This window comes from Odontesthes bonariensis, chromosome 8 (genome assembly GCF_027942865.1).
Source record: "Odontesthes bonariensis isolate fOdoBon6 chromosome 8, fOdoBon6.hap1, whole genome shotgun sequence".
Classification (NCBI taxonomy): domain Eukaryota; kingdom Metazoa; phylum Chordata; class Actinopteri; order Atheriniformes; family Atherinopsidae; genus Odontesthes; species Odontesthes bonariensis.
The window spans coordinates 26,284,004-26,352,951 of NC_134513.1; the positions used below are offsets into that span (position 1 = coordinate 26,284,004).

The 68,948-nt window shown below is 43.2% G+C and overlaps 22 non-coding genes across 22 annotated transcripts; all 22 read right to left on the reverse strand.

Moving 5' to 3' along the window:
• Nucleotides 1-2,134: 2,134 nt before the first annotated feature.
• On the reverse strand, nt 2,135-2,207 carry trnac-aca (transfer RNA cysteine (anticodon ACA)). The gene has a single exon. It is a non-coding gene; the product is annotated as a tRNA-Cys (tRNA).
• A 113-nt stretch (nt 2,208-2,320) lies between these two features.
• trnay-gua (transfer RNA tyrosine (anticodon GUA)) lies at nt 2,321-2,409 on the reverse strand. The gene is given in 2 exon segments: nt 2,321-2,356; nt 2,373-2,409. It is a non-coding gene; the product is annotated as a tRNA-Tyr (tRNA).
• Nucleotides 2,410-3,701: 1,292 nt separating this feature from the next.
• Nucleotides 3,702-3,790, reverse strand: trnay-gua (transfer RNA tyrosine (anticodon GUA)). Its single transcript is given in 2 exon segments — nt 3,702-3,737; nt 3,754-3,790. It is a non-coding gene; the product is annotated as a tRNA-Tyr (tRNA).
• A 716-nt stretch (nt 3,791-4,506) lies between these two features.
• Nucleotides 4,507-4,578, reverse strand: trnah-gug (transfer RNA histidin (anticodon GUG)). The gene has a single exon. It is a non-coding gene; the product is annotated as a tRNA-His (tRNA).
• A 316-nt stretch (nt 4,579-4,894) lies between these two features.
• Nucleotides 4,895-4,967, reverse strand: trnar-acg (transfer RNA arginine (anticodon ACG)). The gene has a single exon. It is a non-coding gene; the product is annotated as a tRNA-Arg (tRNA).
• A 114-nt stretch (nt 4,968-5,081) lies between these two features.
• On the reverse strand, nt 5,082-5,170 carry trnay-gua (transfer RNA tyrosine (anticodon GUA)). The gene is given in 2 exon segments: nt 5,082-5,117; nt 5,134-5,170. It is a non-coding gene; the product is annotated as a tRNA-Tyr (tRNA).
• Nucleotides 5,171-5,853: 683 nt separating this feature from the next.
• On the reverse strand, nt 5,854-5,925 carry trnah-gug (transfer RNA histidin (anticodon GUG)). Its single transcript has one exon. It is a non-coding gene; the product is annotated as a tRNA-His (tRNA).
• Nucleotides 5,926-6,440: 515 nt separating this feature from the next.
• Nucleotides 6,441-6,513, reverse strand: trnam-cau (transfer RNA methionine (anticodon CAU)). Its single transcript has one exon. It is a non-coding gene; the product is annotated as a tRNA-Met (tRNA).
• A 554-nt stretch (nt 6,514-7,067) lies between these two features.
• trnam-cau (transfer RNA methionine (anticodon CAU)) lies at nt 7,068-7,140 on the reverse strand. Its single transcript has one exon. It is a non-coding gene; the product is annotated as a tRNA-Met (tRNA).
• Nucleotides 7,141-7,694: 554 nt separating this feature from the next.
• Nucleotides 7,695-7,767, reverse strand: trnam-cau (transfer RNA methionine (anticodon CAU)). The gene has a single exon. It is a non-coding gene; the product is annotated as a tRNA-Met (tRNA).
• A 4,109-nt stretch (nt 7,768-11,876) lies between these two features.
• On the reverse strand, nt 11,877-11,950 carry trnai-aau (transfer RNA isoleucine (anticodon AAU)). The gene has a single exon. It is a non-coding gene; the product is annotated as a tRNA-Ile (tRNA).
• Nucleotides 11,951-12,455: 505 nt separating this feature from the next.
• trnap-ugg (transfer RNA proline (anticodon UGG)) lies at nt 12,456-12,528 on the reverse strand. The gene has a single exon. It is a non-coding gene; the product is annotated as a tRNA-Pro (tRNA).
• Nucleotides 12,529-45,076: 32,548 nt separating this feature from the next.
• Nucleotides 45,077-45,165, reverse strand: trnay-gua (transfer RNA tyrosine (anticodon GUA)). The gene is given in 2 exon segments: nt 45,077-45,112; nt 45,129-45,165. It is a non-coding gene; the product is annotated as a tRNA-Tyr (tRNA).
• Nucleotides 45,166-46,262: 1,097 nt separating this feature from the next.
• trnar-acg (transfer RNA arginine (anticodon ACG)) lies at nt 46,263-46,335 on the reverse strand. The gene has a single exon. It is a non-coding gene; the product is annotated as a tRNA-Arg (tRNA).
• A 114-nt stretch (nt 46,336-46,449) lies between these two features.
• trnay-gua (transfer RNA tyrosine (anticodon GUA)) lies at nt 46,450-46,538 on the reverse strand. Its single transcript is given in 2 exon segments — nt 46,450-46,485; nt 46,502-46,538. It is a non-coding gene; the product is annotated as a tRNA-Tyr (tRNA).
• A 6,369-nt stretch (nt 46,539-52,907) lies between these two features.
• Nucleotides 52,908-52,980, reverse strand: trnam-cau (transfer RNA methionine (anticodon CAU)). The gene has a single exon. It is a non-coding gene; the product is annotated as a tRNA-Met (tRNA).
• A 549-nt stretch (nt 52,981-53,529) lies between these two features.
• trnam-cau (transfer RNA methionine (anticodon CAU)) lies at nt 53,530-53,602 on the reverse strand. The gene has a single exon. It is a non-coding gene; the product is annotated as a tRNA-Met (tRNA).
• A 1,793-nt stretch (nt 53,603-55,395) lies between these two features.
• trnam-cau (transfer RNA methionine (anticodon CAU)) lies at nt 55,396-55,468 on the reverse strand. Its single transcript has one exon. It is a non-coding gene; the product is annotated as a tRNA-Met (tRNA).
• Nucleotides 55,469-56,031: 563 nt separating this feature from the next.
• Nucleotides 56,032-56,104, reverse strand: trnam-cau (transfer RNA methionine (anticodon CAU)). Its single transcript has one exon. It is a non-coding gene; the product is annotated as a tRNA-Met (tRNA).
• A 9,593-nt stretch (nt 56,105-65,697) lies between these two features.
• On the reverse strand, nt 65,698-65,771 carry trnai-aau (transfer RNA isoleucine (anticodon AAU)). The gene has a single exon. It is a non-coding gene; the product is annotated as a tRNA-Ile (tRNA).
• Nucleotides 65,772-66,275: 504 nt separating this feature from the next.
• On the reverse strand, nt 66,276-66,348 carry trnar-ucg (transfer RNA arginine (anticodon UCG)). The gene has a single exon. It is a non-coding gene; the product is annotated as a tRNA-Arg (tRNA).
• A 2,104-nt stretch (nt 66,349-68,452) lies between these two features.
• Nucleotides 68,453-68,526, reverse strand: trnai-aau (transfer RNA isoleucine (anticodon AAU)). Its single transcript has one exon. It is a non-coding gene; the product is annotated as a tRNA-Ile (tRNA).
• Nucleotides 68,527-68,948: the final 422 nt, after the last annotated feature.

The window sequence follows — 68,948 nt, forward strand, 5'->3', positions numbered from 1 at the left end:
CTGAGAAATAGTTTGGGTGTATTTGATGTAACATAATAAAATAATTTAGGTGTCTTTGAGGTAACATGAAAGCACCCTCGTTTGTCAACGACAGCACCAGCATGAGAATACATAAAAAGCTGAGCACATTTCTCATTCTCCTGATTCACCTCAGAGAAGGAAGTTTGGAAGGCATGGCACAAAAATTCAGTGTTGCCCAAGCCGTGGACCAGGGCACAGCGACTCTCTCTATTCATCCTCCTCTGACTCTTCAATTCAATTCAATTCATTTTTATTTATATAGCTCCAAATACAACAAATGTCATCTCAAGGCACTTAGATAATAAAGTCCAATTCAAGCCAATTAGAATTCAATTAATTGTAATCATAATTATTCATAAAATAATCCAATTCGTTCATATAGAGCCAATTCAAAAATCATTTCCTAGCTAAGGAAACCAACAGATTGGACTGAAACTTTGTTTTCGGTCCAATCTCCCGTCCTGAGCGTGCCTGAGGCGACTGTGGAGAGAAACGACTCCCTTTTAACAGGAAGAAACCTCTGGCAGAACCAGACTCAGGAAGGGTGGCCATCCGCCTCGACCAGCTGGGGTTTGAGAAGACAGAAGGGAGGGGGGGGGGGGGCACTGTAACACCATTCAAAGGATATCTGTTGGAACAGGGAAACACGAGTGCCACATATCAAAGAAATGTTTCTGAGATTCAGTTCTCACAGCGTGTGGATCTATCAGCAATACCATTATTTCCCTTTCTTGTAAATTTGTGTGAGTTTACAAAGGTTTTCCATAGGTGTGCTAGGAAAAAACAAAGGATACTGCTGTAGAAATAAAGTTATTTTTATTTATATTTACAAAAACACTGACAAACATACACACACACACAGACACGCATGCACACACGCACACACACACACACACACACATACACTCACACGCACACACGCACACAAGCACACACACACACACACACACACACACAAACACACACAAACACACACACACACACACACAAACACACACACACACACACACACACACACACACACAATAACAGTCAATGAAAAGAATGAGTACATTTTTTTTTTCTGCCCTCTTCCTCTTCATCTCCTCCATCCACTGGTCAAGTGGCACAACAGCTGTCTGTGGGCAGTAAAGGTGGCCATAATACTGGCTGTGGCCAGTATCTTTGTTGCGGGGCTGGTGGCACAGACTACACTTGTTTTTCTCCACAGTGCGGACATAGGGCTTACGAGCAAGTGGTGGAGAGGGAATGGGTCCAGCAGGAGCAATCTGCCGGACAGCAGGAACTGGAGTTGGACACACAAAAACAAATGGGGCAGAGGAAGGACTGGGGTTTTGGATGACAGGTGAAGGAGAAGAAAGGTGTGAAGGTGTTTGGACCATGGTGGGACATGCAGGACTGGGGTTGTGGACAACAGGTACGGGAGCGGGATCAGCAGGGAACAGCTGCCTTGGGCTTGGGCCTGTTTATCAGTCAAATAAACACAAAAAGTGATGAGAAACCATCAGTTTCAGATGGGTTTCAGATCATCTGAAACTGATGTTTGATACTTTGACCCCTTTTATGCTCTTTAAATGGGCAGACCTTCTGCATTTGTGCTGTTTGATTCTTTCAGACCTTTGATATGGGACAGAGGCCTGTAGACAAAATGATTTTTTTTAAATTTTAAGAAATCTAAGTTGAAAGTGGGATCTTTTTTCAGCGATGCAAACAATTTCGGTCAGGGGGTTGCCGTGACCCGGCTTCGAACCAGGGTTGCTGCGACCACAACGCAGAGTACTAACTATACGATCACGGCCGGTTGTGGGTTTTTGTCGTGTCTGGCTTTGATGTGATCCGAAACACCTTCGTATCCCAAGGATAGCATATGTAGCTCTGCGGCATGTGGCTGGCAGGCATGTTTTTTTTTGTGTTTGGAGCAAAATCATTGACAGCAGAGATAAAGAGGAAGACGAGCTTTCCTTACGGTGTGGGGTCAGCCACATGTGTTGCAAGACGACACACTGTGAGGTATCTTTGGAGCGTAAGTGAGCTGGGATACCCAGGGAGTAGAAGGTTTAAAGCGATCCTGTTCTAAAGCAGTGGGAGAAGTGAGAGACTAAAACCAGCGTGCCGAGCTAGCCAGGAGTTGAACCTAGAATCTTCTGATCTGTAGTCAGACGCGTTATCCATTGCACCACTAGCCCTTAGCAAGTTGGATAGAGAGTGGAACAGTCTTTCGTAAAACAGCATATTCTAAAGCTTTGAAAGGATTGACGGAGTTGGCCAAAAGAGCCTCTGTATACAAAAGCTTGGCACATCCTTCGAGCCAGAATTGAACCAGCGACCTAAGGATAACTGTTGTTGGGCACCTACAGTCCTCCGCTCTACCAACTGAGCTATCGAAGGGAGCAAAGCCAACATCCTTTTCATGAATCCTGTATGAATGCATGTAACCAGGCTTAAGATGCGTATCATGGGACACCTGCAGTTCTCTGCTGTACCAAATGAGTTATGGAAGGGAGCCAGGGGCTTGGGCCTGTTTATCAGTTAAATAAACACAAAAAGTGATGACAAACCATCAGTTTCAGATGCGTTTCAGATCAAATCAGCCTCAGTTTCTATCATGCATTTAGTCCTTACAAAAACATATCTGGCATCTATCTGGGAAAGTCTCCACATCGTCCAACACAGATGTTGATCCTCAATATACCCTCACATTGTCCAGCGCAAAAGTCCAGCCTTTTTTTTTTGGTTCTTTTTTGTCAGGTCTATCCATCCATTCATTTGGCACATGATTTTCATCTTCTGTTGTTAGGATGTTTATCCTTTGGGTGTGGCGGTGTGTGAAAACCCTCCCTTTAGAAGAGCTAAAAGACACAGAACATATGCGGCCTTGGCGACTCATTAAAAAGGCACTATTTCTCATTGGGGCCTGTTTGATACTTTGACCCCTTTTATGCTCTTTAAATGGGCAGACCTTCTGCATTTGTGCTGTTTGATTCTTTCAGACCTTTGATACGGGACAGAGGCCTGTAGACAAAATAATTTTTTTAAAAGTTTAAGAAATCTAAGTTGAAAGTGGGATCTTTTTTCAGCGATGCAAACAAATTCGGTCGGGGGGTTGCCGTGACCCGGATTCGAACCGGGGTTGCTGCGACCACAACGCAGAGTACTAACCACTATACGATCACTGCCAGTTGTGGGTTTTTGTCGTGTGTGGCTTTGATGTGATCCGAAACACCTTCGTATCCCAAGGATAGCATATGTAGCTCTGCGGCATGTGGCTGGCAGGCATGTTTTTTTTTGTGTGTTTGGAGCAAAATCATTGACAGCAGAGATAAAGAGGAAGACGAGCTTTCCTTACGGTGTGGGGTCAGCTACATGTGTTGCAAGACGACACACTGTGAGGTATCTTTGGGGCGTAAGTGAGCTGGGATACCCAGGGAGTAGAAGGTTTAAAGCGATCCTGTTCTATAGCAGTGGGAGAAGTGAGAGACTAAAACCAGCCTGCCGAGCTAGCCAAGAGTTGAATCTAGAATCTTCTGATCCGTAGTCAGACGCGTTATCCATTGCGCCACTAGCCCTTAGCAAGTTCGATAGAGAGTGGAACAGTGTTTCGTAAAACAGCATATTCCAAAAGCTTTGAAAGGATTGACGGAGTTGGCCAAAAGAGCCTCTGTATACAAAAACTTGACACATCCTTCGAGCCGGAATTGAACCAGCGACCTAAGGATAAGTGTTGTTGGGCACCTACAGTCCTCCGCTCTACCAACTGAGCTATCGAAGGGAGCAAAGCCAACATTCTTTTCATGAATCCTGTATGAATGCATGTAACCAGACTTAAAATGCGTATCATTGGACACCTGCAGTTCTTTGCTGTACCAAATGAGTTATGGAAGGGAGCCAGGGGCTTGGGCCTGTTTATCAGTTAAATAAACACAAAAAGTGATGACAAACCATCAGTTTCAGATGCGTTTCAGATCAAATCAGCCTCAGTTTCTATCATGCATTTAGTCCTTACAAAAACATATCTGGCATCTATCTGGGAAAGTCTCCACATCGTCCAACACAGATGTTGATCCTCAATATACCCTCACATTGTCCAGCGCAAAAGTCCAGCCTTTTTTTTTTGGTTCTTTTTTGTCAGGTCTATCCATCCATTCATTTGGCACATGATTTTATTCTTCTGTTGTTAGGATGTTTATACTTTGGGTGTGGCGGTGTGTGAAAACCCTCCCTTTAGAAGAGCTGAAAAACACAGAACATATGCGGCCTTGGCGACTCATTAAAAAGGCACTATTTCTCATTGGGGCCTGTTTGATACTTTGACCCCTTTTATGCTCTTTAAATGGGCAGACCTTCTGCATTTGTGCTGTTTGATTCTTTCAGACCTTTGATACGGGACAGAGGCCTGTAGACAAAATTATTTTTTTAAAAGTTTAAGAAATCTAAGTTGAAAGTGGGATCTTTTTTCAGCGATGCAAACAAATTCGGGCGGGGGGTTGCCGTGACCCGGATTCGAACCGGGGTTGCTGCGACCACAACGCAGAGTACTAACCACTATACAATCACGGCCGGTTGTGGGTTTTTGTCGTGTGTGGCTTTGATGTGATCCGAAACACCTTCGTATCCCAAGGATAGCAAATGTAGCTCTGCGGCATGTGGCTGGCAGGCATGTTTTTTTTGTGTGTTTGGAGCAAAATCATTGACAGCAGAGATAAAGAGGAAGACGAGCTTTCCTTACGGTGTGGGGTCAGCCACATGTGTTGCAGGACGACACACTGTGAGGTATCTTTGGGGCGTAAGTGAGCTGGGATACCCAGGGAGTAGAAGGTTTAAAGCGATCCTGTTCTAAAGCAGTGGGAGAAGTGAGAGACTAAAACCAGCGTGCCGAGCTAGCCAGGAGTTGAACCTGGAATCTTCTGATTCGTAGTCAGACGCGTTATCCATTGCGCCACTAGCCCTTAGCAAGTTGGATAGAGAGTGGAACAGTCTTTCGTAAAACAGCATATTCCAAAAGCTTTGAAAGGATTGACGGAGTTGGCCAAAAGAGCCTCTGTATACAAAAACTTGGCACATCCTTCGAGCCGGAATTGAACCAGCGACCTAAGGATAACTGTTGATGGGCACCTACAGTCCTCCACTCTACCAACTGAGCTATCGAAGGGAGCAAAGCCAATATTCTTTTCATGAATCCTGTATGAATGCATGTAACCAGACTTAAGATGCGTATCATGGGACACCTGCAGTTCTTTGCTGTACCAAATGAGTTATGGAAGGGAGCCAGGGGCTTGGGCCTGTTTATCAGTTAAATAAACACAAAAAGTGATGACAAACCATCAGTTTCAGATGCGTTTCAGATCAAATCAGCCTCAGTTTCTATCATGCATTTAGTCCTTACAAAAACATATCTGGCATCTATCTGGGAAAGTCTCCACATCGTCCAACACAGATGTTGATCCACAATATACCCTCACATTGTCCAGCGCAAAAGTCCAGCCTTTTTTTTTTGGTTCTTTTTTGTCAGGTCTATCCATCCATTCATTTGGCACACGATTTTCATCTTCTGTTGTTAGGATGTTTATACTTTGGGTGTGGCGGTGTGTGAAAACCCTCCCTTTAGAAGAGCTGAAAAACACAGAACATATGCGGCCTTGGCGACTCATTAAAAAGGCACTATTTCTCATTGGGGCCTGTTTGATACTTTGACCCCTTTTATGCTCTTTAAATGGGCAGACCTTTGATACGGGACAGAGGCCTGTAGACAAAATAATTTTTTTAAAAGTTGAAGAAATCTAAGTTGAAAGTGGGATCTTTTTTCAGCGATGCAAACAAATTCGGTCGGGGGGTTGCCGTGACCCGGATTCGAACCGGGGTTGCTGCGACCACAACGCAGAGTACTAACCACTATACGATCACGGCTGGTCGTGGGTTTTTGTCGTGTCTGGCTTTGATGTGATCCGAAACACCTTCGTATCCCAAGGATAGCATATGTAGCTCTGCGGCTTGTGGCTGGCAGGCATGCTTTTTTTGTGTGTTTGGAGCAAAATCATTGACAGCAGAGATAAAGAGGAAGATGAGCTTTCATTAAGGTGTGGGGTCAGCCACATGTGTTGCAAGACGACACACTGTGAGGTATCTTTGGGGCGTAAGTGAGCTGGGATACCCAGGGAGTAGAAGGTTTAAAGCGATCCTGTTCTATAGCAGTGGGAGAAGTAAGAGACTAAAACCAGCGTGCCGATCTAGCCAATGCTTTTCTAAAAGAGCAATGGTTCGAAGCACCATAACTTGTGTTTGACACCTTCCACACTTTGGAGTGACTGAGCTTCCGAGTAGTCTTTCTGCAGCTCCAACAGAGAGCAATCGGAGCCACTTGTGCCCAGCAAGTTTCCAGCAATAACTGAGGTGAAGTGCTATAAAGACACCATCAAAACACCTGCCCCGTGCGAGGGTCGAACTCACGACCTTCAGATTATGAGACTGACGCGCTGCCTACTGCGCCAACGAGGCCTGCAAGTCATAAATGTGCATGTATTGTCAGCCTAGGCTCACTTTCACACACCCATTCATTGGTCCTGCAGACTTTGCTAAAGGTATGTGATAGCCACTTGCCCAGCTCACATGGATTGCATGGCAATCAAATAAGTGGATGGTAGGAAATAAGATATTCTAATCTGCAGCCCCCTGTGACACCTATGTGGGGCGACAAAGGCAAAACCGAAGAAAAATGTGTCTGACTTGACAGGTTTAAGTAGATAATAAAGGAAGCAGAAACTGAAAGGCGACAAAGATCTGATTGCAAGGCATCTCTAAAAGAGCGATGGTTCGAATCCTCATAACTTGGCTTTGACACATGGCGACAAAGATCTGATTGCAATGCTTTTCTAAAAGAGACATGGTTCGAAGACCCATAACTTGTGTTTGACACCTTCCACACTTTGGAAGGACTAAGCTTCCGAGTAGTCTTTCTGCAGCTCCAACAGAGAGCAATCGGAGCCACCTGTGCCCAGCAAGTTTCCAGCTGTAACTGAGGTGAAGTGCTATAAACACCACATCAAAACAACTGCCCCGTGTGAGGGTTGAACTCACGACCTTCAGATTATGAGACTGACGCGCTGCCTACTGTGCCAACAAGGCCTGCAAAACATAAACCTGCATGCATTGTCAGCCTAGGCTCACTTTCACACACCCATTCATTGGTCCTGCAGACTTTGCTAAAGGTATGTGATGCCCACTTGCCCAGCTCACATGGATTGCATGGTTATCAAATAAGTGTATGGTAGGAAATAAGATATTCTAATCTGCAGCCCCCTGTGACACCTATGTGGGGCGACAAAGGCAAAACCGAAGAAAAATGTGTCTGACTTGACAAGTTTAAGTTGATAATAAAGGAAGCAGAAACTAAAAGGCGACAAATATCTGATTGCAAGGCATCTATAAAAGAGCGCTGGTTCGAATCCCCATAACTTGGCTTTGAGACATGGCGACAAAGATCTGATTGCAATGCTTTTCTAAAAGAGACATGGTTCGAAGCGCCATAAGTTGTGTTTGACACCTTCCACACTTTGGAGTGACTGAGCTTCCGAGTAGTCTTTCTGCAGCTCCAACAGAGAGCAATCGGAGCCACCTGTGCCCAGCAAGTTTCCAGCAATAACTGAGGTGAAGTGCTATAAAGACACCATCAAAACAACTACCCTGTGTGAGGGTCGAACTCACGACCTTCAGATTATGAAACTGACGCACTGCCTACTGTGCCAACGAGGCCTGCAAAACATAAACATGCATGCATTGTCAGCCTAGGCTCACTTTCCCACACCCATTCATTGGTCCTGCAGACTTTGCTAAAGGTATGTGATGCCCACTTGCCCAGCTCACATGGATTGCATGGTTATCAAATAAGTGTATGGTAGGAAATAAGATATTCTAATCTGCAGCCCCCTGTGACACCTATGTGGGGCGACAAAGGCAAAACCGAAGAAAAATGTGTCTGACTTGACAGGTTTAAGTAGATAATAAAGGAAGCAGAAACTGAAAGGCGACAAAGATCTGATTGCAAGGCATCTCTAAAAGAGCGATGGTTCGAATCCCCATAACTTGGCTTTGACACATGGCGACAAAGATGTGATTGCAATGCTTTTCTAAAAGAGCAATGGTTCGAAGCGCCATAACTTGTGTTTGACACCTTCCACACTTTGGAAGGACTGAGCTTCCGAGTAGTCTTTCTGCAGCTCCAACAGAGAGCAATCGGAGCCACCTGTGCCCAGCAAGTTTCCAGCAATAACTGAGGTGAAGTGCTATAAACACCACATCAAAACACCTTGTTGTGAAGCAACAATCGGAGACTTTATGGACCTGGTAAACAAAGTTCGATGCACAAGTACAGAGGTGTTTTTCAGTGGACCTCTACCAACAGTTTGGAAAGGAGATGAGAGATTCAGCAGACTGATGATGCTAAATAGATGGCTCAAAGAAATGTGTGCTGCTCATTCAATTAATTTTATTGACAATTTCAACATCTTTTGGGGACGCAGGCCACTTTTTAAGGCAGATGGATTTCACCTTAACAAGTCAGGAGTACAGTTGCTAAGCTCCAACATTTTTTACTCTCCGCGTCACACACCAGCAGCCCCTATCAAGGACAAGACAGGACAAAACGATCCAAAATGACAGATAGGACAATGCTCTGGTGAGGGCGCTGAGACAAGGACTGACCATGGAGGACAGCAGATCCAGAAAGAACCTGCAACGTCATCATCCTCACCCCAAGATAAGGAGTCTTCACCAGCCCCAACAGCCCAACAAGTGGAGTCTTCCCTGTGATGACAGGAAACAGAAAAGTGGTCAAACTGGTGAGAAATAAAAAAGGTTCAGTTAAATCTACCAATCTATTGAATATAGTGTGCCAACCCCGAAACACACCAGTATCACCTGTTGTCTCCACGAGATTAGCCCTACTCATTATCAGATCACTAGCCAACAAATCCCTCTTAGTAAATGACATGATCATGACCTATAATCTAGACTTTTTATTTCTTAGTGAAACATGGCTGACTGAATGTAGCTGTGATACCATTCTCAATGAGGCCGCACCAACAAATTTCAGTTTTATCAATAAGTGTCGAAGTGGTAAGAAGGGCGGGGGAGTTGCCGCCATTTTTAAATCAGTCTTTCAGTGCAAAGAAATTTTACTTGGTGATTTTAGCTCGTTTGAATATCTCTGTTTTTTAGTAAAGGGGGATCCAAAAGTTATCTTCCTAATCATTTATAGACCACGAAGATACCCAGGAACTTTCTTTGATGAGTTTGCTGAACTGCTGTCAGTTATCTGCACTGACTATAACTTTTTTATCATAACAGGGGATTTTAACATTCACATGGACAATAACATGGACACTAATGCCAAAGAACTCTGCTCTCTACTTGACACTTTTGGCCTCCTTCAACATGTGAATGGACCCACACATACTCGAGGCCACACACTGGATCTGGTTATCTCTAAAGGTGTTGACATTTCTTCTGTTGATATCAAGGACTTGGCGCTCTCTGATCATTTCTGTGTGTTCTCTGACTTACAGTTAACTCCAAACATTCAGTTAACCCGTGTGTCTGTTAGAAAAAGGTACATAAATGAGAATACCAGTGCTAAGTTTATGGAAGTTATAGCTATGTCATCAACTGCGAGTGCAGAGACAGTTGATGAACTCTTAGATAACTTTAACTTGAAAATCTCAAATGTCATGGATACTGTTGCATCTGTTAAAAATAAGATGATCTTGAGCAGAAAGCGAACACCATGGAGGAACACTATGATGGTAAAGGCCTTGAAAACAGAATGCAGGAAAGCAGAGCGTAAATGGAGAAAAACTAAACTTCAAATTCACCATGACCTCTACAAACAAAGTCTTTGTAATTTTAACCACGGGTTACTCTGCGCTAGACAGCAACACTTATCTGAAATGATTAATAAGAACATCAACAACACTCGTGCTCTGTTTGCTATGGTTAATAAGCTGACAACCCCCCCAAAACAGATAGTTTCAGGACTCTGTTCCACAGAAAAATGTAATGAATTTGCTTGTTTTTTTCAATGAAAAAATCAAATCTATAAGGCTAAATATCAACATAAATCAGCAAAATAATAAAATGACGCAAACCTTAAAACCACCTAGGAATCAATCAACTATGATGTCAGAATTCAATACAGTTGACCAAAAAACCATAGAAGAAACAGTCCAGCATCTTAAACCATCGAAATCCTGTCTTGACACAATGCCATCTGACTTCTTTAAAACTATTGTAAGCTCTGTCCAAACAGATTTGCAGCAAATAATAAACTGCTCATTTCAATCAGGCACGTTTCCTAAACCCTTAAAAGTAGCTGCCATCAAGCCACTCCTAAAAAAGAGAACATTGGATGCTTCCATTTTAACCAACTACAGACCCATCTCAAATCTTCCTTTTATAGCCAAGATTGTTGAGAAAGTGGTTTTTAATTAACTCAGTAACTTCTTGAACTCCAGTGGACTCCTTGACAAATTTCAGTCAGGCTTCCAACCTCACCACAGTACAAAAACGGCTCTTATTAAAGTGTTAAATGACATAAGGTTGAACACTGACTCAGGCAAGGTCTCAGTTCTGGTTTTGTTGGATCTCAGTGCTGCATTTGACACTGTGGATCACAGTATACTGCTGAACAGGTTGGAAACCTGGGCAGGACTCAGCGGGACAATCCTAGAATGGTTCAGGTCCTACTTGGAGGAGCGGAGTTATTTTGTGACTATTGGAAGTAATCAATCTGATCGAGTGGCTATGACATGTGGAGTTCCTCAGGGGTCAGTTCTTGGACCCCTTCTGTTCACTCTATACATGCTGCCTCTGGGTCAAATTCTGAAGAACTCTAAAGTCAACTACCACAGCTATGCAGATGACACACAGATATATCTCGCACTGTCTCCAGATGACTGCAGTCCTATAGAGTCATTGTGTGACTGCTTAGAGCAAGTCAAAAAGGGGATGAACCAAAATTTCCTTCAGTTAAATCAAGAAAAAACTGAGGTCATTGTGTTTGGCAACAAAGAGAAGAGGTTTGCTGTCAGTAAACTCCCCCAAGACTCCCCCAAAAGAGTCTCAAACAGCTGCAGCTCATTCAGAACGCTGCATTCTGAGTTTTAACCAGAACAAAGAGATCACATCACATCACCCCAGTTCTCAAGTCTTTACATTGGCTCCCGGTCAGATAGAGAATAGATTTTAAAGTTCTGCTGCTCGTCTACAAATCACGGAATGGTTTAGGTCCAGAATACATGAATGACATGCTAGCAGAGTATAAACCCAGCAGAGCTCTGAGATCTACTGACTCAGGTCATATAGTGGAGCCCAGAGTTCAAACTGGACACGGTGAAGCAGCTTTTAGCTGTTATGCTGCACACAACTGGAACAAACTACCAGCAGACCTGAAATCAGCCACAACTGTAAGCACTTTTAAATCCAGGTTGAAAACATTTCTCTTTCGGTGTGCTTATGGTTGAGTTTATATTTTTCTTTTTCCCCTCTTCTTTGATTGCTTTAATTTTTATTCTATTTTTTTTCTCTTTAAATTGCTTGTTTTTATGCTGCTTTATGCTGTTCTTTTAAATGCCTTATCTTTATGTAAAGCACATTGAGTTGCCTGTGGTACGAAATGCGCTATATAAATAAAGATGCCTTGCCTTGCCTAGATTATGTCCTGTGAGAATTGGGGCTAGGGATGTCTGCTCACATTGCTTCCCCTGTGATCCGTTCCAGGACAAGCAGCATCAAATATATTGATATATCTTTAAAAGTCATGTGTTATGGAAGGGCGCCTACACATGTGCTGTTGTTGCTGATATTCGTGGCGAGTATGGGGATTGAACCCATGACCTTGGCGTTATTAGCACCACGCTCTGACCAGCTGAGCTAACCAGCCTAATTTTGAGTTGCCCTATGAGCAAATTTGTGCGAGAATAAGTGCTCTCAGTGTTTTCTCTGTTACCTATTTAAGTCACACAAACATTCTATACAGCTTGCCTTTGGTATTGCGGATTTAGATGTGATCAGCAGGTGAGATGAAAGACTTTTAGTTCTTCAAAAAATTGCTTTCAATGCAATTATTTTATCATTTGTTATATGCTACAATGACTCGACGTGATAGAACTTACTCATTCAAGTCTCTGATCTTTTTTTATAGCTTTAGCGTAGGCAGTATGGGGAAGCCAAGATCATTGCGCAACATCAGCTTAACTTTGGATTTTTTTTACCAGTAACAGACTGGTAAAATCCTCTGACTTTAATGGCATGCCATTCAGAGGATTTCTGACACGGAGTACAACTAGCAAAGTACTTACCAGCTTTCACCATGTGTTTATTTGGTTAGTACTCAGTACAGTGCTCTTGATTTCTGTACATATATGACAGCATACAACTAAACAAGACAACCACGAAGGGACTCGAACCCTCAATCTTCTGATCCCAAGTCAGACGCCTTGTCCGTTAGGCCACATGGTCTCACCTGAGTCATCCGGCCGGTACAGGGGTGGTCTGCTGCCAAGTGTGAAACAGCCAGGAATAAAATTGTGCCTCCAAGTCTGAGGCTCTGATCCTTAGTTGGAAAAGGGTCGAGGGCCCTCTCCTTGCTTAGAACCAGTTGCTGCCTCAAGTGGAAGAGTTTAGGGATCAGACCATTTTGACCACGACTGGAGGATCTCGTTCCACCAGTCGATCTTCCTTCCAACGCTCACCTCTGGTCACTCCTTATGAGTGGTGACTAAATGAATGAGATTGCGAATGCATAAGGGCTGAAATCAACTTCCACTCTGTGGTGATTAGGCTCACCCTCTTGGATCAGGGTGATAAGCGTAGTCATCTGGAATACGCTGAGAATACAGTCTCTGCCGCTCTTCTTTGAATGAAGCCAGATCAGGCGGTATGGGCATCTGGTCAGAATATCACGTAGATTCCCCCCAGGGGAGATATTTTGGATCAGTTGCACGGTGAGGAGGCCTGAGGGAAGGTCCAGGACTCACAAGAAATAAACCATGCTGGTCTTGCATTGGTATTTCTGTGTGTCCAGCCGAGAAGAGGTGTAGATTATGTCCTGTGAGAATCGGGGCAAGGGATGTCTGCTCACATTGCTTCCCCTGTGATCCGTTCCAGGACAAGCAGCATCAAATATATTGATATATCTTTAAAAGGCATGTGTTATGGAAAGGAACCTACACATGTACTGTTGCTGATGATAGTCGTGCCAGTATGGGGTTTGAACCTATGACCTTGGCGTTCTTAGCACCACGCTCTGACCAGCTGAGCTAACCGGCCTGATTTTGAGTTGCCCTATGAGCAAATTTTTGCGAGAATAAGTGCTCTCAGTGTTTTCTCTGTTACCTATTTAAGTCACACAAACATTCTATACAGCTTGCCTTTGGTATTGCGGATTTGGATGTTATCAGCAGGTGAGATGAAAGACTTTTAGTTCTTCAAAAAATTGCTTTCAAAGCAATTATTTTATCATTTGTTATATGCTACAATGACTCGACGTGATAGAACTTACTCATTCAAGTCTCTCATCTTTTTGTATAGCTTGAGTGTATGCAGTATGGGGAAGCCAAGATCATTGCGCAACATCAGCTTAACTTTGAATTTTTTTTTAGCAGTAACAGACTGGTAAAATCCTCCGACTTTAATGGCATGCCATTCAGAGGATTTCTGACACGGAGTACAACTACCAAAGTACTTACCAGCTTTCACCATGTGTTTATTTGGTTAGTACTCAGTACAGTGCTCTTGATTTCTGTACATAAATGACAGCATACAACTAAACAAGACAACCACGAAGGGACTCAAACCCTCAATCTTCTGATCCGAAGTCAGACGCCTTGTTCGTTAGGCCACATGGTCTCACCTGAGTCATCCGGCCGGTACAGGGGTGGTCTGCTGCCAAGTGTGAAACAGCCAGGAATAAAATTGTGCCTCCAAGTCTGAGGCTCTGATCCTTAGTTGGAAAAGGGTCGAGGGCCCTCTCCTTGCTTAGAACCAGTTGCTGCCTCAAGTGGAAGAGTCATCCGGCCGGTACAGGGGTGGTCTGCTGCCAAGTGTGAAACAGCCAGTGTGAAAGTGTGAAATAAGTGCTCTCAGTGTTTTCTGTTACCTATTTACAGTTTTTCTCAATTGCTTAAACACAATTTTGAGCGTTGTGTTTTTTTTTGCAAAACCTACACACAATTATCACAACCACAAACCCAATTAGCAAAACACCTTGGATCCTTTGCAAAATGAAACACTCTTGTAAAAACTATATGCTCATTTATCAAAACCATATTTTGTTACCATATGAAACACACACGTTGCATATGACTTAACTCTGTTTGTAACAGTTACACACTGCTGTTGAAAACCTTAAACACTTTTGGCTAATTCTGCTTCTGAGTGAATAGAGTAGTATAGGTGAAGTACACAGTGAATTTGCAAAACCTCGCCCAGATTTGCACAACGATAAACACAATGTCGGCTCACACTTTTTGCAAAACAATACACACAGTGAACACTAAACACACTTGTATGCATTAGACACGACACAAGACCAATGCTGCAGACTGATGAAAATGTAATTTATTTCTCCATATACTGAATTTAGTCAACAGAGACATAAAAAAACAAAACAAAAAACATGCCCCATTTTCCATGCTTCTGACAAACATAAAATTGTATCCTGTACAAAAAAAAAAAAAAAAAAAAAAAAGAAAACACAGTACAGAAATCACTACTGGTCATCTCTTCGCTGGATCCGGCCAGAGAATTTCATCAACGTCGCATGCAATATTATCATTTCCAAGACAGCGTGGAAAGAATCGTCTTGAATGCAGAATCCATCCCTGTATGGCTGTGGCTTCAATCAGGTCACAGGCCTCCTCCATGGCCTGAATGCCTGGGGGTGCAGATCATAAACCCTCCACCGCCATGCCGAGAAAAACTCCTCAATTGGGTTCAAAAAAGGAGAACACGGTGGCAGGAATAGGACCGTGAACTGTTGATGTTGCTGAAACCAGTTCTGAACCAGAGCAGAGCGGTGGAATGAAACATTGTCCCAGGTGACAATGTATTGCATCTGTTGTGCGGCTATGAGGTTGGGTAATCTGTCCAGAAATTTGAGGATGTGGGGTGTTTTGTAGGGACCCATGTTGGTATGACGGTGGAGGACCCCATTCTGGGTAATTGCAGCGCACAGGGTGATGTTACCCCCTCATTGCCCCGGCACACTGATAATTGCCCTCTGGCCAATTATATTTCTTCCTCTCCTTCTCACCTTTGAGAGGTTGAACCCTGCCTCGTCAATATAGATGAACTCATGTGGAATTGGCTCAGCATCCATTTGTAAAACTCTCTAAAATACAGTGAAAGACAAGATTGTGTAGTTCAGCATAGATTTAGTGTACGGTACATTTACATGTAAAAAAGGTTATGTGTGCAGTATGTAACATCAGAGTGCTAAAGTGAACAATACATACCTCCACATACTCATGCCGAAGCTGTTTAACCCTCTCCGAGTTCCTTTCAAAAGGCACTCGATAGATCTGCTTCAATTGAACCTGATGTGTCTTAAGGATGCGTGCTATAGTGGACAGAGAGACCTGATTCACGTTCTGAAAGATGGTTTGGTCTCCAAGAATGTTGGCCTGGATTTCACAAAGCCTGATGGCATCATTTGCCAAAACCATGCTCACAATCTCTCTCTCCTGCAGTGGTGTAAAAATGGGAGCCCTTCCTCCTCGTTGCACTTGCCCCTCAATCCTATGTAGAGCAAAATACATGTAACCTACTGTAAAATGTCACACCAAACATATCAAAAGTGCTGATATGGTGCATACAATAACAGCTGTAAACCGGTTATTTCTTACTTGTTTTCTTGTCTGAAAGCCCTTATGACAGATGCCACGGTGTATCTACTGAGATTTGGCTGGACTCTCAGTCCAGCCTACCTCATCGTCAAACCATGGTATACAACATGGTCCACAAGAGTTGCGCGAATTTCATTGGTTAAATTTGGTCCTCTTCTTCTTTCCGCTTCACCTCCTCCTCCTCCACCTCTTCCTCCTCCTCTTCCTCTTCCTCAACCTCCACCTCCGCCTCTACCTCTACCTCTGGCGCAGCCTCTGGCACGGCCTCGGCCTCCTTCTCCTCCTGCGATTCCTCCTCTCACCCTCACTCTTCCTCTTCCTTCCATTTTGGTAAAAGATAGGTGAACTCACTTGCTGCATATTTATAGTGCTTAAACCTGATTGGTGTGTCTACAATTAAGCAATCTTGTGTTTGCACACCTGATGGCTGTGTTTAACCAATTGGCACATAGGTGTGGTCATTTGACAGTCAGTGCTTTAGAATTGCAAGGAAGTGACATCTTGATACACTTCTGTGTCGAATGCATACAAGCGTGTTTAGTGTTTTTCAAATCACTGTGTGTATTGTTTTGCAAAAAGTGTGAACTGACTTTGTGCTTATAGTGGTGCAAATCTGGGCCGAGTTTTGCTCGTTGAGTGTAAGCTTTTGATAATTGTGTAATACTTTTGATTTTAGTGTTTATTCAATCGTAAAAAACTGTAATTCAATGCCCATCAGAAACATGTAAAAATACCAATGACTAAACTTAGCCTGTGTTTCTGTATACATGTAGTTCATAATGCTGAAGGAACTGAACCAGAAAAATAATATTTATTTATATTTACAGTATTAATAGTCTTTCTCACTCCCTCCGCCCCACCTTCTCAGCTGCATGTAGAACAGCACTCATTTGTGTGAGGTGATAGCTTAATGTAGTATAGTAGATTTGAATCCCTTTAATGATCCCAAAGGAAACAAAGGTAACTAGCAGCCTATGCTGCAAAGCTTTGGAACCAGCTTCCAGATGATGGAAAGAATGCACTATTGATAGCTTTAAATCTACACTCAAGAAGAAGCTGTTCTCATGCCTTCCCCTAGCAGCTCTAAATTAGATGTTTTTAATTATTATTAATTTTATTTTATTCTAATTATTTAATGATTTAATTTTCTTTGACTCTAATTCTTCCTTGTTTCCGTTCTTTTTACTTTTATTTTTTTTGGAAGCACATTGAATTGCACCTGTGTATGAAATAAGCTATACAAATAAAATTGCCTTGCCTTCTTGCACTGTTTGAAGACCTCTAAAACCTGTTTTTGTGTACAGTTGTGTTTACCCTCAATTTAAATAAAACTTGTTTGTTTAACATTCATTTCACTCTCGTATTGTTTTTTGTTAGGCTTTTCAGAATACAACCATATATGTCACTTTTGCATAGATGTTTACAGTTAGTTGAAATACTTGAAAATGTCAAGGTGGTGAGAACTGCCTCAAAGTCTCTGAAAAGGTCTTAGACTCCAGATGCACTTTAATAACCATTGCAGCAACAACCCTCATTACACATGACACATTGTGCAAAGAACAGACATACAACATTTGTGTACAAACATCAATTTAACTGCGAATTAACTGTAAAGAAGCAGAAAGTGTCTTATTAAGGTCCAGTCGTTTGGTCGTGCAAAAAGTAGGCTCATCAGTAATGTTAGTTTTGCTGCAGAGTCCTGAGGTGTGGAGGTTATACTGAATTTAGCCAAATGTTGTTATAACTCGAATTGCAGGGGAAATCATGAAGATGTTTTCCCCCACGCACTAACCAACTCTTAAAAACATTCTCGTTCCAGTGTTCTATGCTAACCCAGTATTCCATGGCAACAGTGCGCTATGCTAGGAAAATCAGATGCATTTGATCCATTTTCTAGTCTAAAATTTGAAAGGTTGGTACTTAATGTGTACACAGCAACATATTAAACAATTAACCCTTAATAGTCCACCCTGGTCTGTTGTTGTAGTGCCCCCCCTGCCTCCCTCTGTTTCTCAGAGGGCCATCTGAATTAGCCTACTTCACACTTCTGCATATTGAGTAGCCTACCAAAGTCAACTGCCAAGTTAGCATATCACTATAGCCCCTTTCACACTGCCGAATAACCCGCGTTTAATTCGCGAATTTAGCGTGTCCGCTGTTGTGTTCACACTGCCGACCCGGGCTGCCGCGTCAACTCGACTCGCCTTTCGACCCGCGTCGGACCCTAGTCTTTTTGCCGAGCCGAGTTTGGTGTGAACGCAATCGACGCGGGTCGGACGTGGGCGTGACGTGAGGAGTTTAAAAGACAGAATGGACAGCTGATTCAGAACAACAGAGACAGGTGAGGACAAGTTTCACTCTGTTTTAGCCTACATCAAGTTGGAGACATTTTTTAATATGGCCAACTGGGGAGACAAGGAGGTCCGCGAGCTCCTCAGCCTCCGAGCAGAGGACGTTATTTACCGCCACATGTCGGGGACGGTGAAAGATGGACCTCTGCTGGAAGGGCTGGCGAGAAAGATGGGAGAGCGCGGTTTCCCACGCAGCAAGACGCACCGTAAAGTAACATCTCCATGAACTGGATTGCAAAAACGAGTTCTCAAGGTGTCCCGCCATCGTTTATTTGAAAAATTTGATGCAGACAGGTGTATTTAACCCTACCTCCGACGCATGGCTTGTGCCTACGTCAGTGTACACGCCCAGCATTTTATGTGTTTCGTGTGACGCTCTGCCACTAGGCAACGCCCCCTGAACTCGCCTTCAGGCGACACGGGTCACCCTAACACGCCAAGCGTTCACATTGCTCGACGCGGGTCGAAGGTGCAATTTGGACCCGCTAAGGTAGCGGGTCGCAGTGTGAAAGGGGCTTATGTCTTTTGTTGCAAGCAAATCACTCACTCACTCAATTCAATTGAATTCAATGTTTGTATTGACAAAGGTTACAGAGAATAATATAACAATATTAAAATTTAAGAACATGGTCAACAAAAATATAGAACATATACTACACACACACACACACAACAATCAATGAATATCCCCACCGTCTCAAATAATAAAATGGACATTAAAAAGAAGAAAAGAAATAAAAACCTGTGATTAGCAACAAACTGACCAAGAAAAAAAGATGTATGTGTATGTATTTTGTGTATTATGTGTGCGTGTGTGTGTGTGTGCGCGAGAGAGAGAGAGAGAGAGAGAGAGAGAGAGAGAGAGAGAGAGAGAGAGAGAGAGAGAGAGAGCGTGTGTGTTTGGGGGTTAGCAGGCGACGGTATGGCTGCAGCTGCAGCAATTACGGGCCATGAGAGGGCGGGGGATGCATGTGTCAGTGTGTGAGTGACTACATTTTGCCAAAGCCCAACGACCCCTTCAGGGCCAGTTCCAGCATTGCAGCCAGCTCATCTACATCAATAGCCCTTGGTAGAAATATTGTGAGGCTGCAAGTTGATGTATATGGCAGCCTCCTCACCCCAGGCTCCATATCAAACAAATCGATGTTGGGCTCAGACTTAAAGCCCAGGCTTGGCACATGGTCTGCCCCAGTGGCAAAAACCCTTAAGTCTTCAAAGGTGATGTCCGTCTCTTTCTCTGTGGAGAATTTAATAGCAGGTTATTTCATCTAAGGACACAAAGTGTAGCTACATAGCCAGAAGAACCCATGGTTAACAGCCAACCTTGCAACGAGGAAGAAATGTGGCTTTATTTTGTGTTAAACTCTGCTGATACCATGCTTGTCTACAGTTTTAAGATACATTCTAATGACAGGTCAAACACCTTGTTACCTGCACAATTATTATTATCACATTATTACATTACACTTAGCTGACGCTTTTTATCCAAAGCGACTTACAGTTATTTTACAGGGTATTGGTTACAGTCCCTTGAGCAATGTGCGGCTTGGATGGAGGTGTAGGCAGGGGTGAGGGTGGGATTTGAATCTGCAACCCTCTGATCTTAAGACCACCTCCATAATCATTAGGCCATGACTGCCTCTATACAATTCCTGTATTGCATGTGGCTAGGGCAATAGCTTATTTTAAAAAACTTTTTTCTTGCATCTGAAGGATAGGTCATGGTTTCAGACAGTTCCAACAGTTGCAAATGTGTGGGCACCTACCTTCTATTACCACCAGCCACTGCTCGAAGGCGTACAGAGTGTCCTCCTCCTGCTGCCTCCTCATTGTCATTTCTTCACTCATATTGGGCCTGAACATTGCCCTGATTTTTATTCTTGACAGTTTCTCCCCTGTGCTTGTAAAAACAGGGAGGAACTGCCTCCAGTTCCGGGATACCAATGTCCACAGTGCCCCACACGAATTCAATCCGTGTGTGTATTGTTGGACCATGCTGGAAACTCTGAAACAGAGGCATTTTCACCATTAACTTTTGTTGGATTTTTGCCATTCCACCTTTACCTTAAAGCTGTGCGTTTGTTAGCTGAAAATCCTGTGTGTTCTGTTATGAATGTCAAACTTATTACATTCATGCATACTGACATACAACAAAGAACATTTTGCTATTCATAGACGTGCTTCACCATCAAGAACTGCAAGAAACACTGCCCTTAGATTACTTGTTTATGATTAGGGTTAACAAGACACATGTAGCTCCTTCCCAAAAGTTACTCTTTCCCACTGTCCACCTGAAACTAAAATTCAACATATTAATATGTTATTCTTATGATAGAATTATGATCCCAAGACAGTTTCCTTCAACTACAGGAAATAGTAAAATAATTCAAATGATCTTAGAAACTTAAATTGTGCCATTACAAAACCATTGACATTTTCTCTGGGTCAAGCCACAACGGCTTCCATTCTGATACAGTTTTTGGCTTATTTGTCTAATCTCCATGTCAGACTAAACAGTACTCCAAGTTTCATGTATACATTAATGTTGTAGTGACATAAACAATCACATCCACATACACACACTCACAAAAGAAGGGAAGGAAAGGAAATTAGGGAAGGAAATAAATTACAAAAGAAAGAAAATGCACTGGACAGTTTTTTGTCATGACACATCATCCTCATGATCACGACCACAAAACTTCTGAGGGACTCAGGAGTTAGAGGTCAGACCCTGCGTACAACTGTCAAAGTCACGCTTCAGAGGCAGCTGAAAAGAATAGCAAGTGGCTTGGGCTGAATAGGAACAACCCCAGTTGGGCCCCCCAGTAGGAGGTATGCCGCCAGCCAGCGTAGGCCTGAAAATAGTCCCCTGTGATGTCTGCCAAAAAAGTTAACTTTGATGGCTAATTGGGCTTGGGACACAAGCTGAGGACTGATCACCCTGCAGCTGGCCGCCTCTTGAGAGGGTATAGTGTTAAAGTGACCATCCGGGATTTTGGACACAGGACCTCATTTCCAAGTCAGCAAGGGTGTAAGAAATGTGTCCAGGTGGTTTTTTTTACATTCCATGCAGTCCTTGTGAAATCTCGTGTTCCTGTTGCTAAGCTAGCGCAAGTGAACGGCTATGCTCTAGCCTGCCCCGAAAACACTCTAAACCTATTTATTTAACACTGAAAGCAACTCAATTATCATGGCAGGTTATCGATGCAAATATATGTCTTGATGGGGGCGTTTAGGAAGTTAACCAACCTTGCAATTGTGTTTGATCACCATCAATCTCTCTTGCAGCTCCCTGTTGATGACAGTATGGTTACATCACAACTGAAGACAGCGAGGTAAAATTCCACTGACCCCGAGAAAATAGTCCCTCAACATTCTAAAATCCAGGCAGTGCTAGGTTGGTTTTATTTCAAACCTCATTATATGAAGACAAACATTTACATTCGGAGCCTGGCATAATTACGGTTTTGTTTTGAATGTTGTTTAAACTGGATAAGACTGTTTTTGGGACAGGCTAGAGCATAGCCGTTCACTTTCGCTAGCTTAGCAACAGGGATATGGGATTTCACAAGGACTGCATGGAATGCAAAAAAAAACGTTCTAGACACATTTCTTACACCCTGGCTGACTCGGAAATGAGGTCCTGTGTCCAACATCCCGGCTGGTCCCTTTAAGGGCCCCACGACCCAGAGGAACACTACTGATAATGCGTACCTGCAATTCAGTTCTCCCTCAAGTCCACCATCCACCTACAATTCCACTAAGCTTATGTGCTCGCACAACACACCTCATTCAGTGTTTTCTGGAACCTGCCTCAACTGTCTCGCCCAATCAGCACTGTTGACTCCCCAAAAACCAATGAACGCCAGCATAACTGCTTGGGTAAAGGGATGAAGCCAGCAGCCAACAAATGTCAAACAGCTCCTCAATTAAGCCTCTGCCTCAACTGCGGCACACACTCAAGATTTATTAATCAGATTTTTGATGCGACACTTGTGTCCTGTTTATCTCCACTGTCTCATCAAAAATGTATGTATTCTAGTATGTCTGTGTATTTCCTATGTTTGCCTGACATGATGATTCAAAACACTTAATACAGAAATACAGTATACATTGTTATTGATACAAAAAAAGTACAAATACATTAGAATCGGAAACATTACAAATGTTTGTGTCACAAGTCTTTAATTAGTATTATGAAACACCCATGGCCTAGATCAGTGGTACTCAACTTTTTTTTTCAGGACCTCATCATAAGCCTCCCAACACCCCCTGGACCTCATAAGTCTGGGAGGTGGGGTCTGTAAAGCCCCCCGTTGAGAAACACTAGCCTCTAGGAACACTACTGATGCTGTGTACCCAATTCATTTCTCCCAAGCCCATCCACCATTCACCTACAAGTCCAAGTACAAGTGCTGATGATTAAACTTTAAATTATTTCGTAGTGCTAGATTGAGACTCATATGACTCTCTTTACTGATGGAGATATGGATTTACGTCTTAATAAAAACATCCTATCGTTATTGAAATAATGTCAATCCCTCCATCTACATCCGTTATTCATCCATCCATGACACTAAGATGGGTGGACATCCAATGTGGTTGTTTACTTGTATTTGTATAGTCTTGGCTAGTAGTAACACTCAATGCTGAGTTATGACTGAGGTGGAGGACAAACAATATAGTTCAATTTCAATCTTACCGGTGGAATGCGAAGTGGGCAGTAACTTGTTTAACTATGGTGGGTAGGTCCTGTTTGGTGGCCGTGTAGATCGTGGGGACGCCACAATCGGCCACCCACTCGGCCAGTCCCTCCTTGACCCTCTCCACATCGTTTGACACGGTGCACCGTTTCAACTGTTTGAATTGCAAAAAGAAAAGGAAATCTTGAAAAAAAACTGGCTTTGTTTTCTTACTTAAAGGGGATAGAGAATCAAAATCTTCTTTTTCACTTTTTTAGTGTTAGTGCTGAGTACACACGAAGTGCCAGCAAGTGTCAGAACCTCTGTTTCAAGTACTCCCCTTTTTTGAATACCCCCCAGAATATCCCACAATCCGTTTTTGTGAAAAAGTGATGTCACTTTTTCAGCACGCCCCTTCGGCAAGAAACAGGAACAGGTGTCCCTCCCAAGGCTGTGAAAGCGGACTACGATCGTTACATATTCTTCCCCCGGAAAGCAATGTTCGCGATCAATGGCGTTTATTTATTTTTAACAGCATCCCCAGTACATACAAACGCCGACTTTTCCTTTGCGCTGCGCATTTCACGGAGTACAGTTTCACAAACCTTGCATGATTCCGAGCAGCTCATGGTCAGTTCCGACAGGGACAGACACAGACTGCAGCGAGCTGTGCGCTCCGCTGAGAAGGTGATCGGCTGCACGTCTCCAGGACTATGGGGCGAGCAGGTCGGATCACAGCTGACCCTTCTCTATTTGCACCACTCCCCTCAGGCAGGAGGCTTCGGTCCCTTCGGACCAGAACCTCCCGTCACAAAAACAGTTTTTCCCCCTTAAAGTTGGACTTATGAACACTTCATAATCACCTCATAACCTGCCCCAGTCACTTTACCATCATTAAAATTGCACTAATGAAGCTGCACTGTTGTTGCTCTGTATATTGGATACTGTGTATTGTTGTACACACCTTGCACATTTTATATTCATATATTTTTATTCTTTATTTTTTATTATTATATCCTATGTTACATGTTTGCACCTTACACCGCAGCAAATTCCTGGCAATAAAACGAATTCTGGTTCTGATGAGCTTTCTTTTCAGTCAGTGTATTACCTCTGTTTTCAGTGAGAGCAAGGGTAGCCAATCAAGCAACGGCAACCGAATAGCGCCAACACCTACCTGCATTTCATAATGAGGTTGCCAGATAAGCTCTGAAACGACGCCAATAAGGGAAAAAGACGCATTCTAAACCCAGCATAGTAACATTGCTGTTTCAGAGAGCCTTTTGGGGAGGTTCTGAGCCATTACAGACCCAACCAATTTTTTTTGGGCTACATATCACATCGCAGGACAAGGATTAATGCCCCATTCAATCATTCTCTATCACCTTTAAAAACCTGGGGTTTGAAATTAATAGCAAAAGTGCAGGGGGGGGGGGGGGGGGGGTCACAAAAAGTGCACTGAACAATGAATATCCCAAAAATTAAAACAAAACCCCCACAGTTCCAAATGAGCAAGATGCAACAGTGGTGTCACCCTTGGATATTGGTCTTTGTTTGGGAACTGGAGAGAAATGTGTGGAATGTTTCAAACAAATAATGGAACTCCTTTTTTTATATTCCCACAACTCCTTGTTTCCACAGTTGTGTTTTCTAAGGATTTTTGTCTTACTGACAGGTTAGGGTTAGGGATTGTTTTGGTCTGGGCATAACTATTATTATTTCGTTTATTACATGAATTTGACAGCCTATCAACCAACTGGAAAAGGTATTTCTCAAAAACATGTATTGCGGCTAAATCCAACACCTATTCGTTCAGCGCTGCTGTGGGCTAAGCAGGGGGAAATCAGTTGTCTTAGGCGCACTCAATGATGTAATGTCCACACACTCATTCCGGTTTCTTCTGATTATTGCTCTCCATTTAATTTAGACTTCAATAGTCCTTTCCAATTGCAAGGTAGAGCACACACGTTGAGCCAAAGGAGCAGTGCGATGCGAGAATTGCGATGCGTTGCGGTGCGCAAAAGGATGGCCTTCCCCCGTACTCACCCCACGCCAAACTGAACTCGCGCACAGGTGCCAGGTAGGGCTAATTAAAGGCTTCCAATTGCGCACAACACACGCCCAATGTCACACCCATGTCCAATAATGACCAATAAACCAAAACACAAATCAAGTGAACCAATAACCATAAAGTGTACCATAATGAAAACAAAAAATATAAAGAAAATAATTATGGCTCCTACAACATGTTTATATAGAAATAATGGGAATATAGAAAGCACATCCGTGAGTCCATCACGCAATATACTTCCGTGACCAGGGGCACAGAATTTTGGCTAAATTTGTGAAACTGACACAGATTTCGTGTCCCAAAGATCCGGAATCCAATCCGATGGATTACACTCTTTTGAACAGACAGCGCGGCGGGCTCATTACTTCCCCTGCTCAGCTGCTCGGCAACTGAAAGTTTGTTTGATCAGTCGCTAATAGACCCTTTACCTTATCTCCTGGGTGGAGGCTGTGGGTTCGCTGGAGGTGGCAGTGCCCCCTGGCTGGGTGGTGGCGGCGGCAGCGAATCGGGTGGCAGTGGTGGCCTGGGTGGCGGTGGTGTCAGCGACCTGGGTGGCAGTGGTGGCTTGGGTGGCGGTGGTGGCAGTGGTGACCTGGGTGGCGCTGGTGGCGGTGGTGACCTGGGTGGCGGTGGTGGCAGCGACCTGGGTGGCAGTGGTGGCCTGGGTGGCAGTGGTGGCCTGGGTGGCGGTGGTGGCAGCGACCTGGGTGGCAGTGGTGGCCTGGGTGGCGGTGGTGGCAGCGACCTGGGTGGCAGTGGTGACCTGGGTGGCGGTGGTGGCCTGGGTGGCGGTGGTAGCAAAGACTGGGTCACCTCTATAAAAAACAGAAAAGAACGCAGAATGGCAAATGGCAGTATGTCCATAGTAGGATATACTTTACATTAGGGAGGTCCCTACTTCACTATGCAGTCTGAACTGTGCAGAACCTAACATGAGAAAAGCAATGCCTAAATACTGTAGGTACGAGTCAGTACACACACGATTCAGTACACACTCTAGGCTGGTGAAGAGGGACAAACTGGCTACAGGACTCTATTCTCTCTGTCGGATCAGATATGTAGCCATACACATGTTCATACATACATGGTCAGTCCATTTATGTCAGGGGATGCTGCATGAATAAGATATCAGCTGAAAAGATTTGTTACACCTTAACTTAAAAATAGGCTGCAAAATGATAACACTTACCTCACTGCTTCGGCAGCATTGGAATTCTGAAGGAAAGTGAATGAAACATTTGAAAGCATTACTGTCTATACCAAATATTATTTGATCAGCACAAACAAAACACAAAAATGTATGATCACCAGGCCCCAACTTCAGAACAATGTTTTGTTGTGTGCCCATGCCATCTCACCCACCCTCACATCAATGTATAACATATTAGCTGACCTTTGGCCTGATATACAGGTTGGACCTGTGCAGGCTGCGGAGACGGTGTATGTCAGCAGGAGTTGCCTCCTGCAGTGGCTCCACCTGCCGCTGCCCATTCATCCTGCACAGCTGGTACTGAGCAGGTACTTCCGTGACAGTGTCCCGTAGCACCTGGTCAAACTGCTCTGCAGTCAGGTCCAGGGGCACTACCACCCTGATGGGCGCTGTGGCATCTAAGAACATTAGAAAATATGTTGTTGTAGGAGACAAGAGGTAATACTGCTCAGAGCCTAATTTCTAAAATTAAATTATGCTGCACTTAGCTGAGGCTTTTATTCAAAGCAACTCACAGTTATTTACAGCGTATTAGTTACAGTCCCTGGAGCAGTGTGGGGTTAGGTGCCTTGCCCAAAGGACACTTCAGCCATGAATGGAGGTTTAGGGAGAGGTTAGGGTGGGATTCAAATCTGCAACTCTTTGATCTGAAGCCCACTTACTGTACCTAACCAGGCCAAAGCATTACATTTTTGCATTCATGGTGGACACTTTCAAACCAAATTTATAAGAGTGTGACACGTTGCAAACCCACATTTTAAAACAAATTACACCAGTGGTTCCCAAACTTTTTCTGCTTGGACCCCCCTTTGGACCGAAGAATATTTTTGCAAACCACCCCCCATATTCTACACACCAAAATTATTTGTCCATTAATATTACTGAATTCTAATTTGGTATTCACAGGAAAAGTAAAAACATGTATTGGCTCCATAAGTGAGTATGTTACTAATTTATGAAGTTATGTTAACTATCAGCCTGTGTTTTACCCCGTTTTTGTAAAAGGTCAATTCTGTCTGTGTCCCCCCTGCAGTATCTCCGCGAAGCCCCCAGGGGTCAAGACCCCCCAATTTGGGAAACTGAATTACACAGTAAAATAACAAGAACAATGAATCAACCTACCATGCCTTGTCCTGTACATTGTGATATCAGCACTTCGCAGTACTGACACCTTGAATGTAATCTGGCGGGGCCTGCGTGCCCTGGCGCCTCTCCTGTAGGGCTGAGGCCTACCACCTGGCCTGAAGTCCTGTAGTCTATATCACAATGGAAAGATTATGTTCTCAGTATGTCTGTGAAAATGAATGGACACAAACAAATGTGAAAAGAGGAAAAACTCTGGTAGCAAAATCAGAGTGGCAAAATTGGTGCATATGCCTACTAACTTTCTAACAATAACTGTTTTAGGTAATTGTTCATTAATTTGCTACTTCAAAATGAGCATGCCATGTAATTGAGTACATGGTCTAATAATTCATACTTTAAGGAAACGGTGTAAGAAAATAGGTAGGCCTACTAGGCAACTTGACTTTGCAAATATAACCTCCTGACGGTATGCAAGGCAATATTCTGGATGTTGCCACCCTCAAAATGTGCTCTTTCATATAAAAGAATAATGAAAACAAAGGAAAAAAAACAACATGAGGATGACGTCACGCAATGCAGTAGCCTAAATGGGAAGTCTCCGCCCATCAAAGTTGAAAAGGCAATATTTCTCTGCATGTCGTGCTTTTTCCATAGGCGGATAATTCACCTAATTGTTGAAACAACGTATATGCCTAGGCCAAAGTATTTCTTTCATGGCCACTTTGTTATCACAGGAAAAATAAAACAGCTTGCATGTCTTTACTGACATGTAGTTTTGGGTTTTGATACAGGCACAGTTTCCTATCGGCTAGGCCTACATCGGTAGAAAGGGCATCAAATCAACCATTTCAGATCAAGGTAACCAAGGTTTCTGTGAATAAACTAAAGAGAAATGAAGATAGCGCACGTTAGTGACACAAAAGTACTATGCCTAGGCCTATGCGGTAAATCAACTGTGGTAAATCCTACGAGACTCTTGCATGGGTGTCAGTCCTCCTATAAGGGATGCACCATTTCAGCTTGATGTCACATTTCATTGTTTATAAATCAAAGAGCACATTTCAAGGCTGGCTACATCCAAAATATTGATCAATGGGTTGTCAGGAGTTTATATATTATTATTTACATATTTGTAGCAGGTATGCTAATAAAATGGAAATAGTGTGAAGAGTATATATGTATGGGCTAGTATCAGAGATCTAGTATTCAACTCTCAGAGGAAGGAACAGGAGACTGAAGTTTGCTTTTTGTTGGTACCATATATTTTTTCCACAAAGTGCTTGTATGTACAGTAATATAAATTCAAGTAAATGGCCATTCAAAGTAACAGTTCATAGAAATTACAATGCAACTGCAGTTTAAACCTTGCAGTGCATATATCAAAGTCCATTGCAACACAAAAACACAAATACCCTCCCAACAGCCCACAGTTCAGTTCATAAAGTCCATAAAAACCCACGTCTGAGTTTTGACTTGGATGTTAAAGTGCTGTGTGCTTTTGGCCAAAGGCCCGAGGTAGAGTGTGGGGCGAGAGTTATGGGTCTGGGCACAAGGAGCCCCCTACCAGCCCGGCAGGAGAGGACTATGCAGAGTCTCTAGGCTAGGCCTTCCTTTAGCTCGCCATCACATTGGAACCTGGCCAGCTCCATCTTTAACCGATCCCGTAAGGCTTTTCTGCTGTCTGCTCATACAGGGGACTCCTGCAACCTGCTCTCGTTTGGCTTCCCCACTGCTCTTACCTGACAACACCTGTGGCAACCTTAAGACTATGCCTGATTGGCCACATTGACCAATGACCAACATCTGAGCAAGGACCGCGGTGATTGGCTCAGAGTAAAAGCAGCGCAGAGACAAGGAAATCACGGGGCAAAGTAATACGGAGGGGAAAAATAATATGAAAACCATGTGGGTTACATATTACTATTAAATATTAGTCCATTATTACTATTGTTACTATTATTAATGTCTTCATTCTATTTCGATCTTTTTTCTATATGTTAAATGTTCAATGTTACATGTTCAGTTGTTATTTATTAATTAATCTGTAAGAGCCAGTTTTCCTTTGTTTCATGTCATGTCGTAACTGTCCACTGGGTGGCACCGTAATGTAATTGGGATCACACCAATATATGGGGGAACCTTTGTTCAGGTGACAGGTGTTGCCTGACGGAGGGGAACACATAGGCCGTTTCTCAATATACGTTCTTGTCCGTACTTGTGTTCTTGTGTTCTTGTGAAACGTCATCAGTCGCAGCCCAAGTACTGTCCCAATACACAAGTTCGCATTTCGCCAAGAACGGTGAACGTTCCCGGATGTATTCTCGACACGCCCATTTTACCGAGGATGCATCGGTAGCTAACTTGTGCTAACTTGTCAGCGCAAATATCCCACAATGCACTGCGCTCCTACCCGAGCCGAAATCAACAGGCTGAAGCTGATTTCATTTTAGCTCTAAACTCTTTAAATATATCACTTTATCCATGTTTAAAACATTTTGAGGCGGGAAAGTAGCCCTTTAGATCCCGATTTTATCGTTAATTTGTCTTAGTACCAGATATTTACAATTTTGTTCGGAAGAATTCTGCGCCTCAAACTTGTCAGCGCAAATATCCCAGCATTCCTTTCAGGAGTCAAGCCAGTTTTTTTCCTTTGTCACAGCAAGCGAGCGATTGCAGCGGAGACGACCCACAACTGTAAGATTATTTAAATTAATGTTCGTGTAGCTGTCCTTCTGTCAAATTAATATCTGAGTAAATGTAATATGAACTATCGTTAGTTTAATAAATCATACGTAGCCTAGCCAAATGGTTAATGACATGTTATGCTGTCATTATAGTAGCTACACACACCGGGACACGGCTATTATTATCATTATTATTATTATTATTAGTGTGACACAGACCCACAACTGTAAGATTATTTAAATTAATGTTCGTATAGCTGTCCTTCTGTCAAATTAATATCTAAGTAAATGTAATATGAACTATCGTTAGTTTAAGAAATCATACGTAGCCTAGCCAAATGGTTAATGACCTGTTATGCTGTCATTATATTTTGGTTAATTTTGTTCTTTCACTTCAATCAAGGGACATCTGATGAAACCATGGCTCTCATTCAGTGGAGAGCCACAAATGAGGCCCTCTTTACGGGCCGGAGGAACTCCTCCAAAAACGGATGGGAGTGAGTAAACTTTTTGCCTATTTATATACGAGGAGCAGTGGTCCAGTGGTGTGTTTGTTTGTGCCAGACTTCACAGCCTCCCTAAAAGAAGAAAAAATAAATATTAAGTGTTAAAACTAAACTAAATATTATAAGATTAAGGTTTAAGAATCAAATAAGTTGTGTGAATTGTAACCAGTTGAACAAAAAAGGCTGAAGACATTAACCATATAATAATATCACTAGGGTTATGGTTAGGGTCTCTGTCAGCTTGTGTTTTAGTCACTGTAATATCTTTGTTAACAAGTGTTTTCAATATGTAATAATATGTTTATGTTGTCCTTTTTTTGTGTGAATGTGTGTGCTTTATCCAGAGTCTTTGTGAGATCAGGTGAGGTGCCTGTTACCCCAGGCACAAAAGAAATGGAATAACTTAAAGGAGAAGTCAGCGCCGGCGTCACGGGGGGGCATTCGCGGGCATTGCCCCCCCCCCCCCCATCCACGCCGGTGTGCCCCCCCTGGGTTCACTTTGACGTTTGACCGGAGATTGCCTCAAACACTGCAGTGCATGAGGGAGACATGATCTAACATAGCCTACCCAGAGACTAGAATCTGTGAGCCGTACGTCCTCAACCAGGGTCGGACTGGGGAAAAAAAATCGGCCCTGGCAATTTTCCGCGGGACCAGCCCCCCTCAGTATTAATTAGTATCTCCAATCTAATTAAATAAAAATAAAAAACGAGCACAGACCGCTCAGTCAATGGCATGTACCCATAGAAAAAATACACACACATCACACAACCTGACTATCGGCTGCTAACAACCTACAACCATGATCAGTAACCTACACAAACCCAGACACATAATGGCTCGGCGGCCAGCAATCGGATAAACCAATGAAGTGAATCCATCCTGTGAAAGAATGAAAACAAGTGAATGAAACCTGCACTCACCCATTATGAAGTTAACTCTGCCAGCCACTCCTAGCTGCTCGCCAACTCCTTGACGTCGGGTATGGTTGGTAACGTTACGGCGGCTAGCATTAGCAACGAGGCTGCTAGGCATGCTAAATCGGTAAGCATTAGGCTACTGAAGAAAGCTAGTCTTTTTAGCTACGTTATATTATCATCTTTCTTCTCGGCTATAAGTTAACCTTTGTTTACGGCCACTGGCCCTAACCTGACGAGCTAGTTGTCAAATCACCGGAAAGTTTTCACCGGAAGTACTGGCGCACACACAAAAGCTCTCTCCAGACATATCTTTCTTTCATTCCGCCCAGATGAAATTTAATGCCACTCTTCGAAAATTGACGAAATTTAAGACATTTAACTTCAAAACGTATTTTTTATTTAAGACTTTTTAGTACTTTTTAAGGATCCGCGGAGATCCTGTAATGGCGGTATGGACAGATCCACTGCACTACTTCCAACCCTGCCATATTCACAAGTGGCCAGTTGATGGCGTCAATGTACTATAAATGACCAAAGAAACAATAATTTTACACAAAAAAATCAAAATGCATGGTCAGTAGGACCAACACAGGACACAGCTATTGTTTTGTTTTGCTTTGGTTTTTTTTTGTGTTTAAATTATAAAATGATGTAAATTTAAGTAATCATTAACAAATGTATTTGTAACATAGATCAATACTTGCATTCTTTACCAAGTGTGATTACATGAATAAAATTGCATCTCTGATCAATACATTTTTATCATTGTGCTTTACACCAAAAACACCACATTCCATCAAACCGGGAGACATTGCCAATTTACTTTAATCTGAGTAAAAAATAGTGAACAAACCTTAGGACAGCCACACTTGAGGCAAGCGAAAAAATAGTGCATGCGGCCTGCCGGCTTAAAATATTAAAACATATTCAATTTTCCAAAGTGCTTAATAATCTCAATACATTGTATACATTTGAATCTTTGCCATTGACAACAACTGGAAGTGGTACATTATCCTCCTGGAACTTATATGTATTAATTAACATTTCATGAAGCTGAGCTGTGCTGCATGTTTAGATAACAGTTCAGAATAGTGGTTACTGACACACACACACACACTTCCTCTCTCAGTCAGTTTCTTCTGAGATGGGGTGGCGGGTGGGGGATGCAGCAGCAGTGAGGACCTTATCCAGACATCTTTCCTGTGTGAAGTGGTGACATGCAGAGGCTACCTAATCCAGTGTGAGAGGGTTACAAAGACACATAGAGAGAATCAAGAGAGATACATATGTGAAATGGGCCTTTAGTTAATTTTTCCCATCTATCTCAATTTTTTAAACCAAGGATTACATGTAGTTATAGTTTGTGATTGATGACTTACCATTAGCTCTAGAAGAGTTGCAAACGACGAGTGCTGGCGTTGAACCTCCAAAGTACTTTATGCTTCTCATTGGTAGTGAATCGGCAAGTGAGATCCCTCTCAAAGGCAAGCTGCAACAACTGGGCCTTCCTTTCATGCAGCATGGAACGTCTGTGCTCTGAAAAAATGTTCCTCAAGGTCGAAAAGGAGTTTTCGCAAGTTGATGTGGAGGCACCAAAAGTAAGGGCATGCTTGAAGGCTGTCAGCACGCTGGGCATTGCAACCAAATGCCCATGGTACATGGAGAGGATGCGTTTCACAGTCCACGGTCCCTCTGTGGCTTCCGTCTGTGCAGTTAAGAACTGCTTTGCAACCTGGAATTCTGCGTCCTTTAAGCAGGTCTGTGAGAGGTCTAGGATAGGCTTCACGACAGTTGCATCAAGGAAGTGGAGGCTGTTTGGATTGAGTGCGTCAAGAGCTCTGGCTAACTGAGAATTACGCTCGCTGAATCTTTGATCCAACTCACCGAGCGCAGAATCAACAGTGCTGTAGTAGATCCTCTTCAGTTCGGGTTTGATGTCAGAATCCCGGTGTCCTGTGCTTTCCATCACGACGTAACTGTCCATCCTTTAACTCTGTCGAGGTGCGCGCTTGGGTCTTGGCGTACAGGTAGCCGTGGCCATGTCCCACACCCGACTGAACTCCTCCTCACAACGAAGTTTTCGAACACACTCTGTCGCACTAGTGACCACACTTAAGCCCGTCATCAAATCTGTTTCCTCTCCCTGTAGAATTTTGTTGGCAGGAGCCAACAACGACAGTATGGTGTGGACAAATTTGGCAATGAAAAGGAAGTTAGGCTCACCATTTTCACGCAGCAGTCCTGATGCCTCCACTCTGATCTCGGCGCTGTAAACACGATTATCCAACTCAACCAGAAACGACGTTAAATCCTCAAACGACTGAAGGATCGCTGACACAGTAGCAAGATGCCCTGTCCACCTCTGTTCAAGCAAGCGTTTGAGATGCACACCCTTGTATTGTGCCGAAATTGTGGGTCTCTTGCAGAACTTGTAGAGAGCATTACAGACCTCGAAAAAATCAGAGACAGCCGGCTCTGCAGACATGGCATGCACAACAACGAGATGGAGCTGGTGGTTGAAGCAATGCACATACGGCACTTCTCTCCCCAGCTTGTTTTGAAGAAGCCTCTGGACGCCACCGTGTTTTCTGGACATCAGAGCAGCCCCGTCATACACTTGGCTTAGGATCATGGCAGTGTCCAGCCCAGCCTTGCCTAGCTCTGATAGGATGATGGTGGCTAGGCTCTCGGCATCGCCCTTGTCTGCCGAAGCAATACACAACAGTCGTTCTGTGGCTTCGTGCACGTTGTTCACATACCGTAATACGATGGAAATATTCTCTGTGCCCGTCGGGTCCCGTGTGCCGTCTGCTTTGATTGTATAGAATGAATCGCCGACCTCCTCCACTATAGCATCTGTTACAACGTTGCTGATCGTACTGATTAACTCATTCTGGATGTCGTGGGACGTGTATGTTGCATTTTGTGGAATTGATTTCACAACTGCAGCCAGTTCGGCGTCTTTCTTGATAGTGTAATTGAGAAGTGAGAGAAACAGCCCAGAGCCCCCTTTGTCCATGTCTTCAAATGCGTCCATGGTGCCTCGCAATGGTAACTGGTTCTCCACCAGGAACCCGATGACATCGATTACACTGGAGATGTAGTACCTGTTTCGCTGTAGCTGGTCCGCGTTGTTGATACTTCCTTCCCTGCCTGCACACGCCTCTCTCTCTCCTTCCAACTAATGCATGCTGCAGGTGCTCCTTGGACTGTTCGTGCTTGTGGAATCCTCTGTCCTTCTCCGTGGCATTTTTCCAATTGCGACAGCCCACACTCCCAAACACATCTGTGGCCGATCTTTTGGACGAGCTAGAACTAGCTGCCTGGTGGCAATAGAAGCAAAACGCAGCGTCAGCGCTCACACTGTACTCCAGCCACTCTCGGGAGGTAAACCAAGTTGAAACAAACGAGCGCTTCTTTCCTCCAAACATGCTGCCAGGATACTGTCGTAGTGTAAGCTGTTTCGGTTTGTCAACTCCAAGGTCACCTGGTGGCGCTCTGGCGATTCCCTCACTGCTGCTAGGGTTGTAGCTGCTAGCCGCTCCGGTGTTGTCTCTGCTGCTGCTGACACTGGCTGAATTTTGACCATTTTTGGCACTTCCCTCGCTGTTGAAGCTGCTTGCGGCTCCGGGGTTTTCGTTGCTGCTCTTTTGTGGGCCTCCATGCCCCCCTCCGCCACAAAGCCAAGCACGTATATCCATTTGCTGAACTATATGTGTACTGTGATGACATCCAGAAATGACTGTGCGGTTGAAAATTCCATATCAATATTCTTTAATAAAATTCAAATGTGGCATCCAGGCTAACCTATCAGATCAGCACAAGCTTACAGACAGCCAATTAGCGTGTAGTGTAACCAGTGTGTATTGTACGTCATATCAGGGGAAGGAGTTGAGGACAGGCTTGAACTGGCAATCTGTGCGACCGGTGGGCTGGTCCACATCTGGGCCGGTGGCCTCCGATTTTTTATTTAATTTTTTTAAAACGATTTTTAAATGTATTTATCTAGTCTACATTTGCTAGCAGCCCGTTAATGGCCATGTGACTCGTAATCTATTGTATACATTTTTTTGGGGGGGGATGCACAGACCTTGCCAGCTTGCCTCTTCAGGACAAGTTCAGAAGCAGGTGCGTGTTACGATTGCGCCCCCTGCCCCCATCCCTCAAGTGGATTTGTCCATACCACCATTACAGGATCTCCGCGGATCCTTAAAAAGTATTAAAAAGTCTTAAATAAAAAATACGTTTTTTAAGGTCTTAAAATGTCTTAAATTTCGCTGATTTTCAAAGAGTGGCATTAAATTTCATCTGGGCGGAGTGAAAGAAAGATATGTCTGGAGAGAGCTTTTGTGTGTGCGCCAGTACTTCCGGTGATTTGACAGCTAGAACATCAGGTTAGGGCCAGTGGCCGTAAACAAAGGTTATAGCCGAGAAGAAAGATGATAATATAACGTAGCTAAAAAGACTAGCTTTCTTCAGTAGCCTAATGCTTACCAATTTAGCATGCCTAGCAGCCTCGTTGCTAATGCTAGCCGCCGTAACGTTACCAACCATACCCGACGTCAAGGAGTTGGCGAGCAGCTAGGAGTGGCTGGCAGAGTTAACTTCATAATGGGTGAGTGCAGGTTTCATTCACTTGATTTCATTCTTTCACAGGATGGATTCACTTCATTGGTTTATCCGATTGCTGGCCGCCGAGCCATTATGTGTCTGGGTTTGTGTGGGTTACTGATCATGGTTGTTAGCAATCGATAGTCAGGTTGTGTGATGTGCGTGTATTTTGTCTATGGGTACAAGCCATTGACTGAGCGGTCTGTGCTTGTTTTTTATTTTTAATTAGATTGGAGATGGTTCTCTCCGGGTACTCCGGCTGTCATGCGGCCAAAGCCAAAATAAGGAAAAAGACTCAAAAGCAGATTTCACCAGGGCAACACAGGTTTATTAAGGAGGCTGGGAGGGCGCTGAGAAGTAGTAACCTGGGCTGGAACTGTATGGAGATGATATGAGAGAATGAGTTCAGGTACATCCAATCCAGATAAATCCAAAAGCAGAAGAGTGAGGTTATCTTACAGTCTGAGAGGGGAGTCCATCCATAGGAGGGGAAGTACTGAGATCGGCTGGCTGGGTAGGAGAATCTGGAGTCGTAGGAGAGCAGGCAGGGAGAACCAGGTGAGTGTTCTGAAGGAATGGAGGCTGGTGTGGTGAAGGGTCCAAGCTGAAACCGAGAGGAGAGTCCGGGAACTGGGTGCAGGAATCTTGCTGTGGGAAGCGAAGAAAATGTTAGAAACAATAAGGAGCTTCAGGATTTCTTTAGCCAGGGTTTCGGTGCCTGATTACCACAGAATATGGTTTGACGATCTGGCAAAGACTGGTGCTCCTGCTGCTCCTTAAGAAGGCATCTTGATGACTGCAGATGGAAAGCAGCTGTGGCAGCAGGCTGCAACCAGACTCCGCCCTGGTGTTCAGTGAAGCCTGCTCAGCCCAACCTACAACTCAGAACACAACCAACCAGATCATGACACACTGTCCAAAAAATCATGCATGTTAGGTTGATTGGCATCTCTAAATTGTCCTTAGGAGTGAATCTGAGCGTGCATGGTTGTTTGTCTCGTTTGTCTCTATGTGGCCCTGTGATGGACTGGCGGCCTGTCCAGGGTGTACCCCGCCTCTCGCCCATTGACTGCTGGGATAGGCTCCAGCCCGCCCGCGACCCGATCGACGGATTCAGCGTTATAGATAATGGATGGATGGATGGATAGATAGATTGGAGATACTAATTTCCCAGTCCGACCCTGAACTACATGTTCAAATGCGTTCTGATGTTGGCTCAACGCCAGTCTGAATTCACTGTGGCCGTGCGTGGGCGTTGCTGTTGTTGTTGCACTCCTGTTTGCTCGTTGTGTGTATTATTATTAATGGCGACTAGAAAGGGACAAACGTGATCTGGGCTTTGCATTCAATTTATGCACCGATGATTATACAGAGTGGATGAAACACTATTTTCATCCACTCTAGGCTATTCGAGATGTCTCCGAATGCCTACTTTAAAGGAAGCGTGATGTGTTTGCCAGGGCTGCCTAAACGAGTTGCCAACCGTCCCTTGAAATAATGGAATCGTCACGTATTTAGTAACAAAAGGACAGTTCCTTGTTGGGCTGAAACGAGGCCCACAATACGGTTAAAATGCAGGAAATTGCATCTAAGAAATACCAAATTTTCTGGGGGAGGACCCCCAGACCTCATTTAAATGCCGGTCCAATAGCTTGTCTCTGCCGCCGGGTCTGGGAGAAGTACAAGGTAACCCACCATTCTATCATCTACTTTTCAGGAAATAAGTTGGACATGGCAGCATTCATTTAGTGAATCTTTATTTTTTAGGAGCTTGGGGATCCTCCAACAGGGAAAGGGGTGGAGGCGGGAGGGGTGACAGCTGCCACCTGGCCGTGGTACGGTCAGATGGACGCCACACTCCAGGGGCAGCACTCCATCAGTCCGCCCCTGGTAGTTGCGGCAAATCTGACCCCCACTACAGGTGGCGTTGTCACCCAGCCGTCCTCCCCCCCTCCCAGAGAAGGGGCAAACCCACCAGCTCCCAAGAAGGCCAGGGCCAGTGGGCAGCTACTGAACTTTTTAAGAGAGCAGGCTGAGAAAGAGGAAGCGAGGGAAGAGGCGAGAGAGAGAGAAGCAGCCCAGAGATCTGAACGTTTTTTGTCTCTGTTTGAAAAACTTGTTGAAAAAACTGTTTAATTATTAATTGTTTGTTTTATTTCTGTGATTGAATATTGATGATGATTAAATATTGTATGTATTGAGTGTCAGTCTGTATGGTATTCAAACATATATATCTTTATTTACAGACTCCAGGTCAACAGGTAACTAACAAACAAACAATATATACAGATGGATAAATCGGCTAATATAATGATTATAATAATGATTGTCATTGGACAGTTAACTATATACACAACAATTTAGAATAAATCAACAAAACAATATTTTAAACATTTAAACAGATAACAATTCAACTACTATAATGATCGAGTATAAGAATGATTGTAATTATAACTTAAATTTCTAACTTTCTAATTTATAACTTAATAGTCATGCTCCCTCAAACATGCTGGGAGCTCTCCAGGGGCAGACACTTCTGCAGCAAGTCTGGCATGGAGATTATTCCCAGACAGCTCCTGGGCAACATTCCCCTCATCTTCATCCTCCACTTGATCCTCCTCCACTTCCTCCTCTCCCTGGAAGTCACCTGCCAGCAGGCAGATTGTGGAGGATGCAGCATGCTGCAATGACTTTAGGGGCGAACAGAGCCCGGATCTCCAAAGCCCTAAGGAATATCGCTCTCCAGCGCGTTTTAAGCAGCCCGAAGGTGCGCTCTATAATGTTTCTGGCCTTGGCGTGATGCCTGTTGAACCGCGCTTCAACTTGGCCTGTTGATCAAAATACAGGTAATGTAAAATACATCCGGAAATGCAAAGTAACAACTGTAATAAACAATTTATTCTCTTACCTGCTACAGGCTGACGGTAGGGAGTCATGAGGGCCACAGGATGCTGCAGGCAAGGGTACCCCCCGTCTCCAAGGAGGAAGAAGCCAGCTGGTGGGTAGAGGGACTCCTTGTACATTGGAGACCTCCGGAGCACAAGGGCATCGTGGACTGACCCCGTGTTTCTAATATATAGATCAATGAATGCCCCTCTGCTGTCACACACGCCTTGGAGAACAACAGAGGGGAAGAGCTTGCGGTTGAAGGAACACTTCTTCTGCTCCGCAGGTGGGACAAGCCGAATGTGGCATCCGTCAATTGCTCCAACTGCACGCCGGAAACCGTCATGCCCAGCCAGCCGAGCAAAACCTGCTCCCACCTCCTCCATCTCCACAGGCTTGGGTAAGTGTATGGCCTTGTGGATGATGCCCATCATGGCCTCCACTACAGTGTGGACAACCCTGGCAACTGTGGCTCTCGGCATGGCAAATATGTCCGCCGTGACCCGGTATGATGTGCCACATGCCAGCCAATAGAGGCAGACAGCCACCTCAAAATCATGGCCCCAGCCATGTGGCTTTAGCCGGGGTAACATCTGGACCAACAAAATGACGGTCTCCCTGGACAGCCTGAAGGCTGGTTTTAGGTCAGCCTCCGAGAAGAAGGTGCAGAGGATGGGCACGGTGCTTCTAATTTGGTCATACCTCAGAGGAGAATGATCCTGTAATAAAGAAAAAAATATATTTTTAATTAGTACAACCATGAAATAATATTTATTTATTTAAACTGAACTTATCATGGCTATTTGACTTGACTGATGTATTTAAACACATGCAGTGTAAAATGTATTTATACAGGCCTATTTTTTTCGTTAAACTATTTATTTTTTGTGTTCTATACAAATGAGCTTCACTTGTTTGATTGATTGATTGATTAATTGTATCAAATATTATTTTGAATTTATTGAAATAAATGCTCCTCTGTTGGGTCCCCCACTATTTCACCACTAGGTGGTGGTGCTAGGTATAACAACATTAATAATAATAATAATTATAATAATAATAATAATGATATTAATAATATTATAATGATAGTAATAATAGTCAGTATTATAATAATAATAGCCGTGTCCTGGTGTGTGTCTGCTCTGTAGAGGGATACATATGAGTCTGATGTAACTGTAACTCTATTATAACAACATTAATAATTATAATAATAGTCCATCCATCCATCCATCATCTTCCGCTGGTCCGGGGATCGGGTCGCGGGGGCAGCAGCTTGAGCAAAGAGACCCAGACGTCCCTGTCCCCGGCCACTTCCTCCAGCTCTTCTGGGGGGACCCCGAGGCGTTCCCAGGCCAGCCGAGAGACATAGTCTCTCCAACGTGTCCTGGGTCTTCCCCGGGGCCTCCTCCCAGTGGGACGGGCCCGGAACACCTCACCGGGGAGGCGTCCAGGAGGCATTCTCACTAGATGCCCGAGCCACCTCATCTGACTCCTCTCGATGCGGAGGAGCAGCGGTTCTACTCCGAACCCCTCCCGGATGACCGAGCTTTTCACCCTATCTCTAAGGGAGAGCCCAGACACCCTGCGGAGGAAACTCATTTCGGCCGCTTGTATTCGCGATCTCGTTCTTTCGGTCACTACCCACAGCTCGTGACCATAGGTGAGGGTAGGAACATAGATTGACCGGTAAATCGAGAGCTTTGCCTTCTGGCTCAGCTCCTTCTTCACCACGACGGGCCGGTGCAGAGCCCGCATCACTGCAGACGCCGCACCGATCCGTCTGTCAATCTCCTGCTCCATTCGTCCCTCACTCGTGAACAAGACCCCGAGATACTTGAACTCCTCCACTTGGGGAAGGATCTCATTCCCGACCCGAAGAGAGCATTCCATCCTTTTCCGGCCGAAGACCATGGTCTCAGATTTGGAGGTGCTGATGGTTATAATAATAGTAATAACAATAATAATAATAATAATCAGTATAATAATAGCCATGTCCCGGTGTGTGTAGCCCGGCTGTCAGCTATATATAACATATCAAATGTCAGATGTCAATTTGTGTGAGCAGTAGCAATAGTAGTAGTAATTTGTGAATGAAAAGTTTTGGGTCTATAGCGTTACCATTACAGGCGGAAAATGTTAATCCTGTTTCATACATTAACATTTCTAAACCGTAGGCTATCGTACTAATTTTGTTAACTTTAATATGAAGTGCTGCCAAAGGAAAAATAACTTACAAAATCAGCGAGCGCTAGGATTGCGCGATATCTGTCCAGTCTCCTCCTCCTCACCATGGCTGTTCTACGCTGAATACGTCCCCTCAGCTCGGCAGCTTCCTCTTCTGCCTCTCGGCAAAGTAAGCCGACTGCTAATACTATCTGGTCCATATTTAAATATAACACGACATAACTTTCTAAACTAATCCACAATGACAATCCTTAAACAATGGCCTTTTCCCGGGTTTTTTTTCCCGCTGTTGTCTCGTGCTGTGCAGGAATTTCTTGGCTCTTGACTCTTTCGGCCTCCATATGCAAGTTACCACAATAATAATAGTAATAATAGTCAGTATAATAATAATAAAAGCCGTGTCCTGGTGTGTGTCTGTTCTGTAAAGGAACACTTGTGAGTCTGATGTATCTGTTAGGCTACTGTTTATTAATAATAATAATGATATTAATAATAATTATAATAATAGTAATAACAGTAATAATAGTCAGTATTATAATAATAATAGCCGTGTCCTGGTGTGTGTCTGCTCTGTAGAGGGATACATGTGAATAAGACACTTAAAGAAGCGCTTAAAAATAAAATAAAGCATACTTGTACAACTTCATACAAGTTCTTTCAGGTTTCCAGCTTGATCACAAGACGCATATAGAGACAATTTGTACGATTCTGGCTTAAATATTGACGAAGAAACAAACTTGTTGGGAAATGCCCAACTCGCCGATGGAACCACATTGCCCCCTAGTGGTCTGCAGTGTTGATGAGTTGAACATTTAAATCCCAGAGGACTCAGTAAAATGGACAAGACATATGCAACAATTTAACTTTTAATGATGTCCCTTCAGAATCTATTTGGTATTTGTTTGGTATCCCCATCGTTAACACAGAAAATTAACATTGTGTGGTTCGCTATTCATATGTCACAACTTTATAGATATTCAGCTGAATTTTGAGAATCATAATCATCTGTATCATGTGGTATTATTTGAGGTCTTTATATCGCAAGTCTATGTTATACCTTTAATCTGCATATCTTAACAAGTTGTGGTGTTTTCAGAATCACCGAGACAAATGTTCTATGAGATGGAGGAATGGAGAAACAAGAGTTTCTTTGTTCTATCCAGAAATCCCCACATAAAAGGCTGATCGCCTTACACAGACACCCAGGCAGACATTCACCACAGTTCAGGCATATCATTGGCTGAAAGAGTAGTGTAAGCTTACGTCACGCCCCGACTCCGAGAATCCAGACAAAGACTTGAGGAGAGTTCAGAACGCAGATCACAGTTGCTCAGAGAGATTTGTTTTGACTTTCAGTTGTTCAGGTTTTCAGAGATTTGGAAATGATTTGAGAAGAAGAGGAGAGCTCACCAGAGTTTGGGAGTTACCCAGAGTCTCAGGAGAGAGCGGAAAGACGAGAGGATGAGCGATGCAGAAGACGACCGGAGGAAGCCCTCCATAACCAAGGGAGGCCCCGGAGACGAGAAAGAAAGACCCGAACAAAGATAAGAACAAAATAAAGTTTTCCTACCGAGAAAGCCAACTCAAGCAAACTTTTATTAATCTTCTGTGAACTTAAGTTCACTTCATCAGAAGGAATCAGCAACGGACCAACTCTGACACTCGGACGAGTTTAATCATATTGCACAGTGAAGTCAACACCAGCGTTCTCGTCCAGGCAGCTGCTGAGAAGTCCGCTAGAGTCAGCCACCACAACAAGGAAGGCCAAGAGAGCGGAACCGAGAGAAATCCGCTCGGACCCCGCGTGGCCCCCACAGAACTTCAGTACAGTAAAACCGACCCGTTTTTCACCTTAAGGTGGGTTTGATGGACGTTTCGAGGCTTTCACAGAATGATAAATGATTGAACAGATAACAAATGCTATTGATAAAAAAAACTATTGTGCTAGTATCTATGTAGATCTAAAAAAAGCATTTGATACGATCGACCATAGTATTTTGCTTAAAAAACTTGCAAAATACGGGATAAGAGGGCTAGCACTACAGTGGGTTTCAAGTTACTTAGAAAGAAGAAAACAGTATGTACAAATATATGATGTTAGCTCAACAACCCGTGAAATTACATGTGGGGTTCCACAGGGTTCAGTACTTGGGCCGAAGTTGTTCATCTTATATATCAATGATTTAGCAAAGGTGTCAGATTTTTTTAAATGTGTTTTGTTTGCTGATGATACTACTTTTTTTTGTCAAGATGTAGATATAAAACGAATGTTAGAGAAAATGCAAACAGAATTTGTGCTTATACAAAATTGGTTTAAGCTTAATAAATTATCATTAAATTTAGATAAAACTAATTATATGATATTTACAAAGAAACACAAATTGGCTAATACTTTATTTAGAATAGATGATGTGGAGATCAGCAGAGTCAGTGAAGTAAATTTTTTGGGAGTTACTATAGATGACAAATTAACCTGGAAACCTCACTTGAATTATTTACGCTCAAAAATAGCAAAAGCTATTGCATTGCTCTATAAAGTCAGGGATTTCTTGAACGATCATGCGTTATATATGTTGTATAACGCATTGATAGTCCCACATTTGGTGTACTGTGTAGAGGTATGGGGAAAGTCAAGTAGCACTGCCACAAAATTTGTCTTCACTCTTCAAAAAAGGGCTATTAGAGTTATTACCAACAAACATGGCTGTTACCCATCCAATCCACTTTTCTCTAAAATAAAGACATTGAAGTTCAATGATTTAGTCGTTTATGAGATTCTGTTAGTAATGTTTAAGGCACATCGCAACATGTTACCCATAAATATCCAGAAATTATTTTCAAAGAGAGAGAGTGGTTATAATTTGAAGGGAACACAGATCTTCAAGAAACCCAAATTTAGAACTAGTCCGAAAGAAAAATGTGTTTCAATACAAGGAGTTAAACTCTGGAATGAACTACAAACTGATCTTAAAAATGTTAAAACCCTCTATAAGTTCAAGAAATTGTTAAAGACTGGACTAATGACAAAATATGACTCAGTATAAAGGTAGTGTAAATGCTGTGTGGATTTATGTTTATGGCAGACGAACAACTCTTGTCTACAAGATAAAAACTGAGAAAATTGTTCTGTTTCAACAAGAGGAAATGGTCGGTGTCTTTGTTTTTTTGTTGTTTTTTTTGTTTTTTCCTTTTACTTTTTTATTTACTTCTTCTGTTGTGAGCTAACATTGAAAAAAGGGGCAGATAATATAAGATTTAAATCTTCTTTCTGCTGCCTTTCATTTTGTTTTACTATATACATGCAAATATTTTGTGTTTTTTTTTTTAAATTGCAAAAATTAAGTGTGCATACAACGTATAAATGGGTGTTGCGCATGTATGGGTTTACATATTATGTGGGCATACAAATATGAATGGTTGTGTGCAAATTATTTGTTTTAATTGTTTTAATGAAATGAATGAATTCAATAAATAAATAAATAAATAAATAAATGAATCCGAAATGTCAGTATTTAGTGTTAAATAGTCAGCCAACCTGAACTATTTGAATCCAGTATCCCTCCATTCCCATATTTTATTTTCCATTCACTAAGTGTTTTATATAATCACCCATATTCAATGCATCTCCTGTTTGTTTAAGGTTCATGTTTTGGTCATATCATTTTAATAAATAGTTCATATATCTATATATATGTTATAATCACAGATTGTGTCGTATGCTTTCTTTACGTAATGTCTGTCCAACCAAACGAGAACTTTCACGAAAGTAGCGAGATATGAGACTGATTATTAATTGATTATTAATTTAACATACCAGGATCGTAAGATTTTAACAGTTTCCCTCCCTGGACTGTAACTTAAAACAAAGGAAGGTGGTGCCCTATATTCGAGGTAAGGTTTATTGAGACTGTGAGAACATCTTATAAATAATACATATATAAATGCCCAATAACGCTACACTTGGCACATCCTTCGAGCTGGAATTGAACCAGCGACCTAAGGATAACTGCTGTTGGGCACCTACAGTCCTCCACTCTACCAACTGAGCTATCGAAGGGAGCAAAGCTGACATCCTTTTCATGAATGCTGTATGAATGCATGTAACCAGGCTTAAGCTGCGTATCATGGGACACCTGTAGTTCTCTGCTGTACCAAATGAGTTATGGAAGGGAGCCAGGGGCTTGGGCCTGTTTATCAGTTAAATAAACACAAAAAGTGATGAGAAACCATCAGTTTCAGATGCGTTTCAGATCAAATCAGCCTCAGTTTCTATCATGCATTTAGTCGTTACAAAAACATATCTGGCATCTATCTGGGAAAGTCTCCACATCGTCCAACACAGATGTTGATCCTCAATATACCCTCACATTGTCCAGCGCAAAAGTCCAGCCTTTTTGTTTGGTTCTTTTTTTGTCAGGTCTATCCATCCATTCTTTTGGCACACGATTTTCATCTTCTGTTGTTAGGATGTTTATACTTTGGGTGTGGCGGTGTGTGAAAACCCTCCCTTTAGAAGAGCTAAAAAACACATAGCATATGCGGCCTTGGGGACTCATTAAAAAGACACTATTTCTCATTGGGGCCTGTTTGATACTTTGACCCCTTTTATGCTCTTTAAATGGGCAGACCTTCTGCATTTGTGCTGTTTGATTCTTTCAGACCTTTGATACGGGACAGAGGCCTATAGATAACATTTTTATTTAAAAAGTTTAAGAAATGTAAGTGGGATCCTTTTTCAGCGATGCAAATAACTTCGGTCGGGGGGTTGCCGTGACCCCGATTCGAACCGGGGTTGCTGCGACCACAACGCAGAGTACTAACCACTATACGATCACGGCCGGTTGTGGCTTTTTGTCGTGTGTGGCTTTGATGTGATCCGAAACACCTTCGTATCCCAAGGATAGCATATGTAGCTCTGCGGCATGTGGCTGGCAGGCATGAGTTTTTTTTGTGTTTGGAGCAAAATCATTGACAGCAGAGATAAAGAGGAAGACGAGCTTTCCTTACGGTGTGGGGTCAGCTACATGTGTTGCAAGACGACACACTGTGAGGTATCTTTGGGGCGTAAGTGAGCTGGGATACCCAGGGAGTAGAAGGTTTAAAGCGATCCTGTTCAATAGCAGTGGGAGAAGTGAGAGAGTAAAACCAGCATGCTGAGCTAGCCAGGAGTTGAACCTAGAATCTTCTGATCCGTAGTCAGACGCGTTATCCATTGCACCACTAGCCCTTAGCAAATTCTATAGAGAGTGGTACAGTCTTTCGTAAAACAGCATATTCCAAAAGCTTTGAAAGGATAGACGGAGTTGGCCAAAAGAGCTTCTGTGCTCACAAGCTCGGCACATCCTTCGAGCCGGAATTGAACCAGCGACCTAAGGATAACTGTTGTTGGGCACCTACAGTCCTCCGCTCTACCAACTGAGCTATCGAAGGGAGCAAAGCCAACATCCTTTTCATGAATCCTGTATGAATGCATGTAACCAGGCTTAAGATGCGTATCATGGGACACCTGCAGTTCTTTGCTGTACCAAATGAGTTATGGAAGGGAGCCAGGGGCTTGGGCCTGTTTATCAGTTAAATAAACACAAAAAGTGATGAGAAACCATCAGTTTCAGATGCGTTTCAGATCAAATCAGCCTCAGTTTCTATCATGCATTTAGTCGTTACAAAAACATATCTGGCATCTATCTGGGAAAGTCTCCACATCGTCCAACACAGATGTTGATCCTCAATATACCCTCACATTGTCCAGCGCAAAAGTCCAGCCTTTTTGTTTTGGTTCTTTTTTGTCAGGTCTATCCATCCATTCATTTGGCACACAATTTTCATCTTCTGTTGTTAGGATGTTTATACTTTGGTTGTGGCGGTGTGCGAAAACCCTCCCTTTAGAAGAGCTAAAAAACACATAGCATATGCGGCCTTGGCGACTCATTAAAAAGACACTATTTCTCATTGGGGCCTGTTTGATACTTTGACCCCTTTTATGCTCTTTAAATGGGCAGACCTTCTGCATTTGTGCTGTTTGATTCTTTCAGACCTTTGATACGGGACAGAGGCCTATAGATAACATTTTTATTTAAAAAGTTTAAGAAATGTAAGTGGGATCCTTTTTCAGCGATGCAAAGAATTTCAGTTGGGGGGGTTGCCGTGACCCAGATTCGAACCGGGGTTGCTGCGACCACATCGCAGAGTACTAACCACTATACGATCACGGCCGGTTGTGGGTTTTTGTCGTGTGTGGCTTTGATGTGACCCAAAACACCTTCGTATCCCAAGGATAGCATATGTAGCTCTGCGGCATGTGGCTGGCAGGCATGTTTTTTTTTTTGTGTTTGGTGATTCCAATGGTGTATGGCAATACAGGATACAGTCAGAACTGTGGATACAGTAAACGCTTATGTAAAACAAGTCGCAAAAACAAAAAAGTGTCAAAGTCACCTATAAAGCCTCACAGTATTCTAAGAAAAGATACAACTCCAACAAAAACGGTCCTGATACGTTGGCAAGGGTCCAGTAAATATGCTCAAGTAAAATAGTTAGTCTACAACAAGGGGTGGGTGGGGGGGGGGGCTGCCTTTTGAAATATAATAATTTGTGTGCCGAACATATTTTGATACAATTTTTCCTTTTTTATTTTTCCAACTGTCCTTTTAGGTACATGGGGAGAGTTGACCTATCAGATGGCCTGATAAGACACTTCAAGGTCCTGCACAAAACACAGAAGTAGACTTTCTTGTTCCACTTCATGGACATTGCTTTTGTGAATGTATCTTGCACAAAGAACATGGCAGAAGCAGAGGTGAGGTTCCTTTGCACCAGAAGGCATTCAGGGAGACCTGAGCCTTGGAGTTAGCAGAGACGGGGTCTACCACCACAGCTGAATCTGGACCATTTCTTGCCAGTCATCACAAACCTGTGCACACATCAGGACGCAGCACAGCTGGATGCTTGAGGTGCAGACACTGCCAGACAAAGACTCCTGTGAAGTGTGCCACATGTGATGTGCCTCTGCTTTGTGCCAGGCAGAGACCGCTACAATGATTAGCATGTTGCCAACAGCAAACAATGTCAATACAAATTGTAAATACTGTTCAGTGCGGTTTGCTATGTCATTATTTATGCATATAAACTAATTGCATTTAGAACAAACTATTTGTTTGGACTGTTATTGCATGCACAAAGCTCTCATTGTAGACAAAATGTGTTTGTGCTTCCGTTTCTCTTTGTCAGTAATTCTCACAGAGGATCTGGATGTGCGATAAGACAGTCCCAAGTGTAACCTTTCATTAGAGCCCAAGATCATGACTGTATGTTGAAGCGTTCAGGAATGGCAGCCTTTTTTCCCAAGGCTCTCCAAATGGCACAGCTTTGGCACGCCTGGTCCTATCCTTAGAAAAACCTGTACAAAATAGTCATTTTTTGTTGTATTACAGTCAAATTTGAAGTGGGAATAGGTAAGACCTCAGGCTGTAGTCCCATTGTGTTTGTCAGTCCGCAACCCTATGCTAAAGTCACTTTTAAGACACATATTTGGGAAGAAAAATTTGGGAGACAGAAAAATCCATCTCTTTCACTGTATTCAAGCTCATATAACTCTGTGATGGTAGCACTTATCGAGATTCTGAATGTTGTAGGTAAAAATTCAGAGTGTTTTCTTTCAATAGAGACCTCAACCAGCCATCTACTCCAAGTGGTTCATGTACAGCTTTCAATTTACTTTGGGTATGCATTTTTTAGGAGTTGCAGGCAAAAATTGCCCGCCTGTTAAGGGGTTAAGTGCAAAACCATATGAACCTCTAAGACATTTTTACTTACAGAGGAAAAAAAACAGAACAAAAAAAACCAACAAAAACATTTGTAAACTTTTCTGCTCATTCAGTTAGAAAAAAGGAAGTGCAAAATGTTTCTTATTCCCTCAACCATCTTAATCAGAATCTGTTACTTCTTTTTCCATGTGTACTTTTTGTTACTCCTTGCAGCACTGAGTAACTCTTTGTCTATATATAAATATATTTATTTATATATACTTATACGTTTTCTCCGAACAAATTGATTTATTTACTGTTCCATACCTTATCAGACTCCGCAGATAATTGGGGTATGAAGAACTGACACTGAGGCTTGGGTCTGCATTCTTATGTGTCTGCAGTGTTGCTCTCCTGATGCATGTTGCCTGATATCAGACAGCCCACCGTGAGCCACAGAAAACACTCGCCGACACGTTTTACAATTGGCTTTATACTCATCGCCACTGACTCTGTCCAGCCATAGATGTGCCTCTTCCCATTCACGCCTGTACTTTGTAAGCGTTTTCGCTTTTGAGGCTGTTGTCGAGCGTCGGGTGTAGTGGACATTATTAAAAATGCGCGGGTTTTGTGCCGCGCTGGTGTGTGTGTGTGTGTGTGTGTGTGTCTCTAAGCAACTGTGAGTGACAGCACCACGCGCAGGGAGTCAGGCGTACGCACCTTTTCACATGAACGATCAGTTGTATCAAGAAGGAAAAGACCGTGGAAATGTGTGGTGCCTCACGGCAGCTTCAGGGCTGGCGTACGCACTTTTCTGTAGCTGTTGATTCTTTGGCGACACCTAAGGTGATGTTGGGAAACTGTTATAATAAATAAATGTGAAAACAATTAGTCCTCAGACAGTGATGTGCACATCTGAGACACATGAACAATTAATACTGATAAACAATTAATACTCCCATGTGTCTGCAATTACACGAGTGGATATAAAAGCAGCGCAAAGTGGTGCAATGCATACCATTAAAAACAATGGCTGCTTTAGCTGTATTAGAAGACTTTGCAAATGGTGCAATTAGAAGAGAGCGTGTGTTCACTACAACAGAGAGGATTTGTGGCACATGATGGTGACTGGCTCATCAGCCGTTTTGAGGGAAATCCTCCTGGAACTGTGCGCAGAGCTGCGGCCGGCGTTGGAGCGCAACACAGCGAGGAGCCATGCGCTGCCTGTGCCCACAGGTGATGTGCACACTGGGGTTCCTATAGCAACCGGGGCATTCCAGAGGGAGCTGGCCAACCGATTGGGACTGTGCCAGTCTACCCTGAGCCGAGCCATGCCAGCCGCGTGGGACAGAATTATCCGCATCTCAGCCACATATATCAAATTCCCAACAGGCCAACATTAAAGCTCAATTTGAAGCGAGAGCCGATTTTGTAATCGGAGCTATCGACTGCACACACATTGCTATAAAAGCGCCATCACATGATATATTTGTATGTTAAGGGAACATTTTCATTCATATGTGATGCGTAAATGCAATTCACCAACATTGTGGCGAGGTGCCCTGGTTCAACGCACGATTCATTCTGAGTAACAGCATCGTTGGGAACAGACTTACAGGGTGGCACTGTGCGTGATGGCTGGCTTCTTGGTGAGTAACTTCATTCTTGTAATGGTCCTAATATTATTTCCCGTGACGCACATTGAGTATGTGCGCCCCCAATTTCTATCCCGTCTTCACAGCATCATTATTATATCATATATATTAGTCGGTGGTTAAAGTTAGTTTCTTGCTGTTTTTTGCTGGTTAAACTTCCGCTTAAGATCTTTCTAACAAGCCTCTGATCGTCTCTGTGGGCATATATTAATAACCCCGAGCGTAAAGTGCATACATGTATAAAGTACTAGCAATTCAGACTTGAGTAGAAGTACAAGTACTCTATCAAAAAAGTGACTTGAGTAGAAGTGGAAGTGCTCTTTAAGCACCGTACTTAAGTGGAAGTACTAAAGTATTAAACATGTTTTGTACTTAAGTATTGCAAGTTGTTTATTTTTAAAATTACAACTCAAGTAGTGAAAGTAAAAGTAAAAGTATTGTGTAATGTAGTTATTAAAGAAATCAGTCAAAAGTTTGAAAATCAAATTGTTTATATTATTCAAAATGTTTGGCTGTAACAGCAGTACAGCGGAATGTACAAGAGCACCTTAAAACATTGAGCTTAACTCTTTTCAACAAAAGAATATGTATTGGCATGTATGTCCCTTCCCCCTTTAAAGCATCTCCCATCACTTCACACATTACACATTTTCTTTTCATCCTTGTCATTTTCTTTCAACTTGTTAAAAAAATCTCAAGGCCAGTAGGCCACATGCAAATACAAATGCCATTTAAAAACAAAAAGTGATTAGAACACCTGAAAACACTGGGCTTAACTCTTTGTGAACAAACAGATCAAGCATGTCCCCTCTCCATTTAAAGCATCCCTCCCCTCTCTTCCCTGCTTGTGCTTTTTTTTCTCTACAACTTTTCCCCTTCTTAAACTGTGTGCATGCTTGTGTGTCTCTCTGTGTGTGTTTTTATATGTATGTTTGCGTGTTTGAATGCGCGTGGGTGTGTTTGTGCATGAATGAGTGTACATTTTTATGTGTGTGTGTGTGTTTATAATAACGAGTAAAGATGCAGCACATAAAAAAATGTATCGGAGTAAAAGTACTAAACTCATTGAAAATGTGTACTGAAGTAAAAGTGGAAGAAGGAGAAAAAAACAATACTCCAGTAGAGTACAGATACAGCATTTTAGTACTTAAGTAGAGTAGTGAAGTAGTTTTACTTCGTAACTATACATCTCTGGTAAAGTGTGAAATGTCTCAATCAGCCTCACCTTTTCCCCGGCGCACTTCTGCACGTTACAGTATGAACACGTTGTTGTGAGTTACACAAAAACATGGGTATTTAGCTTGGGGGTAATCAGAGTCACCCACATGAGCTCCCACCACCCCATGAGAGAGCAGTGTCACAAATTGTTGCGCTGACTCTCTGTTAAAACAGAGTCGGTCACCCCCCCCCCACCCGACTGTTTTGGCCACACTGCAGCGGTGGGCAGCCAGTCTCCGCTTCACCTCCACCTTAATGTCGGACCACTTCTTCTTCACCTCTGCTTGTGAGGCTTCTCAGACCCCCCAGCATTGACAGCCTCAGGCTCTCCCACCCACTCCTCTTGTGTTTGCTGCTTATGCCGGAGGACAGCGTGCCAAAGAACACATTTTAGCAGGCCTCCACTTAAGAAAGTAGCACCAACATCTCGCTTTCCGTGAAGTTCTTCTTTTTTCCCGTCTTATTCATTATTTTTTCGTTATTTTCTGATCGTACAAAGAGGGGAATCGCAGGTGCAGAGCTCATTTAAATATGATTTGCGTATTTAAGTAGGGGCGTGGACAGGGAGGAGTCGGGTGCTCCGACATGTGCGCTCAATTCCACGTTGATTGGGATGTACAAACGAAATGTGCTTGGATAGATGAGTGCGCACAGATTCGTACATCCGACGTTGGAGGTCATTTTGGTTTGAGAGTACGCCAAGTTTCAGTAGGAAATCCACGCAAGTCTTTGTACATGAGGCCCCTGCTGTCTGGACTAGAGGTTAAACAATCAACTCACAAGTTTCTTTATCTGGCTTTCATTCTCATTTTGAAAGTTTATGGAAAGTTGCAAAAGAGGTAGTGTCACATGGGATAAACTTGACTGAATTGTCCCATGTCAGTCTATGTCAAGAGAAGGAGAGTCTGCAAAGGTGCTTTTGTCACACAGCGTATTCTATTATGTTAGCGTGATGAACATCCTATCCTTTGTCATGGGTCTTGGCCAGGGTGCAACTTGCTTTTCAAAAAGAGAGATGGTTCGAAGCCCCATAACTTGTGTTTGACACCTTCCACACTTTGGAGTGACTGAGCTTCCAAGTGGGCTTTCTGCAGCCCCAACAGAGAGCAATCAGAGCCACCTGTGCCCAGCAAGTTTCCAGCTGTAACTGAGGTGAAGTGCTATAAAGACCACATCAAAACAACTGCCCCGTGTGAGGGTCGAACTCACGACCTTCAGATTATGAGACTGACGCGCTGCCTACTGCGCCAACGAGGCCTGCAAAACATAAATATGCATGTATTGTCAGCCTAGGCTCACTTTCCCACACCCATTCATTGGTCCTGCAGACTTTGCTAAAGGTATGTGATGCCCACTTGCCCAGCTCACATGGATTGCATGGCAATCAAATAAGTGGATGGTAGGAAATAAGATATTCTAATCTGTAGCCCCCTGTGACACCTATGGGGGGCGAGAACGGCAAAACCGAAGAAAAATGTGTCTGACATGACAAGTGTAAGTAGATAAAAGGAAGCAGAAACTGAAAGGCGACAAATATCTGATTGCAAGGCATCTCTAAAGGAGCGATGGTTTGAATCCCCATAACTTGGGTTTGACACAAGGCGACAAAGATCTGATTGCAATGCTTTTAAAAAAAAGAGATTGTTCGAAACCCCTTAACTTGTGTTTGACACCTTCCACAGTTTAGAGTGACTGAGCTTCTGAGTGGGCTTTCTGCAGCTCCAACAAAGAGCAATAGGAGCAATCTGTGCCCAGCAAGTTTCCAGCTGTAACTGAGGTGAAGTGCTATAAACACATCAAAACACCTGCCCCGTGTGAGGGTCGAACTCACGACCTTCAGATTATGAGACTGACGCGCTGCCTACTGCGCCAACGAGGCCTGCAAAACATGAACATGCATGTATTGTCACCCTAGGCTCACTTTCCCACACCCATTCATTGGTCCTGCAGACTTTGCTAAAATATGTGATGACATGGCTTGTTGAGCACGTAGCTACTTGTTCAAAAGACCTGTTGTCTGGACTAGAGGTTAAACAATCAACACACAAGTTTCTTTATCTGGCTTTCATTCTCATTTTGAAAGTTTATGGAAAGTTGCAAAAGAGGTAGTTTCACGTGGGATAAACTTGACTGAATTGTCCCATGTTAGTCTATGTCAAGAGAAGGAGAATCTGCAAAGGTGCTTTTGTCACACAGCGTATTCTATTATGTTAGCGTGATGAACTTCCTATCCTTTGTCATGGGTCTTGGTCAGGGTGCAACTTGCTTTTCTAAAAGAGAGATGGTTCGAAGCCCCATAACTTGTGTTTGACACCTTCCACACTTTGGAGTGACTGAGGCCCCTTTTCCACGATAGGAAGACGCAGATATTTTCCTGCGGTTTGGCCTCTCATTTACACAAAAACCCTGTTTTTATCACAGAAAACGATTATTTCTAAAACCTCCGGCCAAAGTGGAGATTTCTCATAACGCCGGTTATGTGTTGCCGTGTCAACTGGGAGAAACGGCGTTTTAGGTTATTAAACGTCACATTATGCGCCAGAAAATGCTTAAAGCGGAACTCTGCAACTTTTTCGTGGTCATAAAATTGCTTGGCAATCATCAGATTGCTTGGCTGACCCGTTCTGATGAAAACGGTGACATTTCCATCTCCATCTGGTGGCCCTAGACCGAAACAGCACTTGCAACTTTGCCTGTGGCACCGCATGCTTTGTTTAGCTCTGGAAGTCTCACGACACACGAGAGCCGAGAACTACTGCTTCCCGGCAGGTCGTAAAGGGCTCTGAGCCGAGCCAGGTAGCCTGAGAGACACACCCCCTCTCCATTAGCTGTCGACGGCTCTGTAGCAACCCAACGCCGTCGGGTCGCTACAGGCTCTCCAACTCTCTGCCAGTGTCTTGAAAAATAAACCGTGAATTGCCTCTGGTGGGTTTACGACAGTCTGGCTAGACTGTCGCCTTATTTTCTACGGCGCTCCCCCTACAGCTTTGGGGTGTGTATTGCATGGTAAACTAACCCCGTATTACTGAAAGTTGCATAGCGCCGCTTTAACGTCATTCGAGCGCCTTGTGTTTACAGTTTGTTTGGCTACTGATCAGGATTATCATGGATGATGTTAAAGTTCTACTAATTTTTACGTTTGTGCAAACGATTCTGGCCTTATTGCATTTGCCACCCCAAACCTGCTCGCATAGTTCAAAATAGAGGAGCCCCACTCTTTCGTGGCCGCTCCTGCGTCCAGTATCCACTGACTGTCTATATTTCCCTCTTATTGCCTTCAGTTTTGTTGTGATATTTGCTCGCGTTATCTCCTCCTTCACATGAGAAAAGTCCTCGATTCTGAGGATTTTGATTGGCTTGCATGGCTTTATTCCTTTCCCTACACTGCCGCCAATAGGTTTGGCATAGTTATTATGGCGCTTTACGGCGTATTTATGCGGGTTGATGTAAATGACAAGTTTTTTGAAAACGATGTTGTGTGCACGATGTTATTATTGAAAACGGAGGGGGGGAAATATTCGTATCTCTAAATACCCGGCTGTGTGTAAATGTGGCCTGAGCTTCCGAGTTGGCTTTCTGCAGCCCCAACAGAGAGCAATCGGAGCCAGCTGTGCCCAGCAAGTTTCCAGCTGTAACCGAGGTGAAGTGCTATAAACACCACATCAAAACACCTGCCCCGTGTGAGGGTTGAACTCACGACCTTCAGATTATGAGACTGACGCGCTGCCTACTGCACCAACGAGGCCTGTGAAATGAAAATATGCATGTATTGTCAGCTTTGGCTCACTTTCCCACACCCATTCATTGGTCCTGCAGACTTTGCTAAAAGTATGTAATGCTCACTTGCCCAGCTCACATGGATTGCATGGTAATCAAATAAGTGGATGGTAGGAAATTAGATATTCTAATCTGTAGACCCCTGTGAAATCTATGGGGGGCGACAACGGCTAAACCGAAGAAAAATGTGTCTGACTTGACAAGTTTAAGTAGATAATAAAGGAAGCAGAAACTGAAAGGCGACAAATATCTGATTGCAAGGCATCTCTAAAAGAGCGATGGTTCGAATCCCCATAACTTGGGTTTAACACCAGGCGACAAAGGCGACAAAGATCTGATTGCAATGCTTTTCAAAAAGAGAGATGGTTCGAAGCCCCATAACTTGTGTATGACACCTTCCACACTTTGGAGTGACTGAGCTTCCGAGTGGGCTTTCTGCAGCTCCAACAGAGAGCAATCGGAGCCACTTGTGCCCAGCAAGTTTCCAGCTGTAACTGAGGTGAAGTGCTATAAAAACCACATCAAAATAGCTGCCCCGTGTGAGGGTCAAACTCACAACCTTCAGATTATGAGACTGACGCACTGCCTACTGCGCCAACGAGGCCTGCAAATCATAAATATCCATGTATTGTCAGCCTAGGCTCACTTTCACACACCCATTCATTGGTCCTGCAGACTTTGCTAAAATATGTGATGACATGGCCTGTTGAGCACGTAGCTACTTGTTCAAAAGACCTGTTGTCTGGACTAGAGGTTAAACAATCAACTCACAAGTTTCTTTATCTGGCTTTCCTTCTCATTTTGAAAGTTTATGGAAAGTTGCAAAAGAGGTAGTTTCACGTGGGATAAACTTGACTGAATTGTCCCATGTCAGTCTATGTCAAGAGAAGGAGAGTCTGCAAAGGTGCTTTTGTCACACAGCTTCCGAGTGGGCTTTCTGCAGCCCCAACAAAGAGCCATCGGAGCAAGCTGTGCCCAGCAAGTTTCCAGCTGTAACTGAGGTGAAGTGCTTTAAACACGTCAAAACATCTGCACTGTGTGAGGGTCGAACTCACAATCTTCAGATTATGAGACTTGACGCACTGCCTACTGCGCCAAAGCTGGAGATCCGGCTGGTCCCGGAGTCGCGATGTCGATCCCACCAGTCGCAATACTGTTTTAATGAAACATTAGTATTGTAGTATTGTTTTACAGTTTTTCTCTATTGGTTTGGCTAATTTCTTGAAACAGAAATTACATTCTCAAAACTCTAAGATCATTTGGCATAACACTCCTATAGTTCAGCACAACACCATAGCTAACCTGCAAAAGCACATATCTCTCCCAAAACTGTTCACCCATGCTTCAGACCTGATTCCTTTCCCATGAAAAGAGTCAGTGCCACCCAAATTGCAAAGATTTTTCTCAACTGCCTAGGCTCATTTCTTGAAACAGACCGGACGTTTTAAACACTCTTTAGTACTTTTTGCAAAACTAAACTGAATGGTTCAGCAAAACACCATGGTTCACCAGCAAAAGCTCATATCTCCCCCTAAACAGTTCAGCCATGTGTCAAAATGAAGTTTCTTTCTCATTCAAATGGTCAGTGCCCCCAAAATGCATTGGGCCTCATGCAAGAACATTTTCGTATTTTTATTCTAAATTTCTCTCACTTTTTTCGTAAGAAGGTCTCGTACGAACACGCCACGTCAGATTCAACAAGCGCTCTTAACTTCGGAAAAAGTGTGTAAACGACCTGCGTAAATGATGAATCACACCTGTGCGTATCTTAAGTTCACGTGCACGAGGATAGTAGATTTGCATACTCCACGCCCTAAATGATACCATATAAGGCTGTGCTTCCTCTCTCCTGTGCCAGGAAGTGTTGAGTGCTGAGAATACGGGCTCTGAGATTAAAGTTCTGCTTTCAGAGATCCAAAAAGGAAAATCTGTCATTTTTAGCAGTGTCAGCAGTGGACGGGACCTGCTAAAGTGAAGAAATTGGAAGCAATTACGAGTGCTGTTAATACCATGTCAGCGAAATAAAAAAATAAATGGTTTGATATGAAAATGGCTTAAAAAAAAACGTCTCGCCATGGGCAGGCGATCGATGACTGCAACTAAAGCCGTGCAATCAGTTGTTGCCTCATCATGATGGCACTTTGATGGGGTGGTCCATGAGGGGGGTCTTCTGGCACCACAGCTTCTTGTCTGCCTGGGCTGGTTCAGGTTGTAGGAGACCCTCGTTCATGGCAATATTGCGCAAATCTGGCATGCCTCCTCTGGGCTATTTGCCCCCAGCTGTATCGAGACACACCCACCTGGCCTTCAGCAGTGCGCTCCACAACGGCACGGGTGTTTTGATGCGTATATGTCTCGTGCTCCAATTATGATTGGCAGTCCAGCCACGGCATGAAAGTCCCTCTTAATTTGCACTTGTTGGACAGCGGCGTATGGGAATTTGATGTACCATGGTTGATAAACTGATGAGAGCTTTGATGACCAAGGGGAGCGCACGACTCACAGAGGACTGGGACACCCCCGATCTGTCTCCAATCTCCCTCTGAAAGGTTCCCGTGGCCAAAAATCCAAGGGTGGTGAGGTCCTGGACGTGTGGTGGAATTGGGTTTGATCGGCGTGTTTCTCTCTGGAGTTGTGGCTCTAGCAATTAAGCTGCATATTTGCAGCAGCACAGTCCTTGGCAATCTGAATCGCGATCTCAGCCATTCGTCTGTCTCCACACGCTCTCTTCCAAGAGCCTGACGCGCTGAGGCATCCAAAAGTCGCAAGTCAGCCGCTGGTTACGCTTCCCGTTATATACAGATTCAAATTAACCTTCGATTAGTGCATATTTGAAGTCAAACAGAATAATGTCAGCATCATTGTTGGGTATAATGTATATATTTATTTATGTTTTCTTCAAAGTAATTAAATATACAATCCATTAGTCAAGCAAACGTGATTTGAATAACAGCGGACTATTTTACGAAACTCCTACGACAGCTCTGGATCACTCGTAAATTCTGTTCGTACCTGAAAGAAAACGTAAAATACGAAAAGATTGGTGAATGCGCAAATTCTCTTAAATCACTCGTACGGACGATTTAAGAACAAATCTGTGCGTACGAACGCTTCTTGCATGAGGCCCATTGTCCTTTTGGCATTGTGTGAGCACTACAAGTCAAACTGTTTAGATGTTTTGTCACTATGGCATAGGACTACCTAACAGAATACAATAGTGTATAAAACTGAAGGAAAAAAGTTTCACAGTAAGAGTAGCCTCAAAGCACACACAATACACTCATACCAACCATTTTTATTCACACAAATACTGTGAAGTACGTAACTTCCATACAGTATAGTACTGTAGAAGGAAAAGAAAAATATACATAGCACACATATACTGTAATATAAACACAAACAAAAAACAAGCAAAATGATATGGCCTACAGTACTGTAAATAAATCTGCAGCTTACAGAAAACACTATAGCAACACTTTACTGGTCGCTGTCGTCCCCCTCCCTCATGACCACTGTCCTCACCCTCCTGGCCGTCCAGACGTTGCTGTCTCTCTGGCCACAGATTCTCATCAACATCGCAACGTGTATTTTACCTTGCAATGCAACGCAGGAAGAAACGCCGTGCATGCCGCAACCATCCCCTACACTGATCTCCTGTAATGTCTAAACATGCAGCGTCCATTGCATGGAGCAGGGATCTTTGGTCTTGAGCATGATGCTCATACACTCTCCACCTCCAAGCGGAGAAAAACTCCTCAATAGGATTAAGGAAAGGGGAATAAGGTGGGAGCATCATCATTCTTGGATGCATAGTGAACCAAGCCCTGATGAGTGGACCACGATGGAAGTTGACATTGTCCCACACAATCACATAGCGTGGTAGGTGAGACTCAAGAAGACCTCGCTCATATTCAGGGACCAAATTAGTATAAAGATGGTCCAAGAAGAAGAGGAGCTTCTGTGTGTTGTATGGGCCAAGAGTGGGGATGTGAGTGGCCACACCATTCTCAGAAATGGCAGTACACATAGTTATATTGCCCCCTCGCTGGCCTGGAACATCCACCGTGGCCCGGTGGCCAATAATGTTGCGGCCACGTATTCGCCCCTTGGCCAGGTTGAAGCCGGCTTCATCTACAAACACGAGGATGTGAGGGGTCTCATTTGCTTCCAATCCCATTATTATCTGCAAAAGTTAGAGTAAAAAAATTACATGTACCCATCATGTGCTTTTTAGCTGTTTTCACACACTGTTTTTATTTACTTCTTTTACTCTGTAAAGCACACTGGGCCTCATGCAAGAAGCGTTCGTACGCACAGATTTGTTCTTAAATTGTCCGTACGAGTGATTTAAGAGAATTTGCGCATTCACCAATCTTTTCGTATTTTACGTTTTCTTTCACGTACAAACAGAATTTACGAGTGATCCAGACCTGTCGTAGGAGTTTCGTAAAATAGTCCGCTGTGTCAGGGTGCGGGTGTGGAAGGTTGGACACGGATGCGGACTTAGAAGGTAAAGGAGATTTATTTAACAGCCAAAACAAAGTACCAACGTAAAACACGGCTAAGCCGGAAAAAAACGTTGTTGTGAACGAAAACAAGACAAGGAACTTAACACGGCATGGGTAAATAAATAAATACTTAACTTGCAAAACAGGGAACGTGGAACATGGGGAAACAAGGCAGGCAGGGTGAGGTATCATAGATAAGGGTAACAGAGGCAAAGATCCAACCAAACTGACAAGGGAGGCAGGAAACTAAATAGAGGGCTGGGAGTGATTGGAGAGTGAGTGCAGCTGGAGACAATGGACAGGTGAGGGGAATAAACTAATTACCTGGGTGAGGGAAGTGAAGGGAAAACTAAACATGGACTGAAAACAAACATAACCTAAACATGAAAACCAAAAATGAGAGTCTCTGGGCGTGACACGCTGTTATTCAAATCACGTTTGCTTGACTAATGGATTGTATATTTAATTACTTTGAAGAAAACATAAATAAATATATCCATTATACCCAACAATGATGCTGACATTATTCTGTTTGACTTAAAATGTGCACTAATCGAAGGTTAATTTGAATCTGTGTGGAGACATACGAATGGCTGAGATCGCGATTTAGCTTGCTACAAATATGAAGCTTAATTGCTAGAGCCACAACTCCAGAGAGAAACACGCCGATCAAACCCAATTCCACCACACGTCCAGGACCTCACCATCTTTGGATTTTTGGCCACAGGAACCTTTCAGAGGGAGATTGGAGACAGATCGGAGTGTCCCAGTCCTCTGTGAGTCGTGCGCTCCCCTTGGTCATCAAAGCTCTCATCAGTTTATCACCCACGGTACATCAAATTCCCATACACCGCTGTCCAACAAGTACAAATTAAGAGGGACTTTCATGCCGTGGCTGGACTGCCAATCATAATTGGAGCACGAGACACATATACGCATCAAATCACCCGTGCCGTTGTGGAGCGCACTGCTGAAGGCCAGGTGGGTGTGTCTCGATACAGCGGGGGGCAAATAGCCCAGAGAAGGCATGCCAGATTTGTGCAATATTGCCATGAACGAGGGTCTCCCACTACCTGAACAGCCCAGGCAGACCAGAAGGTGTGGTGCCAGAAGACCCCCCTCATGGACCACCCCATCAAAGTGCCATCATGATGAGGCAACAACTGATTGCACGGCTTTAGTTGCAGTCATCGAGCGCCTGCCCAGGGCGAGACATTTTTTTTAAGCCATTTTCATATCAAACCATTTATTTTTTTATTTCGCTGACATGGTATTACAGTTTTTCTCAGTCGCTTTTGGACAATTCTCAGATCAGAGTTGCAATTCTCAAAACTACGTGTTCAATTGTCACATCATTGTGTCACTTGTGCACATCAAACAAGCAGTTTCTCATTTCTTTCAGCAAGTTGCCAATGCTTTGGCACATCCATGCACAAGATTATATTCAATTCTCTGCTGTTTCCTACATTATCAATTGCTTTTGTCATGTTGATCAGAATGTATTGTACAGGTCTCTGTTGAATAGTCTCACCCCCACAACATTAAGGTATTAGTTCATCGTATAGGTCTTTACATGCAAAATGGTTGAACAAGTTGTCATAATATGTCAAGCATATTTCTATACATTTCCATTAGACTTTTGTTCAAAATCTGTCCTGAATTGGTAAATTGCTCCCAGGTGAATGTTGACTTTCTCTAACGACCAATCAACTGACAAATACATATATATTGCTGGAGCACAACACAATGTTTCAATGTCTGACAATGGAAGGAATTAGACGGGGCCAACAGCCAACAGCCAACAGCCAAGAGGAAGAGGAAGAGGAAGAGGAAGAGGAAGAGGAAGAGGAAGAGGAAGAGGAAGAGGAGGAGGAGTGAGGTTGCGTGGCGGAGGAGTTGGGAGGCAGAACAGAGGAAGAGGCAGAAGAGGCCGAGGACATGTGCGCGTTCCAGATGAGATCAGAGCCACCCTTGTGGACCACGTTCTCAATCATGGGCTTACAATGGCAGAGGCTGGTCGAAGGGTGCAGCCAAATGTTGGCAGAACAACTGTGTCCTCAATCGTTCAGACTTTTCGTCGAGAGAACAGGTATGTAATCCAACAATAGGCACTGTTCTGTAATGCTTCATACAATGTAACAGTATTCCACATTACAATATAAGTAAGTATACTTCATACAGTGACATTTTATCTTACTCAATTTTGTGTTTTGCATTGCTATATTGTTTCCACATATGACTGCAAGACAACTTCACAGGGGTGGCAGAGGGCCCCTTTTCACACCTGAACAGGAGGAGGCCATTTGCACCATGGTTATAGAGAACAATGCCATAAGACTTAGGGAGATACAGAGTGCCATTATAGAGGACAACAACATCTTTGCAAACATCCAAACAGTCAGCATCTCAACAATTGACAGGGTACTGAAAAGACACCAAATGCATATGAAACAGCTGTACACTGTTCCCTTTGAAAGAAATGAAGAAAGAGTGAAGGAGCTGTGCTACCATTATGTACAGGTAAAACATGTATGAGCATACAGTAGCCGTACTACACGGTAAACAGTACAACATTGCATAGTGATATACAGTACAGTAAGTGTGACCTTTACACATTTGCTATGGCTGTAGAAAAGAAGATGCAATATGTGCTGTATACATTTGATGTAACCTTATCAAAATGAAAATGCATGTAACTCATAAAACTAATTTTGTGTATTCTGGGTATAGCGTATAATGGAACTGGAAGCAAGCGAGCCACCGCACAGCTTCATCTACATGGATGAGGCTGGCTTCAACCTCACAAAGCGCAGAAGGCGTGGGCGAAATATCATCGGGCACAGAGCGACAGTTGATGTGCCAGGCCAACGGGGCGGGAACATAACAATGGGTGCTGCCATCTCAGAAAATGGTGTGCTAACGCATATTCCCCTTATTGGTCCATATAACACAGATCTACATAAATTAAAGATTAATTTATGTAGAATATATTTTTATGATGCATTCCTGAAGTTTACATAGTATAGGTAACTAAACATGTATCTTTCCAAACATTATGAGAACATTGCAATACCTTGTCTGGTGCCAAAAAGTGAGCAGAACACCATGGAATTTTACTCATGTATGTTTTAGCTAAAAAACATACATATGTAATACCTCTATGTGGTCAGCATTGTCATTAATGCTTATGGTGCGTTTTCCAAGTCCGGGCCTTAGGAGCCTGGAATCATCTTTTGGAGTTCTGTCTGTTGTTTCTGGTAACAGACAGAAATTCAATTCCAGCTGTTTGCCAACTGGAATTGTAATACTCTGCCTCTTTCCTCTGCCCCTCCTCATTTGGAACAATGCTGGAAATGATCTATTAAAGAAATGAAATAAGCTGTATTAAATACTATAATCACTGTAAAATATGCAAATGATCCTATATGGTCAAAAATGATAATAGGAAGACAAATTATGTTTTAATTTCTATTAAGCTATTCACAGTGATAACTTATGTCATCATAGGGTATGAAGCATGAATAACACAAATATTTGCACAAACATTACTAACTGTAACAACTGATGGATAATCTGTACATATGACTGTCATACCTTTGCATTTCTCTTCCAGTGTTGGAAGCTGCTGGCTGTTGCCGTGGTGGCTGCATGAGGAGTGGTGGCTGGAGGCTGGAACACAAACACGACTTAGGATAACATAAAATTATACTGAGTACAACGACATTATAGAATAATTCACACACTCCACATCCCATGCAAAGTCAGCATTGTTCTACCTTTGCATTTCTCTTCTGGTGTTGGAAGCTGCTGGCTGTTGCCGTGGTGGCTGCATGAGGAGTGGTGGCTGGAGGCTGGAACGCAAAGACGACTTAGGATAACATAAAATTATACTGAGTACAACGACATTATAGAATAAGTCACACACTCCGCATCCCATGCAAAGTCAGCATTGTTCTACCTTTGCATTTCTCTTCCAGTGTTGGAAGCTGCTGGCTGTTGCCGTGGTGGCTGCATCTGAATTGGTGGCTGGGGGCTGGAACACAAACACGACTTAGGATAACATGAAATTATACTGACATTGTAGAATAAGTCAGACACTCCACCTTCCATAACACTGTTCTAATGCCAACATTCAAAATTTGTGTTTTAAGTTATTTGTCCTTGTATGTATTTATTTATATGAAGTTATTTTACTTTTTCTGCTGCCACTTGAACAGGGCTTCCTGGCAGACTAAAAAGAGCTGGACTTTGCTAACCTCATTCTGTTATTTCTTTATACAGATCCTCTGGCCAGCACTTCTAATTTCCCTGTTCTGCCTTAATTGGACATGTTCTAAGTTGATAATTATAGATGTTGACAATACTGAGCAATAAATAAATTACACTCATGCCCATCTCATCATACCTTTGTCTGGCTCCTTGATGTGGTGCAGCTTGTGTCCTCCCATTTGACAAAATGTCAATGAAGTTGCGGACTGCTACCTCAACTATAGAGTTATCATCCTGTGGGAGACATAGAGCTTTATTCTCTGTATCCATCACAAAAGGTATGCTGTCAGATAGTGATCTAAGGGGGAGGGGGGCTGTTGGGGTTAGGTTACGTCATAGCTATGATCATGTTCAAGTCTCTCTTCTTTTTGTATAGCTTGAGTATAGGGAGTAGGGGAAGCCAAGATCATTGCGCAACATCAGCTTAACTTTGGACTTTTTTTACCAGTAACAGACTGGTAAAATCCTCCGACTTTAATGGCATCCCATTCAGAGGATTTCTGACATGGAGTACAACTAGCAAAGTACTTAGCAGCTTTCACCATGTTTTTATTTGGTTAGTACTTAGTACAGTGCTCTTGATTTATGTACAGTAATGACAGCGTACAACTAAACATGTCAACAACGACGGGACTCAAACCCTCAATCTTCTGATCCGAAGTCAGACACCTTGTCCGTTAGGCCACATGGTCTCACCTGAGTCATCCGGCCGGTACAGGGGTGGTCTGCTGCCAAGTGTGACACAGCCAGGAATAAAATTGTGCCTCCAAGTCTGAGGCTCTGATCCTTAGTTGGAAAAGGGTCGAGGGCCCTCTTCTTGCTTAGAACCAGTTGCTGCCTCAAGTGGAAGAGTTTAGGGATCAGACCATTTTGACCACGACTGGAGGAGCTCGTTCTACCAGTCGATCTTCCTTCCAACGCTCACCTCTGGTCACTCCTTATGAGTGGTGACTAAATGAATGAGATTGCGAATGCATAAGGGCTGAAATCATCTTCCACTCTGTGGTGATTAGGCTCACCTTCTTGGATCAGGGTGATAAGCGTAGTCATCTGGAATATGCTGAGAATACAGTCTCTGCCGCTCTTCTTTGAATGAAGCCAGATCAGGCGGTATGGGCATCTGGTCAGAGTATCATGTAGATTCCCCCCAGGGGAGATATTTTGGATCAGTTGCACGGTGAGGAGGCCTGAGGGAAGGTCCAGGACTCACAAGAAATAATACATTACTGGTGTTGCATGTGTGTCCACCCGAGAAGAGGAGTAGATTATGTCCTGTGAGAATCGGGGCTAGGGATGTCTGCTCACATTGCTTCCCCTGTGATCCGTTCCAGGACAAGCAGCATCAAATATATTGATATATCTTTGAAAGTCATGTGTAATGGAAGGGCGCCTACACATGTGCCGTTGTTGCTGATGTTTGTGGCCAGTATGGGGATTGAATCCATGACCTTGGCGTTATTAGCACCACGCTCTGACCAGCTGAGCTAACCGGCCAGGTTTTGAGTTTCCCTATGAGCAATTTTGTGCCAGAATAAGTGCTCTCAGTGTTTTCTCTGTTACCTATTTAAGTCACACAAATATTCTATACAGCTTGCCTTTAATTTTGCGGATTTGGATATTATCAGCAGTTGAGTTGAAAGACTTTTAGTTCTTCAAAAAATCCTTTCAATGCAATTATTTTATCATTTGTTATATGCTCCAATGACTCGAGGTGATAGAACTTACTCATTCAAGTCTCTCTTCTTTTTGTATAGCTTGAGTATAGGCAGTATGGGGAAGCCAAGATCACTGCGCAACATCAGCTTAACTTTAGATTTTTTTTACCAGTAACAGACTGGTAAAATCCTCCGACTTTAATGGCATCCCATTCAGAGGATTTCTGACATGGAGTACAACTAGCAAAGTACTTAGCAGCTTTCACCATGTGTTTATTTGGTTAGTACTTAGTACAGTGCTCTTGATTTATGTACAGTAATGACAGCATACAACTAAAAAAGACAACCACGGAGGGACTCGAACCCTCAATCTTCTGATCCGAAGTCGGACGCCTTGTCCGTTAGGCCACATGGTCTCGCATGAGTCAACCGGCCGGTACAGGGGTGGTCTGCTGCCAAGTCTGAAACAGCCAGGAATAAAATTGTGCCTCCAAGTCTGAGGCTCTGATCCTCAGTTGGAAAAGGGTTGAGGGCCCTCTTCTTGCTTAGAACCAGTTGCTGCCTCAAGTGGAAGAGTTTAGGGATCAGACCATTTTGACCACGACTGGAGGATTTCATTCTACCAGTCGATCTTCCTTCCAACGCTCACCTCTGGTCACTCCTTATGAGTGGTGACTAAATGAATGAGATTGCGAATGCATAAGGGCTGAAATCATCTTCCACTCTGTGGTGATTAGGCTCACCCTCTTGGATCAGGGTGATAGGCGTAGTCATCTGGAATACGCTGAGAATACAGTCTCTGCCGCTCTTCTTTGAATGAAGCCAGATCAGGCGGTATGGGCATCTGGTCAGAATATCATGCAGATTCCCCCCAGGGGAGATATTTTGGATCAGTTGCACAGTAAGGAGGCCTGAGGGAAGGTCCAGGACTCACAAGAAATAAACCATGCTAGTCTTGCATTGGTATTTCTGTGTGTCCACCCGAGAAGAGGTGTAGATCAGAGGTCTTCAACAGGGGGTCCGCGACCCCCAGGGTGTCCGTGGAGGTACTGCAGGGGGGTCGCGAAATCTTTGGTTGATTAGACGATTTAAAAAAAAAAAAAAATTAAAATTTTTTATTTTTTTTTCCAAACAGTTTTTTCTCACAAATTGTGTGCAAACATGTGCCATCCACAGATGGTTTGAGGATTCATTGTCCCATCTACATGCAAACACTCTGGAGTCTAAATCCCGCCGGCAGGATTTTTTTACACATTTCCAAAAACACATCTGTAACTCTGTGAGTTTTTGTCATTGAAACATATAAGTGACACCATTAAAAACCTTGAAACTTCTAGTTTTCAAATATATATATATTAAAATAAATTATATAGGTGGCCCTTTTTAAAGAGAGTGAACAGAAATCTTTGGATTTTCTGTAGTCTCAGACTGCAGCAGCCTCCTAGGCCACACCTATCGCTATTCACATGTAAAGTACCAGGTGATTGAGTGGCTATTCACAGGTGAGAACACGCCCCATTCAGCCAGCATGTGGGGGAAGGCAGCAATGTCCTACCAGTGACAGACAATTGTCACATGGAGAGTGACAGGGGGGTGGGGTGGGGGGAATCAGGGGTGTTACACACCCATCTAATTAGCATTCAACTAACAGAGACACTGCCTGGAGTTACAATTACTTTTTTACAGTTTGTGTGAAAACAAAAAAACATTTCTGACTGAACTTTTTACTTTTATGCAGCCAACACTTTTGTTTACAAGGTTCAACCTTCAAAAGTCTTGGCTAGATACATTTACAGTGTGTTTTCTTGCACTGTTTGAAGACCTCTAAAACTTGTTTTTTTGTACAGTTGTGTTTCCCCTCAATTTAAATAAAACTTGTTTGTATTACATTCACTTCACGCTCAAATTGTTTTTTGTTAGGCTTTTCCGAATACAACCATATGTGTCACTTTTGCTTTGATGTTTACAGTTAGTTGAAATACTTGAAAATGTCAAGGTGGTGACAACTGCCTCAAAGTCTCTGAAAAGGCCTTAGACTCCAGGGGGTTAAAGTTAAAATCTGTGGATTATTTGAATAGCTCAGTGTTGTATGCAAGATGTTTGTTTATAAAAGGCAGTGGCACGGCCACCCTGTACCTTGCACATGTTTAAAATAAAATATATTAACCTGTGTATTATTTGAAAAGCTTAGTATTGAATGTACAATAACAGAGGACCTATGTTTATACACGGCACTAGGCCCCGTTAAATATAAAACACAATTGTATGCTATATAAATAGTAGGGGGGTCCCTGCTCCAACTCTCCATCAGTTTGGGGGTCCCTGGCCTGTAAAACGTTGAAGACCCCTGGTGTAGATTATGTCTTGTGAGAAGCGGGGCTCGGGATGTCTGCTCACACCGCCTCCCCTGTGATCCGTTCCAGGACAAGCAGCATCAAATATATTGATATATCTTTAAAAGTTATGTGTTATGGAAGGGCGCCTACACATGTGGCGTTGTCGCTGATGTCTGTGAAACTTTGGCCAGTATGGGGATTGAACCCATGACCTTGGCATTATTAGCACCACGCTCTGACCAGCTGAGCTAACTGGCCTGATTTTTTGGTATTGCGGATTTGGATGTTATCAGCAGGTGAGTTGAAAGACTTTTAGCTCTTCAAAAAATGTTAATCCATTTAACAAAAGTGAAAGATTTCAGTCTTTTGACACAATAATTATTTTTTCTTACTTATATCAGAAAAGTGGACATTGGAGGACACTCATGTGCACACCAAACGAGTTCAAATTAAGAGTGTGTAGAAAGGGTTTCAGAGTTGGTCAAGTGTCAATTGTGATGTTGCTGAATGTTACATCATCTTTTGCAGGTTTTTTTTAGTGATAGATGTTGAGTTTGATTTGAAAATTTATACACAGCAGAGGATGGTTTCGGTCCATCGACCTCTGGGTTATGGGCCCAGCACGCTTCCGCTGCTACACACCTCATATTGGAATTGAACCCACAATCCCTGGCTTAGGA